Genomic DNA, 72,089 nt, shown 5'->3' on the forward strand with positions numbered 1-72,089 from the left:
CGCACATAGCCGGGTTCAAATCAACATGTAAAGAAGCATCCAATGCATATCATGCATTTATCATATTGTGATAACACATAAACCATTGTATAGCACATTTTCACAATATAAAATCATTTTACTAAAAGCTTGTTCCCAAGGTACATTTTCTAAGACAAGTTAGATAGAATCTTTCATATTCCCCATAACAAGTTTGAAATGCAAGTCCACTCATCGGTATTAGGAGTAGAAATACTCCTATTTTCAGTCCGCGAGTACAGTCCTTTACCCGTATGCAATGGCTCACCACCTAGCCATAATCCATGACACATATTCCAATTAAATTGTGTCTAACAGTCATAAGCTATTTCAGGCTCGATATATATATGATATGAAATGAAAAATGCACGGGTAGCCATCTAGACTCGGTAGTGGCCTAAGTCGATTTTTCATCCGATAAATTGGCCAATGCGTCCAATTTCACTCCAAATTAATCCATTTCTCCTCTAATACCTTAATTTACCACATACCATTTAAATAAAGCCAAATTCAGCATTAGAACCCTCACAGTTCCTTATAGAAAAATTCGGTCATTTGGTACACTAGCGCCGAAAATTTTTCTACATAACCGTTTCACCTTAATTCATCATTTTCCAAGCCATTTTCCTTGAATAAAAAACAAGCCCCCATTGATATTCAGTCCTCATGGTTCGACCAATAAGGAACCCTAGAGAAATTGAATATTTCTTTTGTATTTTTGTTCATAACCATGCTTAACTATCCCTAAACACTAACATAGTCTAAAATCAAATTATTCCAACAACAATTCCTCTTCCATACCCATTTTTCAGAATTGAATTCATCATGATAACTCAATATTCAACCATGAAAATCAAGAACAAAAGCATGAGTAAGCTAGGTATCAAGGAGAATTAAAGAAATTTTAACTTACCTAGCTTGTTTCCTTGAATTCCAACACTTTCTCTTTGATTTTTCCCACCTAGGGCTTGTTCTTCCTTGGTTTCTTTTCTCTTCTGGTTTGGCTGATCACTATGGGAGAAATGGGCTAATTTTTATGCTTTTTATAAAGAAAATAATGAATGGATGAGATTTTGACACATGTCACCATTCCATTGGTCCATGTGTCATACTTAGCCATTAAGCAATCTCTCTCCACCAAACATTTCTCATGTTTATCCATTTACAGACTGAATAAAATCCCTTAGCCTTGACAAGTGCTGGGGCGAAAAATTTATCGATTTGCCCCCGGGGCAGAAAAATTACGATTTCGCCCCTATACTCCGAAATGTACCGGAATCAAATTATTTCTACTTTTCAACCTCAAATAACACTAACATTGATCAATATTAACCAAATGGGGCAAAAAAACTCATTTTATAAAAATTCTCGTTTAGTCCTCTAGTGGTAAAATTACCATTTTGCCCTTGTGCTCCAAAAATACCAAGAATCATAATTTTTTTCACTGCTAAACATCATTTTATGCTCCAATAATCATAATTATATTTCATATAATTACTCTTGGTCAAATGTGATCAAATCTTGGCTAAAAATCTCCATTTTATCATCAAATGGTAAAATGACCGTTTATCCCTAATCGGTCAATTTTCCTGATGGACTCCAAACTGGACCTTGAACTCTGAATCACTATTCTAAGCAATTCTGTGGGTTTCAAAATTTTCAATTTTCTCTTAGAATTTCTATTTGAACTAGTTCAAGACTCGATTTAACTTAGTTGTAGCACTCGGTACAATACTGTCTTTTAATCGAGCTTGACAAGGTCTCACAAAATCAATGAAACCTTAATTAATGAATTAATAAATAAAAATCCCTCATTAATATATATTGAGTCCAAAAGTTACCTTGTAAAGCCTGACCTTATAAATACTTGTCATGACATACATGAGATGGATAGCATGTTTGCATGCTATGAGAGACCCGAAAAATTCACAAAAGTAAGTATTGTATTTAGAGGTACAACAAAGTTGATTTAAGTCTCGAACTAGATCAAATAGAGATTTTAGGGTGAAATTGAAGATTTTACAATCTAGGAATGATTTAAAATGGTGATTTGGGGTTCGAGAATCAATTTGGAGTCAAACCAAAAATTTCACTATTTAGGGGTAAAATGGTAATTTTGCCACTCGAGGATAAAGTGAGAATTTTTTTGAAAGATTTTGATCACATTTGACTTATTGGAGTATGGTTTGAGGTTGAGAAGTGAAAAATTGTAATCCTGGTATTTTTCAGAGCATAGGGGTAAAATGGTAATTTTTTCACCCTAGGGGCAAAATCGTAATTTTTGACACCCAACACTTATCCAACATATGGATTTTACCCAATATTATTATGAATAATTGAAAGAATTTATATGGTGGAGAGAGAAAGCTTAATAGTTAAGAAATGACACATGGACCAATAATAAGGTGACATGTGTCAAGTTTATAACCATTAATTATTTAGCTTAAAAATTAAAACAAAATCAGCTCATTTTCTCTTCATATGGCCGGCCATAGTAAGAACAAAGAGAGGAAAGGAAGAACACAAAACCTAGGTGGGAAAATTGAAGAAAAAGTGTGGGATTTCAAGGAATCAAGCAATCAAAGGTAAAATTTCTTGATTTTGACTTGTGATCTACCTTTCCCATGCATTTCTCCTTATTTTCCATGGTTAAATTTCATGTTTTCATGGTGAATTCATGGCTGACCGAATGGGTATGGAGAGAGAATGAAGTTGGATTGATTTGATTTTAAGTTATGTTAGTGTTTTTAATTAGTTTATCATGCCTAGAAACAAAACAACAAGAAAAGAATTCATTTTCAACATCACCCATCAATGGTCAAATTTTCTAGGGAGAATATTGTGGCTAAATTTGATGATATTTCATGATATTTTGGTGATATTTGATGTTTGGTGAGGCTAGAAATTAAATGGGAAATTTTGGTGTGAAAATCTGAATTTTTGCTCAACGTATAGACATGTGTAATTATTGACTCGGGACTGATAAATTGAACCTCATTCACAGTCACTGAGGTAAGTTAGGTATAATTGGAGTGTAGAAAGTGAGAAGAATTGATTTGGAGTTAAATTAGAGATTTTAGCTGATTAGACCGTGTAAAGCCCGACCTTATAAAATACTAGTCATGACATACATGTGATGATAGCATGATTACATGCTAGGAGAGTCCTGAAAAATTTACAAAAGTCGGTATTGTACCTAGAGGTACAACAAAGTTGATTTAATCCTCGAACTAGATCAAATAGGAATTTTAAGGTGAGATTAAGATCGTCACAAACCAATGATGACTCAAAATGGTAATTTGGAGTTTGACGATCAATTTGTAGTCGAATCGGAATTTTCACTATCCAGGGGTAAAATGGTCATTTGCCATATGGGGACAAAATGGTCATTTTTAGAAAAGATTTATTTGGCCCCATTTGACTTATTGGAGTATGATTTGAGGTTTAGAAGTGAAAAAATTTTGATTTCAGTATAATTTGGAGTATAGGGGTAAAATGGTAATTTTACCGTTCTAGGGGCAAAATTGTAATTTTCCACCACTAGGACAATTTTCCAGCATATGGTCTTCCTTTATCCTCATTTTTGACCATTGACTACTCATGTGGTGGAGATAAAATGTTTAAAATTTTAAAAATGGACCAATAAGAAAATGCCATGTGTCAAGCTTAGGATAATTTATTATTTAACTTAAAAATCAGCATAAATCAGCCCATTACTCTCCAAATATTCGGCCAAGCAAGGAAGAGAGGGAAAGAAAGGAAGAACAAACCCTAGGTGAGGAATTTCAAGAGAAAAAGTGTGGAAAATCAAGGAAAACAAGTGAAAAAGGTAAGATTTTTCAACTTAAGCTTGAAATCTATTTTCCTTAAGCATTTCTCCTTATTTTCCATGCTTAAATTACATGTTTTTATGATGAATTGTTGGCTGATCAAAATGGGTTAGGAGAGAGAAAGTTGTTGGATTGATTTGATTTTAAGTTATGTTAGTGTTTTTAGTTAGTTTAGCATATTTAGAAACAAACCAACAAGAAAAGAATTTATTTTCTCCCACAACCATTAATGGCCGAATTTACCATGTATTGAGTGAGGATGAGTTATATTTTTGTTCTAGGTGAATTGGTTAAGAAATGATGAATTATGGTGTAGAAAAGTAGTAGGAAAAATCATGGTGTTAATGCACCATTATTGGCCGAAAATTTTAAGAAGAAAAGTGAAGATAGTTTTGCCAAATTTTAGGTTATTTGATTTGAATTTGGTGAATTAAGATATTGGAAAAGAATTGGAACAATTTGGAGTAATTTGGGATTAAATTGGACGCGTTAGTAATTTAATCGGGTGATAAGATGAATTAGGCCAATACCGGGTTTAGATAGTTAGTAGTGCATTTGTGCATTCCATATCATGCATTAGTAGTCTAAATTAGTTTAATTTCAATTTAGTACCAATGTAGTGAGTTTCTCGATTTTGTACTACGTCAAGGTGGTGAGTCCTCCGATAAAGGCAAGGGAATTGCATCCGAGGACCAGTAGTCTGAGTATTTCGAGAATCGGCACTCTAGATAGTGTGAGTAAACTTACTGTCATTTTAATTATCTAGGGTGATTTTTAGATGATTTCATTAATTTTATGGAAAAATGGATTTAAAAGGTAAGTTTTCATGTTTTATGAATAAAGGTGTTCCAATGAAATTAAATTATAAATTGTTTTGAAATTAATAGTGATTTTGAAAAATAGAGTACACGGAGACTGTTAATTGTGGCAATTTGATTGTTTAAATTGATTGGCTTATGATAAATCGGGCATGATTAGCTAGTTGGCAATTGTATTGAAATACGAATTGTTTGGTTGCCTTGAAAGACTGCGAATTACAAAATTACCATATCATGTTATTGACTTTTATTATATGGTGGATTATATATATTAATTAATCACTACAGTAGGGGGTTTTTGTGGACCAGGCTTTTAGAGGGGCACGGTAAAGCCCATTATATTCTTACCTCGAACGGAGAGGCGCGTAGGGTATCTCTTAGGGTAAAGCTTAGGGTTCACTTCACGCCAAACCACCACGTGAGGGGGAATTCAGCCAACGTCAAGGAATGGCTATGTTTTCAAAACAAAAACATGATTTATGTGAAATGTGAATTTTAATAGCCTTGGCGGTCTAGGTGGGATGCCTCGGCCAAGGTGTCCCTGAAAATGGATTTATGGCATAAGCCTAGTTTTTATGAGATTCATAAGCCTCTTTACTTATTTTGAACAAAATATGTTCTAATGCTATAACCCAGTTTATGATGATTTACTTTATTGTCTCCATGTACTCAACTCTAGATGTTTATGATGATATCTGTTTACTCATTGGGATTTTATAATCTCACCACCCTCCTTTCCATCCATTTCAAGTTCAGTATAGACTGTAGATAACTGATCTCATCGAGGACTACCGTTGGATCTGCATTTTTCCAAACCGTAGGTTCACAATCCTCTTTACTTTTGTTTATTCGGGGGCCCTCTTGTTATTGTAAATTAAATTAAATATTTTGGCTTATTGTATTATAGTATGTATAAATTTATTTAGCTTTTACGCTATAAAAATTATTCATGTATAACTCTATAAATATTGTTTTATAAGAAAATAGAATATTTTACTTAATATTTCTTTTATTTTCTTATTATATTCAAATAACCATAATTTCATTTTAAATGAAGATTTTAGACTTTTAAACTCATTTTGAATATGAATTATGTGTTTTGTACTTGTATATTATATTTTAGCCAATTTCAAAATTTTTGAGAAAAATGACCAAAATACCCCTGTGAGACAAAAAAATTAATATTTTATTTGTTTTAAGTTGGAAATAGCTTAAAATCTTTTAGAACACGATATTTGACAATGGTTGCTCACAAGGGAAATGATAAACTGATAGTAAAGCTTTGCGGGGTTTCGGGTTGACATTTCGGGTACTGAGTGTTACCGGGACACTGCGACGGTTGTCACGGGCTTGAGGGGAGTACCGGTTCATGACAGACCGAGTATAGTGTGACTTAGGTCGAATATTACATTTAAGCGATTAATCGGACATTTTGCACTCCATATCATGCATTAGTAGTCTAAATTAGTTTAATTTTAATTTAGTATAATGTGGTCAATTTCTCGATTTTGTACTGTGTCAAGGTGGTGAGTCCTCCGATAAAGGCAAGGAAATTGCATCCGAGGACCAGTAGACAGAGTACTTCGAAAGTCTGCATTCTAGACATTGTGAGTAAACTTATTGTCATTTTAATTATCTAGGGTGGTTTTTAGATGATTTCATGAATTCTATGAAAAAAGGGATTTAAAAAGGAAAATTTTCATGTTTTATGAATAAATGTGTTTTAATGAAATTAATTTATAAATGGTTTTGAAATCAATAATGACTTTGAAAAATAGAGTACATGGAGACTGTTATTTGTTGCAATTTGATTGTTTTAATTGATTGGCTTATGATAAATTGGCATGATTGGCTGGTTGGCAATTGTATTGAAATACGAATTATTTGGTTGCCTTGAAAGGCTGCGGATTACAAAAATTGCCATATAATGTTATTGAATTTTATTGTATGGTGGATTATATATATTAATTAATCATTGCAATAGAGGGTTTCCATGGACCAACCTTTTAGAGAGGTACGGTAAACCCCATTATATTCTTACCTCGAACGGAGAGGTGCGTAGGGTATTTCCTGGGGTAAAGTTTAGGGTTCACTTCACGCTAAACCACCACGTGAAGGAGAACTCAGCCAACGCCAAGGAACAGCTGTAATTTCTAACAAAAAATGTGTTTTATGCAAAATGTGAATTTTTAACAGCCTTCGCTGTCTCAGTAGGATGCCTCGGCCAAGGTGTCCCCAAGGATGGATTTACGGCATAAGCCTAGTTTTTATGAGATTCATAAGCCTTGTTACGTATTTTGAATGAAATGTGTTCTAATACTGTGACCTAGTTTACGATGATTTATTTTATTGTCTCCATGTACTCAACTTTAGATGTTTATGATGATGTCTGTTTAGTCACTGGGATTTTATAATCTCACCACCCTCTTTTCCTTTCATTTCAGGCTCAAAATAGACTGTAGATAGCTGATCTCATCGAGGACTACCGTTGGATTTGCATTTTCCAAACTGTAGGTTCATAGTCCTCTTTACTTTTGTTTATTCGAGGGCCCACTTGTTATTGTAAATTAAATTTCGTACTCTAGTTATATGTACTATTGTATATCGAAATTTACTTAACTTTTATGCTACAAAAATTATTTACGTATAACTCTAAAAATATTGTTTTATAAGAAAATAGAATATTTTACTTAATATTTCTTTTATTTTGTTATTATATCAAAATAATCGCAATTTCGTTTTAAATGAAGATTTTAGACTTTAAAACTAATTTTGATTATGAATTATGTGTTTTGTACTTATATATTACATTTTAGCCGGTTTCGAACTTTTTAGGGGAAAAATGACTAAAATACCCATGTGAGACGAAAATTATTATTTTATTTGTTTTGAGTTGGAAATAGCTTAAATCTTTTAGAACATGATTTTCGGCAATGGTTACTCACGAGGGAAATGAGATACTGATATTAAGCCTTGCGGGGTCCTGGTCGGTATTTCGGGTAATGAATGTTTATCGGGATACCACGACGGTTGTCACGAGCTCGAGGAGAGTACCGGGTCATGACATACCTTCCACCATATAACAAGATAACCAGGTTGCTCTTTTAATTGGAGGCTTGTTGAGTCACTCAAGGCCAAACTTTTACACAAGTACGTTTGAGTTATTGGTGCGTCTCACAAAACTAGTAAAATGTTGTTCGAATGTGTTACACTTTACCGCATAGTATTAGAGGCATAGTTAGAGAAAATATATATGATACATTTAGACAAGGAGTTGTCACCTAACTGATCTAGGAGTTGTATAAGATACAATTCGTAAGCTAAGTTATTTGCCTAATTAATGTCATCATGGCTTGTTGAGTCACTCAAGGTCATGGTGGGATGAAAAGGGTCCTAACTCAATAAGAAGTGTAACACCTCGTGACCTCGTTTAGCAGTCAATTTGACCCTGTTGACAAGACGAAGGGTCACTTGATGTAAATTTAAGTGTCAAAAAGCGATTATAGGTGCGAAGAATATTTTAGAATAAAATATATTAAAATATTAATATTTTATTAATTAAGGGAATCGGTTTGAAGAAGGATTATATGATCAATTTAAGTGGGGGAGAAGAAGAATGAATGAATTTTGGAGATAAATGATGTAAGTGAGACCTGCGTGTTTTATTAAATCGAGCTAGTACGGGTAAATAAATATTTAAATATTATAATGATACCGCGTTGAAATGTAATTTTGATATTTTGGTTGTTTACGTGTAAAGGAGGAAAGATAGAAGGAAATTAGAATTTTCAAACTTGTCGGAAGGATCAAATTTTAAAAATATGAAAGTTAGAGGGTTGTGTAGTCAATAAAATGAAGTTGAGGATTTACATGTAAATTTCAATATTTGGAAAGAATAAAATAAATAATAAAATAATAAAGAAATAAAAAGAATTTAGAGGTGGCGGATGGGAATGAAGAAAAGACAAGTCAAGTGAGAAGTAAAATGAGATAAGGATGAGAGAAGAAAGGACAAGCAAGGAGAAAAAAAAATTATGTGGTAAAAGGTGATGAATTGGGCAGCCGCCCATGTGGGGAAAATAAGGGAGACAAATTTTGTTTAAGATAAAGATGGAGAGGCTGACTGCGTGGAGAAACAAAAGAGAAATAAAAGAAAAAAAATGGAGAATTGACAAACAAGCTTGTCATTGTCGGCCCCACTAGCAACCCACATCAAACAAAATTTTATCAATTTCTTTTGGTTACCAATCGGTTATGGAGACAAAAGAAAGTCAAAGCTATTATTATTATTATTTTTAATCATGTGTGAAAGTAAAGGGGAGTCGGCCATTGAAATGAAAGGCCATATAAAAGAGAGAAATAAAGAGAAGGTGTAGTCAGTTTTGTAAGAGAGAGAGAGAAAAACAAAATAAAAATGAGATAAAGGAGGTTGGTTCGGCTAGAAAGAAAAAGAGAGAAGGAAATTCGGCTAAAATCGAGAAGAAAAGAAAGAACAAAAGAGGAAGTGCTGCTGATTTTAAGGGGAAAGAAGAGCTAGTTTTGCTGTCAATTTTAAGGGAGAGAAAGAGCTGATTTTTTAGGAAGAAATAAGTAGCTTTGACAGTCAATTTTTTAGAGAGAAAAGAGCAGCTTGGGTGCTGACTTTTGAGAAAGAAAAGAGTAGCTTTGGCTGCCGATTTTGAGGGAGAAAAAGAAGAAACTTATTGCTGGTGGTGAGAGGAAGAAAAAAATGAACAAGCTATCGGTGTGGAGAGGAAGATATGGTGGAGTTGCTGCTAGTGTAAAGGAGGAAGAAAAAAAAAGAGAAAGAAATGAAATGAAATAAGAAAAAAAAATGGGCATAGCCCAATAAAAAAATAGGCATGGCCCAATAGAAAAGAAATGGGAGGAGCCCATGGAAAGGGCCCAATGGCAATAAGAAAAGAAAAGTCCAAAAGAGAAAAGGAATGTCAAGCCCGACCTTATAAAATACTTGCCATGTCATTCATGTGATTGGCAATATGCTTGCATACTTGGGTACCTTGGAAATCGTTAAAGGACGATAATGTACCAAATGGTATAATTAAGTTGAATTAAGCCTCGAACTAGTCCAAATAGAGATTTTAAGATGAAATTTAGAATTTTAAATTCCTAGAATGACTTAAAATGGTGATTCGGAGTTCGAAGACCGATTTGGAGTCAAATTGGAATTTTCATGATCTAGGGGTAAAATGGTCATTTTGTCACTTGAGGTTAAGACGTGAGTGTTGGATGAAATTTTTGACTAAGATTGATCATTTGGAGTATAATTTGAGTTTGAGAACTGAAAAATTTTAATTCTGGCATTTTTTGAGCATAAAGGGTAAAATAGTCATTTTGCCACACCAAGGGCAAAATTGTAATTTTGCACCACCCAACACTTGTCCAGCACATGGATTTTACCCAATATTATTATGGATAATTGAGAAAATTTAAGTGGTGGAGAGAGATTACTTAATGGTTGAGTATGACACATGGACCAATGAACGGTGACATTTGTCAAATTCTTATCCATTTATTATTTAGCTTAAAAATCAGCACAAAATCAACCCATTTCTCATTCATATGGCCGGCCATAGCAAGAACAAAGGGAGAAAAGAAAGAACAAGAACCCTAGGGTGAAAATTCAAGAGAAAAATTGATGGATTTCAAGTGATCAAGCAATCAAAGGTAAAATTTCTTGATTTTGACTTGTGATCTACCTTTCCCATGCATTCTTTTGCATTTTTCATGGTTGAGAATCAAGTTTTCATGATGAATCCCTTGCTGGCTGAACACCTGGGAGAGAGAATTTGATGATGATTTGGTTAGATTTTAATGTATTTTGGTGTTTTTAGTTAGTTAGTGATGTGTAGCATGAAAAGCCAACAAGAAAAATTCATTTTCTCTCATTACCCATCATTGGCCGAATTTTCCTTGTAGAGTGTGGATGGTAGATTTGATTTTATTTCAAGTGAATTGGTTAGGAAATGATGAATTATGGTGAGAAAATCAAGTAGGAAAAATCATGGTGTTGATTCACCCACCATGGCCGAAATTCTCAAGAGAAAACGTGGAGATGATTTTGCTAAATTTTATGTTATTTGACTTGTGTTTGAGGATTTGGAGAATTGGAAGAAAAATGGAGTTAATTGGTGTTGAATTGGACATATTGGCCAATTAATCGAGTGATAGATCGAATTAGGCCAATACCGTATTATTTAGGTACACAATTAAATTTGTGTAGAACACTGTGTGTAGACAATAATCCGAACAATTTGCATCCCATTTCATACATTAGTATAAAGCCTGAATTGGTTTTATAACAATTTAGCACAATGTATTAAATGGCTTATTGTGCATTATGTCTAGGTGGTGAGCATTCTGGCAAAAGTAAAGAGATAGTACCAGAGGATCAAGAATCGGAGTACATGGAATTCGACTCCCGAAATAGTGAGTAACCTTACTATCGTCTTAATTATCTAAAGTGGTTTTTATCTGATTTTGTGATTTTATGGAAAATGAGTTTAAATGGTAAATTTTTATGTTTTATAAACAAAATGTGTTTAAACGAAATGATTTTATAAATTGTCTTGAAATTGAATGATGGCTTTGAAAATAGAGTAATTGGAGACCATTTGATGTATTGTGAATTTATGTTTCTAATTGATTGGCTTATGATAATATTGGCATGAATGGTTGAATTGGCAAATGTGTTGAAAATGTATGAATTGTTGATGTGCCTTGAAAGGCTATAAAATAAAATAATTGTCATATCGTGTTATTAAATTTTATTGATTGATGGGATAATTATTAGCTTACTGCAGTAGACAAGTTCTGTGGACCAACCTATTAGAAGGGCACGGAATCTCGTTATATTTTACCTCGGTTGGAGAGGTGAGTAGGGTAACTCCCAAGGTATAACTTTTAGAGTTCACTTCACGCCAAACCACCACGTGAGGGGGAACTCAGCCAACGCCAAGGAACGGCTATGTTTTCAAAATAAAAACATGATTTATGCGTAAGTAACTTTTTAATAGCCTTGGCGGACTCGGTTGGGATAGCCCACGATCAAGGCATCCCTAATAATTGGGTATGAGAATGATTTTGGCACGAGCCAAAGTTTTAAGAAATTCATAAGCCATGTTGATTACTCAATTTATATGAATTGATTTTATTTGGTTGAAATGAGTTGAAAGGTTATAAATTACAATATGATGATTTATTTTATCTGTTTCTATTTACTCGACTTTAGATATTTTAGATGGTATTTGTTTACTTACTGGGATTATATAATCTCACCACCCTCCTTTCCACCACTTTCAGGCTCAAGATAGTCGGTAGATAGCTCATTTCGTTGAGGGCTACAATTGGACTTGCATTCTCAAAAATTATAGGTTCACAGTCTTTCTTACTTTTGGTTATTTGTGGGCCCATGTGTCACTGTAAATTAAATTATATTTTGGTTATCTGTATTACAATATGTATGAATTTATTTAGTTTTTACGCTACAAAAATTATTTACCAGTAACTCTTTAAATATTGTTTGATAAGAAATAGAATGTTTTATTGAATATTTTTATTATATTCAAATGGTCATAATTTCATTTTTAAATGAAGGTTTCAAACGTTTAAACTTATTTTGATTATGAATTATGTGTTTTATACTCGCACACTACAATTTTAGCTGATTTCGAGATTTTTGAGGAAAAATGACCAAAATGCCCTTGTGAGAAAAAATTTATTTTTCTATTGTTTTGATTTGGAAATAGCTTGAAATCTTTTAGAATATGAAATTTGGCAACGATTACTCATAGGGGAAATGAGAAACTGATATTAAAGCTTTGAAGGGTTTCGGTTGATATTCCGAGTATTGAGTGTTGATCGGGACACTACGACGGTTGTCACGGGCTCAAGGTGTGAGACCTTGTCAAGCTCGATTAAAAGACGGTGTTGTACTGAGTGGTACAACTAAGTTAAATCGATCCTTAAACTAGTTCAAATAGAAATTTTAAGAGAAATTTGAAAATTCTAAAACCCACAAAATGACTTAGAATAGTGATTCGGAGTTCAAGGTCTAGTTTGGAGTCCATCAGGAAAATTGACCGATTAGGGATAAAATGGTCATTTTACCATTTGATGATAAAATGGAGATTTTTAGCCAAGATTTGATCACATTTGACCAAGAATAATTATATGAAATATAATTATGATTATTGGAGTATAAAATGATGTTTAGCAGTGAAAATTTATGATTCTCGGTATTTTTAAAGCACAAGGGCAAAATGATAATTTTGCCATTAGAAGACTAAACGGGAATTTTTATAAAACAATTTTTATCCCCATTTGGTTAATATTGATCAATATTAGTGTTATTTGAGTTTGAAAAGTAGAAATAATGTGATTTCGGTACATTTCGAAGTATAGGGGTAAAATCGTAATTTTTTCGTTTCGAGGGCAAATCGGTAAATTTTTTGCCCCAGCACTTGTCAAGACCAAGGGATTTTAATTGTGGTAGGATTGGATAAATACCAGAATATTTGTGGTGGAAAATTAAGAAGAAAAAGTTAAAAAGTTAAAAAATTGGGCCAATAAGCATATGACACATGGCATGCTTGATTATTTTATTATTTTCTATAGAAATCAGCCCATTTAATCCCCAATTCTCTCACCATATTCGGCCTAGGCAACCAGCAACAAGAATAAAGGAAGAACAAAGGAAAAAACAAGAAAACCTAGGTGGAAATGCAAAGAAAAAGTGAAAAAATCAAGGAAACAAGCTAGGTAAGTTATAATTTCTTTAATTCTCCTTGATACCTAGCTTACCCATGCTTTTGTTCTTGATTTCCATGGTTGAATATTGAGTTATCATGATGAATTCAATTCTGAAAAATGGGTATGGAAGAGAAATTGTTGTTGGAATAATTTGATTTTAGACTATGTTAGTGTTTAGGGATAGTTAAGCATGGTTATGAACAAAAACACAAAAGAAATATTCAATTTCTCTAGGGTTCCTTGTTGGTCGAACCATGAGGGCTGAATATCAATGGAGGATTGTTTTTATTTCAAGGAAAATGGCTTGAAAAATGATGAATTAAGGTGAAACGGTTATGTAAAAAAAAAATTCGGTGCCAGTGCACCAAATGATTGAATTTTTCTATAAGGAACTGTGAGGGTTCTAATGCTGAATTTGGCTTTATTTAAATGGTATGTGGTAAATTAAGGTATTAGAGGAGAAATGGATTAATTTGGAGGTGATTTGGACACAATCGCCAATTAATCGGATGATCGATCGAATTTAATCGATACCGCGATTAAGCAGTAATCGGACGTATTTTTGCATTTACATATCAAGCATTAGTAATTTAAATTAGTTTATATCAATTTAGGGACAATATAGTAAATTCCTTGACTTTGTTATTTGTCGAGGTAGTGAGACGTCCGAAAAAGGCAAAGGAATTGTGCCTGAGGACTATTAGTCCGAGTGCACTCGGAATCCGGATTTTCGACACTTGTGAGTGGACTGCCTTCAAAACTTGTTTTGAGAAATATAATGTAATTGCCACCCATTTGAGTGAATTATCAAGTTTTTCATGAAAACAAGTGCCTTGGAAACAAGTTTTTGAAAAATGGTTTTATGTTGTAATATGTGATTGCTATGGATTCATGCACTATTGTATTATGATGATATATATATATATATATGTGTGTGTGTGTTGTGCATGATGAATGATATTGTATACAATGACTGTAACCGTGTGTGTGCACGAGGTGGAGAATGCACATGCCGGTGATGGTGGTGGCGTGAGAGATAGATGATGATAGTGCCCGTGTGCACGATGTGGGGGGATGTACACGATAGCACTGATTGTGCACGATGTGGGGGAATGCACATGATGGTGCCGACTTTGTGCACGATGTGGGGGGATGCACATGATGGTGCCAACTATGTGCACGATGTGGGGGGATGTACATGAGCCGGGAGTGATTATGATGATATTGATGTTTGTCTATGTAATTATGCATATCTAGATTTATAAAATGAAAGCTCATGAATGTGATATATGGTTGACATATATGTGAAATTTGACACATTGTACTTTGAGAATTTTCATGAGTTTTATGTTGATTTTGTTAGTTTAGCAGGATGGCTTTTTGTTGAGTGAGGGAAAATGTTTCTCTTGTTGCTTTGTTTTTGCTGCAGCGAAAGTCATGCTCGCTACAACGAGAAACTCTCGGGTTTGAGGACCTTTCACCAGAATTGGTTCTCGCTGCAGCGAAAAACTTTCTATTTCTGGGTAACAATTTCGCTGCAGCAAAAAACTTTCTGTTTTGTCTTCTATCTTGTCCAATTGCTGCCATATTTTTCACTTTTTTGCTACCATATCTGAGCATGGACTTCCAACATTTAGGACAAAATGAGTTAAGTTTAAAATGAGGGGTTTTTAATATGAATGGAACTAAATTGCATTGTTTTGAAATAAGTGCATCATGATTTTAAATTCTTCCTTGTTGTTGTTGCTTGTTCCCTTCCTTGTTTACTCACTGGGTATATACTCACCATTTTCAAATTCATGTTTTCAGATCACGAGGCAGTCGGTAACTAGGATGAGGTGTCCTTGTAGACCTGTGTCCATCTTTTGGTAGGTGTCTCGGCATTCAGTAGCTGTATATTCGTCCGAGTCACTCCGCTGGAAGTCAAGTGTTATTTTGTTTTGTATAGACGAACTTAACGTAAATTATTAGAATACATGTTGTAGGCATTGTATGTAAATTTTTAAGGAGTAATGCCAGTACGAGTTGACAATGTATATCACTATTTTGATTCAAAGTTATGAAATATGACTTAGTGATATTAGATGGAATTATAAGTACGATAAATAATAGGCTTGCTTGGGTTTAGTGGATTACGTCCATTGGTAACACTCGACCCTAAATTATCTGTGATATATCATTCACATGCTTTGGATAGCATGTTTGTATATTGAATTACCCCGAAAAATAAGTTAAATGACTGTATTGCCCCTAAAGTACGATTCAGTCAAATAAGTCTTGAACTAGTTTAAACAAAGAATCGAGGATGAATTTGAGAAAACTAAAACCCATGGGTTGATTTAAAATGAAGATTCAGAGTTTGAGGTCCGATATGGAGTTAATCCGGACTTTAAGTATTCTAGGGGTAAAATGGTAATTTGCCACTTGAGGATGAATATGGAATTGTTTTAAATCCCGTTTGATTAAGATTGATTATATTAAACTTATTGGAGTATAATTTGAGGGTTTGGCAGTGAAAAAGTTTAATTTCAGTTATTTTTGGAGTGTAGGGGCAAAATCGTAATTTTTCCACCCACGGACAAATTTTGAAATTTTGAGAGAATTTAGATCAAATTTGACAAATTGGAGAATGGTATGAGTATAAGGGATGAAAAATATGTCTATGGGCAATTGCTCAGTTTTTGGGGCAAAAATGTAATTTTTGACTTTTCGAGGGTAAAAGTGTAAATTTCAAAAATTGCTCCACCAAGACTTTGGATAAGTCTGAGAATTTTATCTAAGCTATGGATATGTGGGACAAGTGTATGGTGAAAATTTGGAAATAAATGGATGGCTAGAATTTAAGGAATTAATAAAACAAAAAAATGAATAAAATAATATTATATTATTTTAGCCTTTAAAAATGTCAAAATTCCAGAATTCTCATCTTCTTCAGCTGTCCAAACCAGGAGAGAAAAAGGGGGAAAAGAAATAAGAACCCTAGCTGAAAAAAATTTGGGGAAAATCAAGAGAAATCAAGAAATCAAGCATTAAAAAGGTAAATTTCATTGATTTTCCTTGTGATTTTCACTACCCATGCATTTTTTGCTCATTTCCATGCAAAATTAGAAAGTGGGTATGGACACCCATGCTGGCCAAACCTCCATGGATGAGTTTTGAGCTTGATTTTTGGTTGATTTTAATTGAATTAAGTGATTTTAGTTAGGTTATATTGAAATATAGCAAAAATAAGCTAGAGAAATAATTTTCTCCCATTGAAACCCATTATGCCGAATTTTCTAGGGGAATATTGGCTACTGATCTTGATGTTTATTTAAGGAATTATGATGAATAATGATGAATTATGAGCCTAGAAAAATAATGGGAATTTTCGGAGCAAAAATATGAATATTTACCCACTAGGGGTATTTTCGTAATTTACTATCGAGATCGATAATTTGCACCACACTGAGCAACATTAAGTCAATTTGGGTGCAATTGAGGTATAGAAATTGAAAAAAATTAATTTGGAGTTTAAACAGACGCACATATCGATTTATCGGGTAAAAGACCGAAATAGGCTAACATCTCGTTTAGGCAAAATTTAGACATTTTGCACTTCATATCATGCATTAGTAGTATAAATTAGTTTATTTTGGTTTAGTACCAAAGTAGTAAACCTCTTAATTATGCAATTTGTCAAGGTGGCGAATCCTTTGGCAAGGGCAAAGGAATCGCACTCGAGGAGTAATAGTTAGAGTACCCGAATTTAGTTTTCAGAAATTGTGAGTAAACTTATTATCGTCTTAATTATCTAGAGTAGTTTTATACAATTGTGTGATTTTATGAAAAATGGGTTTAAATGGTAAATTGCTATGTTTTAAGAGAAATTATGATTTTATAGAATGATTTTATAAATTTTCTGAAAAATCGAATACTGGTTTTTAAAATAGAGTAATTGGAGACTACCTGCTTGTGTTGTAAATTTATGGTTTTAAATTGAATGGCTTATGACAATAAATGAGCATGAATGGCTAAACTGATTTTGGTGTTAGAATTATTTGTACTGTGTATTTAGCCTTGAGAGGCAAGGTTACAATAAATTGCCATGTCATGCAGAAAAAGATTTTATAAATCAGGTGGTAGATAAAAGATTAGCTACTGCAGTGGTGGGGGGTTCCGTGGGCCAGCCTATTAGAGGGGCACGGTAAACTCTTTTATATTCTCACCTCGATCGTAGAGGCGCGTAGGGTATCTCCTGAGGTGGGCTTTTTGAGTGCACTTCACGTGGACCACCGCGTGAGAGTGAGACTCAGCCAACGCCAAGGAACAACTATGTTTTAAAATAAAAATATGATTTATGCGAAATATGAATTTTTAACAGCCTTGGCAGACTCGGTTAGATACCCATGGTCCAGGTGTCACCGAGTACAAGATTTGGCATAAGCCAAGTTTTGAGTAATTCACGAGCCATATTGATTATTTGGTTGAAATGAATATTCGTGATGTGAAAAATTTGCTGAAGTTAATTATTTTTTAATTGTCTCCATTTACTCGCCTTTAGATAGTTTTGATGGTGTCTGTTTACTCACTGGGATTTTATAATCTCACCACCCTCAATTCCCCACATTTCAAGTTTGAGATAGTCGGTAGATAGCCGATTGCATCAAGGACTTCAGTTAGCCTTGCATTGTTAAAATTATAGGTTCACAAACTCGAATCTTATTGGTTAGTTGAGGGCCCACGTGTCATTGTAAAAGTAATTTTATACTTTAGTTATCTGATTTAAAATATGTATGAACATATTTAGCTTTTACACCATGTTTTTGGGGAGTTTCGGTATTATCGAAGAAAAATGACGAAAATGCCCTTGTGAGCCAGAAAATAATATTTTATTATTTTGATTTGGAAACGACTTATGATTTCTTGAAATGCAAGATTTAATAACTGTCGCTCACCGAGGAGATGTGAAAGCTGATGCTAAGCCTTGCGGGGTTCCGATCGGCATTCGGGGTAATAAGTGCCTATTGGGACGTTGCGGCGGTTGTCACGGGCCTGATGGGAGTTTCGGGTCGTGACAATTGGACCCTTGCGCCGGTCATAGCTTGAAATTTGGGTCGTGACACAAGGGAAGTACTGAGTCGTGACAATTAGATTGGTATCAGAACTTTTGGTTTTAAAGATTAGAGCTTTTGGGTTTAAAGTTGTTTTAAAGTTATTTTCAAAACTATAGTGTCAGTGTGGGTCAAGTTAAGTTAGGTTTGATAGAATAGAATACGTGCATCTGCATATAGAATTGGGACTTGTTTAGACTCGTTCTGTTTCTTCTTATAGATCTTATGGGAGCATAAGTCATAGACAGGGAGTTATATGAACTCCTGTTCCCAGTAATCCATTTCCTTGTTAATGTCATGTAAAGGTCATAAGTAGAGCCGTTGTTCGGGTTTAAGAGGCCACCCGTGACACGAGCCAATGTTAGAGAGATCTTCAAACGAATGCTCCTAATGAAAGATTAATGAAATGATATATCTCTCTGATTAAGGATGGAGAAATTTGGAGTTAGACTAATAGGCCGTGATAATTTATTCATTTGGTGGGGTTATAATTGAACTCATGGTTGTCAATTGGAAAAAGATTTGGGGACTATGGATTGTATTGGGGTTAATATAAAGGAGCACGTGTGATAATGGTAATAAGGGGTGCACTTTGATTAGAATGAATAGTGATGGTTGTAATTCACTTGGAGGGTATAAATTAAGCATTGAGGTAAGAGTAAACCCATACTTATGTGCATGAAGATAAGAACACTATGTAAATTGAGCTTGTTATGCCCATATAAAAGTGGTGTTGGGATTTTGAAATATGTTATATGTGAATATGTGTTGAATAGGTAGAACAGCTTAGAGGGAACGCGTGTTGATTTCAATTAAGCGATTGTGAGATTTCAAGAATTGATTGGACCTATTATAGTTCATGGATATAAGCACGTGAATTAACTCGAGAATGAGTATCAATGATTACTATAATTGATGTGTGGTCATGAAGTAAGAAGTTAGTAAACATATCTGCTTTAAGGATGAGCTTGAACTTTGCTACTCATAGCAAGGGGGAGCTAAAGGATGGAAGGACTAGATGTGGAATTGGCAGCTTGAGGTTAAATGACTTGGAAATTTTGAATCTAGTCTAAGTGCCATATGAAGTTCTATAATTGAGACTGATATACGAATTACTTGAAAGATCAATTAAAAAGTTTATTCAGTTCAAAGTGTGGCCTAGGATACGAATGATCAGTCTTGAAGGTGATTTCTCCAGAGTAAGGAATTTAGAGAATGTTGATGTTTGGATATAATCTAAGAGAGAGAATTTATGCATCCTAAGTTTAGGACGACTTTGATCTTATGATTGCAAAGGCAAGGTGTAATAACTAAGTAAATTATTCACTTAATAAATATGATTGGCTATTGATGAATAAAGTTAAGATCTTAACATTTAGTGGTGTACAATTTGATAATTATGTATTTAAGAGTTATTTAGAGACAATTCCTTCATCAAATTTGCACTAAATGCTATGGTAAAGGCATATCAATGTTAATAAGGAAATGTATCCAGGAATGATCTTAACCTATCACCAAAAGAGAATTAAACATGTTGAAATTAATGTTCTAATAGTGTGCATATGATAGAAAGCTAGTTTGTAAGTTGTAGTTTTCATGATCATGAAATATATAAAGATTGTCAATATATGGACATACACTTGGAGTTGTAATTTACAAGTTTGGAGTATTTAAGATATGATTAAATGGAATTAGCATTAGTTAAGGTACGTAAATCTTTTAATTAAATTCTGTGGAGTATGCATGATAGTAGAATGGAGGAACATAGTGCCGTGATACTATATGGTGAAGTTACTATACAATATGGAAAGAGTATTCTAAGGTGGGATTTATTGATTGTTGACAAGTGTTATAGGATGAGATGAATTTGAAAATATCGACTTTACCTATTATATGCGATAAGCACAAGAGGATATAAATGGTTATAGAAATTATGACGTAAGCTTGGAGGGAAACTAAACGGTTGAGAATGATTAGTGTTGTAACCTTAAGTATAGATGAATAACATTGATTAAGTAAACTCCAACAGCCACCGTGCCGCGGTGCTAAGAACACTTCATGTTTAGGACGCATGAATAAAATGAGACAGATGTGAAGTTGAATTTACGAGTTGACCTAAAGTCATTGAACTTGATTCTAAGTTTTGTTAATTGGAGTTTTAAGGTTTTGGAAGGTATCGATATGAATGAGTTAAAGCTGAAATGGTTAAAGGCGTTCCTTTCGTGAAGAGCAAAAAGTCTGGGGTTCGAAACTTGGCGAGAAAATCCTGCAAGGCCTATCGTGTCGCCCTTAGGCTCGACGGAAGCGAGTAAGTCAAGTGATGGGAATCCAGACATAACAATACCTTGGAGTGGGCCCTAAAGAGGATGCCACATAAATGGCTAAGTTACGAGTTAAGTGATCACATGTTGTGAGACATAAGTTTAAGATAGATATCCCCAAGGAAATACTCAAGAGAAGTTATGCCGTGGATTTTGTGAAAGAAAGCACTAAGTTATGTGGTTATAAAAAGGAAGCTATAAGCTGAGAGTGATATTAGTATTAATATTGAAAGGTACTTAAGGAGAATCTAGTTTCAAGTTTTGCAATTTCAAGTGCAATTTATAAATTGATTAAGGGAGAATAATGTTATATTCGTATGAAAAAGTGGAACAAAAGATGATTGAAGTTAACCTCGATAATGAAGTCGGATAATGAAACTTTCCTAATATATTATGGAAATTGGAATTCGAAAATGCTTGAGGCATACATGATTCAAATGAGTCTGAGTTTTAAGTGACAAATCAATATCGAAATGCAAGAAGGATACAAGGTAATGTAGAGGCATGAAATATAATCGAGGAATAAGGATGAGTTTTAGGAATTATGGTATTGCATAAGATGCAATGATCAAGCTAAGATAAATCTTTGAGGCATCAATGGGATTATAAAGCATACGCGCATAATAAATTATAATTCAATGGAGATGACATTGTGATACAATGATATATAGTATAAGGAAACTTAAGCATATAATTGGAAATGATAAAAAAAGAGTATAAGTATGTAAATGATGTGGAACTATGCACATGCATGATGAGAATTTGTATGAATTATGAAGATTATTTTATTGAATCATGGTTATGGATGGGAATGAACAAAGAGAAATTAGTCTGAAGGTAATTGAAAACAGAGACCCATATACATAATGAGGAATATGGACATTTGAATGTACATGTATAAGTATGTGTGGAGTTAGTGATGTACCCAATTAAAATGAAGAATGGTTTTAGTGGTTCAAGATTTGAACTCAATATGTTTGATGTCAAGCCCAACCTTATAAAATATTTGTCATGACATACATGTGATGGATAGCATGTTTGTATGCTAGGAGAGTCCCAAAAAATTTACAAAAGTAGGTATTGTACTTAGAGGTACAACAAAGTTGATTTAAGCCTCGAACTAGATCAAATAGAAATTTTAAAGTGAAATTAAGAGCTTCATAGTCCAAGGATGACTCAAAATGGTAATTCGGAGTTTGAGGATTAATTTGGAGTCAAATCAAAATTTTCGCTATCTAGGGGTAAAATGATCATTTGCCACTTAGGGACAAAATAGAAATTTTTAAAAAAGATTTTTGACCCCATTTGACTTATTGGAGTATGATTTGAGGTTTAGAAGTGAAAAATTTTAATTTTTGGTATAATTTGGAGTATAGGGGTAAAATGGTAATTTTGCCATCCTAGGGGCAAAATTGTAATTTTTCACCATTAGGACATTTGCCCAGCACATGGTCTTCCCTTATCCGTATTTTTGACCTTTGACTAATCATGTGGTGGAGATAAAAGGTTTAAAATTTTTAAAGTTTTAAAAATGGACCAATAAGAAAATGACAAGTGTCAAGTTAGGATATTTTATTATTTAACTTAAAAATCAGCATAAATCAGCCCATTACTCTCCAAATATTCGGCCAAGCAAGGAAGAGAGGGAAAGAAAGGAAGAACAAACCCTAGGTGAGGAATTTCAAGAGAAAAAGTGTGGAAAATCAAGGAAAACAAGTGAAAAAGGTAAGATTTTTCAACTTAAGCTTGAAATCTATTTTCCTTAAGCATTTCTCCTTATTTTCCATGCTTAAATTACATGTTTTCATGATGAATTGATGGCTGATCAAAATAGGTATGGAGAGAGAAAGTTGTTGGATTGATTTAATTTTAAGTTATGTTATTGTTTTTAGTTAGTTTAGCATATTTAGGAACAAAACAACAAGAAAAGAATTTATTTTCTCCAACAACCATCAATGGCCGAATTTACCATGTGTTGAGTGAGGATGAATTTGATTTTTATTTTAGGAGAATTGGTTCGAAAATGATGAATTATGGTGTGGAAAAGTAGTAGGAAAAATCACGGTGTTAATGCACCATTATTGGCTGAAAATTTTAAGAAGAAAAGTGAAGATAGTTTTGCCAAATTTTAGGTTATTTGATTTGAGCTTGGTGAATTAAGATATTGGAAAAGAATTGGAACAATTTGGAGTAATTTGGGATTAAATTGGACGCGTTAGTAATTTAATCTGGTGATGAGATGAATTAGGCCAATATCGGGTTTAGATAGTTACTAGTGCATTTTTGCATTCTATATCATGCATTAGTAGTCTAAATTAGTTTAATTTCAATTTAGTACCAATGTGGTGAATTTCTCAATTTTGTACTATGTCAAGGTGTTGAGTCCTCCTATAAAGGTAAGAGAATTGCACCCGAGGACCAGTAGTCTGAGTATTTCGAGAATCTGCACTCTAGACATTGTGAGTAAACTTACTATCATTTTAATTATCTAGGGTGGTTTTTAGATGATTTCATGAATTCTATGGAAAAATGGATTTAAAAAGGTAAATTTTCATGTTTTATGAATAAATGTGTTTTAATGAAATTAATTTATAAATTGTTTTGAAATTAATAATGATTTTGAAAAATAGAGTACATGGAGACTATTAATTGTTGTAATTCGATTGTTTAAATTGATTGACTTATGATAAATCGGGCATGATTGGCTAGTTGGCAATTGTATTGAAATACGAATTGTTTGGTTGCCTTGAAAGACTGTAAATTACAAAAATTACCATATCATGTTATTGAGTTTTATTGTATGGTGGATTATATATTAATTAATCACTACAGTAAGGGGTTTCTGTGGACTAGCCTTTTAGAGGGGCACAGTAAACCCTATTATATTCTTACCTCAAACGGAGAGGCGCGCAAGGTATCTCCTGAGGTAAAGCTTAGGGTTCACTTCACGCCAAACCACCACGTGAGGGGGAACTCAGCCAACGTCAAGGAACGACTATGTTTTTAAAATAAAAACATGATTTATGCGAAATGTGAATTTTTAACAGCCTTGGCGGTCTCGGTAGGATGCCTTAGCCAATGTGTCCCCGATGATGGATTTATGGTACAAGCCTAGTTTTTATGAGATTCATAACCCTCTTTACATATTTTGAATGAAATGTATTCTAATGATGTGATCCAGTTTATGATAATTTACTTTATTGTCTCCATGTACTCAACTCTAGATGTTTATGATGATGTCTGTTTACTCACTGGGATTTTATAATCTCACCACCCTCTTTTCCACCCATTTCAGGCTCAGTGTAGGTTGTAGATAGCTGATAGCGTCGAAGGCTACAGTTGACTTGACTACTTCAAAAATCGTAGGTTCATAGCCTTCTTTCACTTTTGTCATTTGGGGGCCCAAGTGTCGTTGTAAATTAAATTTCATAGTTTAGTTATCTGTACTATTGTATGTAAGAAATTATTTTGTTTTTACTCTGATAAAAAAATTAATTACACAGTGTTCTAAAACTATTATTTTAAATTGGAAATGAGATACCGATATTAAGCCTTGCGGGGTCCCGATTAGCATTTCGGGAAATGAGTGTCTATCGGGGTACTGCGGTGATTGTCATGGGCTCGAGGGGAGTACCGGGTCGTGACAATTCGATTGGTATCAGAGCTTTTAGTTTTAAAGATAAGAGTTTTTGGTTTTAAAGTTGTTTTAAAAATTTACAGTATCATGCGGCCTCGGATTAAGTTAGGTTAGGTCGAATAGAATGCATGCATCTGCATATAGAGCCTAAGGTTCCCTAAACTTGCTCGTTTTCTCTTATAGATTATTATGCCTTATTTTCTCGAACGCCCACCTCTCACTAGATCGGTTAGGAGGGGAAGAGGACGTTCCCAACGTCATCAGCTAGATGCAGTAGGGGAAGAATTGGCTGTGTCTACCATTCGGGCAGCACCTGCTGCTGAACAGGCCGATAGTCGTCCACATCCTCCATCTCCTCAACCACCTACTAGTATTCCTGCCATGCCTACTGAGGCAGCACAGGCATTGGCAACTTTCTTTATCGCAATGGCTAGTCAAGCTCAGACTAGTCAAGTTCCACCTGTAGTGCCTCCAGCTACTCCTTTAGTTTCGCTAGTACAGGATGTATCCATTTCTAAGAAGCTGAAGGAGGCTAGGCAATTAGGTTGTGTGTCTTTCACGGGTGAGTTGGATGCCACTATGGCAAAGGACTAGATTAATCAGGTTTTAGAGACTCTCTTTGATATAAGATTAGACGACGACATGAAGCCGATGGTGGCTACGAGATTATTAGAGAAGAGGGCTCGTACCTGGTGGAATTCGGTGAAGTCCTGTTCCATTACTCCTCAGACATGGCCTGACTTCCTCAGAGAATTTGATGGTCAGTATTTCACTTACTTTCATCAGAAAGAAAAGAAAAGAGAATTTTTGAGCTTGAAACAAGGAAATCTAACTGTAGAGGAGTACGAACTCGTTTTAACGAGTTAATGTTATATGTGTCGGATCTGGTGAAATCTAAGCAGGATCAGGCCAGTTATTTTGAGGAAGGGCTCCGTAATGAGATTAGAGAGCGAATGACAATGACTGGTAAGGAGCCACATAAGGAGGTGGTACAAATGGCTTTACGGGCTGAGAAGCTCGTGATTGAGAATAGGAGGATTCAGACCGAGTTTGCAAAAAGAAAGAATCTTGGTGTATCTTCTAGTCAACCACCAAAGAGAGGCAAGGACTCAGCAACTTTAGGGAGCACTACTTTTGTTTCAGTGACATCTCCTCGACCTCTATTTCCACCATCACAGCAGAGGCCTTTGAGGTTTAGCAGATCTGCCATGACTGGTTCTGGGAAGAGTTTCGGAGGTTTGGATAAATGCAGAATTGTGGAAATTATCATGTTGGGCTGTGTAGAGGGCCTGCACTATGTTTTCATTGTGGTCAGTCGGGTCATATTAGGAGTAGTTGCCCACGGTTAAGACGAGCCACTGTAGCTGCATCATCTCCACCAGCTCGCACTGATATGCAGAGGAGAGATTCTTCTGGGTTACCATCGAGACAAGGAGTAGCCATACAGTCTGGTGTAGAGAGTAATACCCCGGCACATCCACCTTCGAGACCACAGACTCGTACTTCGACAAGAGTTTTCGCAGTGACGGAAGATAAGGCACGAGTCTGACCTGGAGCAGTGATAGGTACTATGTCTTTATTTGATAAAGATGCTTATGTTTTGATAGATTCTGGCTCATATAGATCTTATGTGAATACGACATTTGCATCAATTGCTGATAGAAACCTGTCACCATTAGAGGGAAAAATTGTAGTGCATACCCTTCTAGGAGAACAATTGATTAGAAATACTTGTTAAAGAGACTGTGGGGTAAGAGTAGGTGAGAAAGAATTTAGGGGTGGCTTAATTCCTCTAGAGATCTTGGATTTTGATCTAATATTGGGTATGAATTGGTTAACTGCACATCGGGCGAACATAGATTGTTTTCGAAAAAAAGTTGTTCTTCGAAATTCGAAGGGAGTAGAGATTGTATTTGCAGTGTCAAGCCCGACCTTATAAAATACTTTCCATGTCATTCATATGATTGACAATATGCTTGCATACTTGGAAAGCCCTGAAAGAAAAATCGTTAAAAGACGACAATGTACCAAATGGTACAATTAAGTTAATTTAAGTCTCGAACTAGATCAAATAGAGAATTTAAAATGAAATTAAGAATATTAAAGTTCCAGAATGGTTTAATATGGTGATTTGGAGTTCGAGGATCAATTTGAAGTCAAACTAGAATTTTTACTGTCCAGGGGCAAAATGGTCATTTGCCACCCAAGGACACAATGGGAATTTTTAGAAAAGAATTTTTTTAGCCCCATTTGACTTATTGGAGTATGATTTGAGTATTGGAGTATAATTGGAGGGTTTGGCAGTGAAAAAGTTTAATTCCAGTGATTTCTAGAGTGTAGGGGCAAAATCGTAATTTTGCCACTCGCGGACAAAATTTGAGATTTTGAGAGAATTTAGATCAAATTTGACAAATTGGAGAATGGTATGAGTATAAGGGATGAAAAATATGTCTATGGGCAATTTTTCAATTTTTGGGGCAAAAATGTAATTTTTGACTTTTACGGGGGTAAAAGTGTAAATTTCAAAAATTACTCCACCAAGACTTTGGATAAGTCTGAGAATTTTACCTAAGCTATGGATATGTGGGACAAGTGTATGGTGAAAATTTGGAAACAAATGGATGGCTAGAATTTAAGGAATTAATAAAACTTTAAAAAAATGAATAAAATAATATTATATTATTTTAGCCTTTAAAAAGGTAAAAATTCCGGAATTCTCATCTTCTTCAGCTGTCCAAACCAGGGGAGAAAAGGGGAAAAAAAAAAACAAGAATCCTACCTGAAAAATTTGGAGAAAATCAAGAGAAATCAAGAAATCAAGCATTAAAAAGGTAAATTTCATTGATTTTCCTTGTGATTTTCACTACCCATGCATTTTTTCTCATTTCCATGCAAAATTAGAAAGTGGGTATGGACACCCATGCTGGCCAAACCTCCATGGATGAGTTTTGAGCTTGATTTTTGGTTGATTTTAATTGAATTAAGTGATTTTAGTTAAGTTATATTGAAATATAGCAAAAATAAGCTAGAAATATAATTTTCTCCCATTGAAACCCATTATGCTGAATTTTCTAGGGGAATATTGGCTGCTGATCTTGATGGTTATTTGAGGAATTATGATGAATAATGATGAATTATGAGCCTAGAAAAATAATGGAAATTTTCGGAGCAAAAATACAAATTTTTACCCACTAGGGGTATTTTCGTAATTTATTATCGAGACTGATAATTTGCACCACACTGAGGGACATTAAGTCAATTTGGGTGCAATTGAGGTATAGAAACTGAAAAAAATTAATTTGGAGTTTAAACGGACGCGTATATCAATTTATAGGGTAAAAGACCGAAATAGGCTAACACCGCATTTAGGCAAAAATTTAGACATTTTTGCATTCCATATCAAGCATTAGTAGTCTAAATTAGTTTAATTTCAATTTAGTACCAATGTGGTGAATTTCTCGATTTTGTACTGTGTCAAGGTGGTGAGTCCTCTGATAAAGGCAAGGGAATTGCACCCGAGGACCAATAGTCTGAGTATTTCGAAAATCCTCACTCTAGACACGGTGAGTAACCTTACCATCATTTTAATTATCTAAAGTATGTTTTTATTCGGTTTTGGTGAATTTTATGAAAATGAGTTCAAATGGTAAATTTTTATGTTTTGTAAACAAAATGAGTTTAAATGAAAATATTTTATAAATTGTCTTGAAACGAAATAACGATTTTGAAAAATAGAGTAATTGGAGACCACTGATATGTTGTAAATTTAAAATTGAATTAATGGCTTATGTTATTGTATTGGCATGACTGGCTGGGCTGTGTTTTATTGAATTATATGAATTGGTTTATTTTACCCTTGCAGGCTGGGTAGTAATATATTAGCCCTGTCATGCTGTCAAAATTTTATTGTATGGTGGGTTTGACCTGCTGCAGTGGGCTGGATTCTGTGGACTAGCCTATTAGAGGGGCACGGAATCCTGTTATATTTTTACCTCGGTTGGAGAGGCGAGTAGGGTAACTCCTGAGGTATAACTTTTAGAGTTCACTTCACGCCAAACCACCACGTGAAGGGGAACTCGGCCAACGTCAAGGAATGGCTATGTTTTCAAAATAAAAACATGACTTTCTAATAGCCTTGGCGGACTCAGTTGGGATAGCCCTCGGCCAAGGTATCCCAAATAACTGAGTATGATAATAATTTTTGGCATGAGCCAAGTTTTTTAAGAAATTCATAAGCCATACTGATTACTTGCTTTAAATAAATTGATTTCATTTGGTTGAAATAAGTTGAAAGATGATAAATTACAGTTTGATGAAATGTTTTAATAGTCTCCTTTTACTCGACTTTAGATATTTTGAGTGATGTTTGTTTACTCACTGGGATTTTATAATCTCACCACCCTCATTTCCACCCATTTCAGGTTCAGAATAGATTGTAGATAACTGATATCGGCGAGGATTACAGTTGAACTTGCCACATCCAAAGACTGTAGGTTCATTTCTTTTTATACTTTTGGTCATTCGGGGGCCCACGTGTCACTGTAAATTAAATTCTATACTTTGGTTATCTGTATTACGGTATGTAAGAATTTATTTTGCTTTTACGCTATAAAAATTATTTATGCAGTGTTCTTAAAATATCGTTTTATGTGAAAATTGAATATTTTATTGAATATTTTTATTTTATTATAACAGTCATAATTCCATTTTAAACGAATGTTTTAGACATCCAAAATTATTTTTGATTAAGAAATATGTGTTTTCCACTTACATACTATATTTTTAGATGATTTTTTAGATTTTTGGGATAAATGACAAAAATACCCTTGTGAGACGAAAATTATTATTTCATTTGTTTAAGTTGGAAACAGTTTAAAATCTTTTAAAATGTGGTATTTGGAAACAGTTACCCACAGGGGAAATGAGAAGCTGATATTAAAGCCTTGCGGGGTCTCGGTTGACATTCCGGGTAATGAATGTAAATTGAGACGTCGCGGCGGTTGTCACGGGCTCGATGGGAGTTTCGGGTCGTGACAATTAAGTTGGTATCAGAGCTGTTGGTTTGAAAGATTAGAGTTTTGGGTTTAAAGTTATTTTAAAGCTGTTTTAAAAATTTACAGTGTCAGTGTGGCCCCGAGTTAAGTTAGGTTAGGTTGAATAAAATACATGCATAAGCATATAGAGCCTGAGGTTGCCTAAACTCACTTTGTTCCCTATTATAGATTATTATGTCTCCTCGACGCGAACAACCACCTTTCACTAGATCAGCTGGAAGGGGAAGAGGTCGTTTCCAACGTCGTCAGTTAGGTGCAATAGAGGAGGAATTGACTGCATCCACCATTCGGGCAGCACCTGCTGCTGAACAAACCAAGACTCCTCCACATCCTCCACCTCCTCTACCACTTACTAGTATTCCTGCTATGCCTCTTGAGGCAGTTCAGGCATTAGCAGCCTTCTTTACTGCTATTGCTGGCCAGGCTCAAGCTGGTCAAGCTCTTCCTACAGTTCCTCTGGCTGCTCCTTCAGTACCACCATCCCCACCTCCTGTCCCACCACCAGTGCTGGATGTTTCTGATTCTAAGAAGCTTAAAGAGGCTAGGCAACATAGTTGTGTTTCTTTTATGGGTGAGTCGGACGCAACCGTGGCTAAAGAGGTGGTGCGAATGGCTTTAAGAGCCGAGAAGCTTGCGAATGAAAATAAGAGTCTGCGAGCTGAGTTAGCAAAAAGGAGAAATCTAAGTGTATCTTCTAGTCAGCCACCAAACAGGGGCAAAAACTCCTCTGTTTCAGGAAGTTCACGTAGATGCAGAAATTGTGGGAATTATCATGTTGGGCCGTGCAGAGGGCCTGCACGATGTTTTCATTGTGATCAACTGGGTCACATTAGGAGAGATTGTCCACAGTTAGGACGGGCTACGGTAGCTGCTCCATCTCCACCAGCTCATACGGATATACAGAGGAGAGATTCCTCTGGATTGCAACCGAGACAGGGATGATTTTGACATACCACCAAGGGTAGATTAAATAAGTTGAAATTAGTGCTCTAATAAAGTACGTATGATAGAAAGCTAGTTTGTAAGTTGTAGTTTTCATGATCATGAAATATATAAAGATTATCAATATATGGACATACATTTGGAGTTGTAATTTACAAGTTTGAAGTATTTAAGATATGATTAAATGGAATTAGCATTAGTTAGGGTACGTAAATCTTTTAATTAATTTCTATGGAGTATCCATGATAGTAGAATGGAGGAACATCGTGCAGTGATGCTATATGGTGAAATCACTATACAATATGGAAAGGGTATTTTCGAGTGGGATTTATTGACTGATGATAAGTGATGAGCAATTTGAGATACATGTAGCTATGAATAAATTTGGAGATCTTTGCTTAAACAAACTCGTATGAAATGTTATGGTAAAGATATATGAATGCTAGTGGCAAAAAAAAAAATACGTTAAATCAATGTTTTGATTTCACACTTGTGATAGAAAGTTAGTCTTGCTAATTGTGGTATAGACTCGAAGGGAAGCCACACGATTGTGAATAATTGAGGTAGTAGCTTTAAAGGTGGAAGAGTTGCTAAGATAAAGTGAATTCAAACCGTTGCAACGCCACAGTACTGACTATCAAACGCTGTCACGTTAAGAACCCCTAATGGCTAGAAAGCAGAGCAAATTGAGAGTGGCATGAAGATGAAACACACGAGTTGAAGAATGGTCATTGGTTTTCATGCTAAGCTTTGTTGTTTGGAGTCTTAAGTGCATTGGGAGGTATTAAGATAAAGATGATGAGTGAAATTGCAAAGTTTTTTTTTATTTTTTTATTATTGCCTTATATATATTGGCATGTAAGAGAAAGAAAAGTTAGAGAATTTTTGAGATGGCTACATAAAAATAAATTAACATGTGGAGTGTTAAGATGAATAATATGATGATTGAAGTCAAATCTTAAGAAATAAAGAAGACAAGAGATTAAGTCTTGTTAAAGACTAAAGAGGAAGCGAGCGAAAGGTTAGATGAATGTATGAGATACTGATAAGAGATGTCAATAGCAAGTGAGGAAAATGTAAATAAAGATTTCAATAATGATATAGCAAATGAGTTTATATAGAATATTGTTATGAGAATATACTGATATTGTCTTGACCTTGTTGAAAGGAAAGGATTAGTAACAACACAAGTAAACTAGGTGACATGCTAGAAACCCATGGAGATAAATTGAAGCATGAGTAGTTGGGCATGCCTTTATGGAAATGATATACTTGGTGTATAAAAGAGTAAATAAGTGATTAAGTGTTTCAAGAATGTTTACACGCCCTTGAGAAAGAATTATAAGTTATACATGATGGGCATAAGATGCGTGACTTTGAAACTTGCTAAAGAGCCAAATGGCTAAGTTACGGGTTAAATGATCATATGTTATGAGACATAAATTTAAAATAAATATCCCTAAGGAAATACTCAAGAGAAGTTCTGCCATGGATCTTGTGAAAGCAAGCACTAAGTTATGTAGTTATAAAAAGGAAGCTATAAGCTGAGAGTGGTATAAGTATTAACATTAAAAAGTACTTGAGGAGAATTTAGTTTCAAGTCTTGTAATTTCAAGTACAATTTGTAAATTAGTTAAGGAAGAATGATGTTATATTCATATGAAAGAGTGGAATAAAGGATGATAGAAGTTAACCTTGATAATGAAGTCAGATAATGAAACTTTCTTAATATATTATGGGAATTGGAATTCGAAAATGCGTGAGGCATACATGATTCAAATGAATCTGAGTTTTAAGTGACAAATCAATATCGAAATGCAATAAGGATACAATATATAGGAGACATGAAGGATAATCGAGGAATAAGGATGACTTTTAGGAATTGTAGTATTGCATAAGATGCAATGATCAAGTCAAGATAAATTTTTGAGATACCAATGGGATTATAAAACATACACGCATAATAGATTATAATTCAATGGAGATGACATTGTGATGCAATGATATACAGTACAAGGAAACTTAAGCATATAATTGGAAACGATAAGAAGAGAATATAAGTATATAAATGATGAGGAACTATACACAGGCATGATGAGAATTTGTATGAATTATGAAGCTTATTCTATTGAATCTTGATTGTGGATGGGAATGAATTAAGAGAAATTAGTCTGAAGGCATTTGAAAACAGAGACTCGTATACATAATGAGGAATATAGACATTTGAATGTATATGTATATGTATGTGTGGAGTAGTGATGTACCCAACTAAATGAATAATGGTTTTAGTGGTTCAAGATTTGAACTCAATATATTTGATGAGTTGTATAGATAATGTAACGATTAAGAATCTTATCAGAAGACGATTTATGGTGACCTAAGGAATTTTGGAGAAATAGTTAAGGGAATATAATCTATAGTACGATTAAGCCATATGAGATGGATTAATAAGATTAAGAAGATTGAAATTTCCTAAATGCAAAGTAAACATGAAATATGTAGAAATAATTAAAGCCATTAATTTTCCTGAACGCTGAGGATATGTACAGGAATGAGTATGGCGTGTTAATGATGTTGTAAACTACACAATAGTGTATGAGGATAGGATGAATGAATGAAAGTCGAGAAGTTTGATATGGAATCAAGTAATAAGATAGTGATTGGTATACCTAAATAAGAATAAAATGCGATCGAAATTGGTATGATTGAGATGGAGTTATGGTTCAAGCTTAATGATAGTAATAGAAGCATGCTTAATGTCTCAATATAAGAGATCATAATTGTGAAGGTTATTGTTGATCTGATTTTAAAGGATAATAATAGACATAAGCGAAATACTTGAGTTGAATTGGAGATAAATGAGGTGAACAAATCGAAATTCCCTATAAAGGGGAAGACATAAGAATTCGAGCATTATATGAGAAAACAATACCCCCACATTTTCTCTGAGTTCAGTACATGAAATTTTGAGGTCAAAATTTTATTTTAAGGGGGGTAGGGTTGTCAAGCCCGACCTTATAAAATACTTTCCATGTCATTCATATGATTGACAATATGCTTGCATACTTGGAAAGCCCTGAAAGAAAAATCGTTAAAAGACGACAATGTACCAAATGGTACAATTAAGTTAATTTAAGTCTCGAACTAGATCAAATAGAGAATTTAAAATGAAATTAAGAATATTAAAGTTCCAGAATGGTTTAATATGGTGATTTGGAGTTCGAGGATCAATTTGAAGTCAAACTAGAATTTTTACTGTCCAGGGGCAAAATGGTCATTTGCCACCCAAGGACACAATGGGAATTTTTAGAAAAGAATTTTTTTAGCCCCATTTGACTTATTGGAGTATGATTTGAGTATTGGAGTATAATTGGAGGGTTTGGCAGTGAAAAAGTTTAATTCCAGTGATTTCTAGAGTGTAGGGGCAAAATCGTAATTTTGCCACTCGCGGACAAAATTTGAGATTTTGAGAGAATTTAGATCAAATTTGACAAATTGGAGAATGGTATGAGTATAAGGGATGAAAAATATGTCTATGGGCAATTTTTCAATTTTTGGGGCAAAAATGTAATTTTTGACTTTTACGGGGGTAAAAGTGTAAATTTCAAAAATTACTCCACCAAGACTTTGGATAAGTCTGAGAATTTTACCTAAGCTATGGATATGTGGGACAAGTGTATGGTGAAAATTTGGAAACAAATGGATGGCTAGAATTTAAGGAATTAATAAAACTTTAAAAAAATGAATAAAATAATATTATATTATTTTAGCCTTTAAAAAGGTAAAAATTCCGGAATTCTCATCTTCTTCAGCTTTCCAAACCAGGGGAGAAAAGGGGAAAAAAAAAAACAAGAATCCTACCTGAAAAATTTGGAGAAAATCAAGAGAAATCAAGAAATCAAGCATTAAAAAGGTAAATTTCATTGATTTTCCTTGTGATTTTCACTACCCATGCATTTTTTCTCATTTCCATGCAAAATTAGAAAGTGGGTATGGACACCCATGCTGGCCAAACCTCCATGGATGAGTTTTGAGCTTGATTTTTGGTTGATTTTAATTGAATTAAGTGATTTTAGTTAAGTTATATTGAAATATAGCAAAAATAAGCTAGAAATATAATTTTCTCCCATTGAAACCCATTATGCTGAATTTTCTAGGGGAATATTGGCTGCTGATCTTGATGGTTATTTGAGGAATTATGATGAATAATGATGAATTATGAGCCTAGAAAAATAATGGAAATTTTCGGAGCAAAAATACAAATTTTTACCCACTAGGGGTATTTTCGTAATTTATTATCGAGACTGATAATTTGCACCACACTGAGGGACATTAAGTCAATTTGGGTGCAATTGAGGTATAGAAACTGAAAAAAATTAATTTGGAGTTTAAACGGACGCGTATATCAATTTATAGGGTAAAAGACCGAAATAGGCTAACACCGCATTTAGGCAAAAATTTAGACATTTTTGCATTCCATATCAAGCATTAGTAGTCTAAATTAGTTTAATTTCAATTTAGTACCAATGTGGTGAATTTCTCGATTTTGTACTGTGTCAAGGTGGTGAGTCCTCTGATAAAGGCAAGGGAATTGCACCCGAGGACCAATAGTCTGAGTATTTCGAAAATCCTCACTCTAGACACGGTGAGTAACCTTACCATCATTTTAATTATCTAAAGTATGTTTTTATTCGGTTTTGGTGAATTTTATGAAAATGAGTTCAAATGGTAAATTTTTATGTTTTGTAAACAAAATGAGTTTAAATGAAAATATTTTATAAATTGTCTTGAAACGAAATAACGATTTTGAAAAATAGAGTAATTGGAGACCACTGATATGTTGTAAATTTAAAATTGAATTAATGGCTTATGTTATTGTATTGGCATGACTGGCTGGGCTGTGTTTTATTGAATTATATGAATTGGTTTATTTTACCCTTGCAGGCTGGGTAGTAATATATTAGCCCTGTCATGCTGTCAAAATTTTATTGTATGGTGGGTTTGACCTGCTGCAGTGGGCTGGATTCTGTGGACTAGCCTATTAGAGGGGCACGGAATCCTGTTATATTTTTACCTCGGTTGGAGAGGCGAGTAGGGTAACTCCTGAGGTATAACTTTTAGAGTTCACTTCACGCCAAACCACCACGTGAAGGGGAACTCGGCCAACGTCAAGGAATGGCTATGTTTTCAAAATAAAAACATGACTTTCTAATAGCCTTGGCGGACTCAGTTGGGATAGCCCTCGGCCAAGGTATCCCAAATAACTGAGTATGATAATAATTTTTGGCATGAGCCAAGTTTTTTAAGAAATTCATAAGCCATACTGATTACTTGCTTTAAATAAATTGATTTCATTTGGTTGAAATAAGTTGAAAGATGATAAATTACAGTTTGATGAAATGTTTTAATAGTCTCCTTTTACTCGACTTTAGATATTTTGAGTGATGTTTGTTTACTCACTGGGATTTTATAATCTCACCACCCTCATTTCCACCCATTTCAGGTTCAGAATAGATTGTAGATAACTGATATCGGCGAGGATTACAGTTGAACTTGCCACATCCAAAGACTGTAGGTTCATTTCTTTTTATACTTTTGGTCATTCGGGGGCCCACGTGTCACTGTAAATTAAATTCTATACTTTGGTTATCTGTATTACGGTATGTAAGAATTTATTTTGCTTTTACGCTATAAAAATTATTTATGCAGTGTTCTTAAAATATCGTTTTATGTGAAAATTGAATATTTTATTGAATATTTTTATTTTATTATAACAGTCATAATTCCATTTTAAACGAATGTTTTAGACATCCAAAATTATTTTTGATTAAGAAATATGTGTTTTCCACTTACATACTATATTTTTAGATGATTTTTTAGATTTTTGGGATAAATGACAAAAATACCCTTGTGAGACGAAAATTATTATTTCATTTGTTTAAGTTGGAAACAGTTTAAAATCTTTTAAAATGTGGTATTTGGAAACAGTTACCCACAGGGGAAATGAGAAGCTGATATTAAAGCCTTGCGGGGTCTCGGTTGACATTCCGGGTAATGAATGTAAATTGAGACGTCGCGGCGGTTGTCACGGGCTCGATGGGAGTTTCGGGTCGTGACATGCAGGGGAACGTTGAGTATTACCGTCTTGTGTAATCTCGACCATCAAAGCTTTGAAACTAGTGCAGAAAGGGTATCCGGCTTATTTGGCTCACATGATCGATACTTCAAAGGAGGAACCTAAGTTAGAGGATATCCCAATAGTAAGTGAGTTTTCTGATGTATTTCTTAATGAGTTATCGAGACTACCTCCTAATCGAGAGCTTGAGTTCCTTATTGACGTACTTTCGGGTATTACACCTATTTTTATCCCTCCATATAGAATGGCTCTGGTAGAGTTGAAGGAACTGATGGTCCAACTGCAAGATTTGGTGGATAAAGGTTTCATTCGCCTTAGTATTTCTCCTTGGGGAGCACCAATCCTATTTGTAAAAAAGAAAGATGGCACTCTTCGATTATGTATTGATTATCGTCAGTTGAACCGAGTGACCATCAAGAATAAATATTCTTTACCTCGGATTGATGATCTTTTTGATCAATTACGAGGTGCTATGGTGTTCTCTAAGATTGATTTGAGGTCTGGGTATTATCAGTTAAAGATTAAGGAGCATGATGTACCCAAGACTACTTTCAGGATGCGTTATGGGCATTATGAGTTTCTGGTGATGCCGTTTGGTTTGACTAATACCCCGACAATTTTTATGGATCTTATGAATAGGGTGTTTCATCCATACTTAGATAAGTTTGTGATAGTGTTCATAGATGACATGCTGGTTTATTCAAAGAATGATGATGAACATGCTGCCCATTTGCGCATTGTGTTGCAAACTTTGCGCGAGAGACAACTCTATGCCAAGTTCTCTAAATGTGAGTTCTGGTTAAAGGAAGTGGTTTTCTTGGGACATGTGGTGTCCGGAGTTGGAATTTATGTCGATCCCAAGAAGATTGAGGCAATTTTATAATGGTGAGCGTTGTCGAATTTTCACTGATCACAAGAGTTTAAAATATTTGCTCACCCAGAAAAAGCTTAACTTGAGACAAAGACGATGGTTAGAGTTGATTAAGGATTATGACTTGGTGATTGATTATCACCCTGGAAAGGCAAATGTTGTAGCAGATGCCTTAAGTCGTAAATCCTCGTCGTCGTTAGCAACACTTCGGAGTTCTTATTTTTCGATATTACTTGAGATGAAATCTCTAGGGATCTAATTGAATAATGGTGAGGATGGAACCTTACTTGCTAGTTTCGTTGTGAGACCTTCATTGTTGAATCAAATAAGAGAATTACAGAAATCCGATGATTGGTTCAAGCAGGAAGTTCAAACGCTGCAAGATGGAGAAACTAGTGAGTTTAGACTCAACGATGATGGTACTTTGATGCTTAGTGTCACAACTCGAAACTCTCATCGAGCCCGTGACAACCGTCGCGAAGCCTCGACAAACATTCTTCCCCCGAATGCCTTTCGAGACCTCGCAAGGCTTTTGTACCAATTTTTCTATTCTTCTCTCTTTTCTCTTTTTTTTTTGAATAATAAAATAAAATAAAAATATTAATTAAAATAATCTATTTTGATGTAAAACAATATATATATTTTTAAAACATCAAAAATTAGTTTTCTGCACATAAAAACAAAATAAATTTATACATACTGTAATATAGAAAACTGGAGTATACAATTTAAATTACAATGACACGTGAGCCCCCAAATAACTGAGAAGGCTTAAGTCTATAACCTTGCTTTCTAGGATGCAACTCCGAAATTTACTTATCGATGTAATTGACAGTTTATTGCCTATTCTGAGCCTGAAAAATATATAGGAAGAAGGGTGAGATTATAAAATCCCAGTGAGTAGACAGACATCATCAAAATAATCTAAAGTCGAGTAATAAGAGACAATTAAAATAATTCATCCCAACCCATATAAATAATTAGATTTCATTCAATTACTCAACATGGCTTATGCACTTTTCAAAAACTTGGCCCTTGCCAAAAATCCATTCTAGGGGATACCCCGCGAAGGCAACTTACCCAGACCGCCAAGGCTATTTATTGTCACACACACAAACACATTTCTCCTCTGACAACACAGCCGTTCCTTGGCGTTGGCTGAGTCCCAGTTTCACGTGGTGGCCAGCGTGAAGTGTACTCAAATCCTACCTCGGGAGTTATCCTACGCGCCTCTCCAATCGAGGTAAGCTCAATAATTGAGAACCGTGCCCCTCTAATTAGGCTGACTCACGGAACCCCCGTCACTGCAGTGCCCACTTTATAATCCACCAACCAATAAAATCACAATAGTATGACATGGCTTACTTAACACATTCAAGGCAAATCAAAACAGTTCACATGTTCTTTAAATCATAAAAATAACCAGTCATACCCACATTTATCATAAGCCATTTAATGTAAAATCATGAATAAACAACACAATCATAGTATAGGTCTCCAATTACTCTATTTTTGAAATCATTATTAAATTTTCAAAAATATTATAAAATTATTTTATAAAATCCCATTTTCCCATAAAACATAATAATTTTCCAATTAAACCATTTTTCCATAAAATCACACAATTAAAGAAATCTACTCTAGATAATTAAGCCGATAGTAAGTTTACTCACTATACTAGGAGTAGATATACTCCTATTCTCGATCCTCGGGTGTAGTCTTTTACCCGTATCAGATAGCTCACCACCTATCCACAATACATGACACAGAAAATTCAATAATTTGTGTCAAATTAATATATATTATTTCAGGCTCTTATCCATGCGTATGCACTAGATAGGGTGTGAAATGTTTGGACAATAGCTTAATCACAGTGTCCGACCTAACTCGCCTATACACGGTGTAAATTTCTAAAATCTCCAATTCAACTCCAATTCCATCCATTTCAATTTCAATTATCCAATTATATCCACAATACCTCAATGACTGTGAATGTGGTCCAATTTATCAGTTTGGACCACAAATTATGCTTTTACCCCTAATGGGTAAAAATTTCAATTTTTTTGCACCAAAAATTCCCATTTAATTTCCAACCTCATAATTCATCATTTTTCCATCTAATTCTCTTAAAATAAAGTCAACCTCATCCTCACACCATTGGCTAGATTCGGCCTATAGAAATTCATGGAGAAAATGAATATTTTTCTTGTTGTTTTACTCATAAACATGCTAAACTAACACTAAACACTAACATAGTTCAAAATCAAATTAATCTAACAACTTTCTCTCTCTAAACCCATATGATCAGATTTGAATCCATCATCAAAACACATAATTTAACCATGGAAAATAAAGAGAAATGCATGGAAATGATAGATCTTAAGCTAAGCTTGAAAAATCATACCTTTAAACACTTGATTCTTTGAAAAATCACACTTTTTCTTTGAATTTTCTCACTCTAGGGTTTGTTCTTATTTCTCTCTCTCTCCTGCTGGTTTTGGCTGACCCTCCAAATGAAAAATTCTGGAATTTTCAAGCCTTTTAATAGGCTTAATAAAATATTATTATTTTATTTACCTTTTGAATATTTTATTATTTTATTTTTTTCTAGCCATCTTTTTGACTTTCTTTTTCTACCACTCAATCCTCTTCACTTATCCATGTCTTCCATGAAATTTCTAGACTTTTTCAAAGTTTTGGTGGAGCAAATTTTTAAAAATTACCCTTTTGCCCCCGTAAAAGTGAAAAATTACATTTTTGCCCCAAAAATTGAAAAATTACCAAAATGCATAATTTTCACTCCTTATACTCATATCATGCTCCATTTAATCAAATTTGATCTAAATTCTCTCGAAAAATTCAATTTCATCCTCAAGTGGTAAAATTACCATTTTGCCCCTATACTCTAAAAATATCGAAAATTCATATATTTTCACTGCTAAATCTTCCAATTGTACTTCAATACTCATATCATACTCAAATATGCCAAATGGGTCTAAGAAAATCTTTTTTTTTTAAAAAAAAATTCCCATTTTGTCCTCATATTGCAAAATAACCATTTTACCCCATAACCGATCAAATTTCCTGATTGATTCCAAATTGATCCTCGAACTCTGAATCACCATTTCAAGTAGATTTTGGGGTTTCAGAACTCTCAAATCCCTTTTAAATTTTTCATTTGAACTAGCTTGAGGTATAAATCAACTTCACAGCACATCTAGGGGCAATATTGTCTTTTGTCGATTTCTCGGGCTTCCTCAATATACAAACATTCTATCGAGCATGTGAATAACATCATAATTATTTTACAAAGCAGGGTTTGACACTTAGAGACTGAATTTGTGTCCCTAAGGATGATCAGTTGAGATGAGCTATTTTGGAGGAAGCTCATTCTTCCGCCTACGCTTTACATCCCGGAAGCACCAAGATGTATCGAATTATTAAGAAAAGTTATTGGTGGCCGGGTATGAAACGAGACATAGCAGAGTTTGTAGCAAAATGTCTCACATGCCAACAAATCAAGGCGGAGCATAAAAAATCATCAAGTACTCTTCAGCCTTTACCGATTCCTGAATGGAAGTGGGAACACGTGACTATGGACTTTGTATTGGGTTTACCGGGAACACAAAGTGGGAAGGATGCTATTTGAGTGATTGTGGATAGACTGACTAAGTCCGCACATTTCTTGGCTATCCATAGCACGTATTCTATTGAGAAACTGACGAAACTTTATATAGATGAGATTGTGAGATTACACGAAGTTCCAGTTTCTATTGTGTTAGATCGAGACCCTCGGTTTACTTCTCGATTTTGGCCGAAATTTCAGGAAGCTCTCGGAACTAAATTGAGATTTAGTACTGCCTTTCATCCACAGATTGATGGTCAATCTGAGAGAACTATTTAGACCTTGGAGGATATGTTACGGGCTTGTGTCATTGACTTTATTGGGAGTTGGGACAGACACTTGCCATTGGTGGAGTTCGCGTATAATAATAGTTTTCAGTCTAGTATTGGGATGGCACCATACGAGGCATTGTATGGAAGGAAGTGCCGAACTCCACTTTGTTGGGATGAAGTAGGTGAGAGGAAATTGGTGAATGTGGAATTGATTGATCTGACAAATGACAAAATCAAGGTTATCAGAGAGCGGTTAAAGACAGCTCAAGATAGGCAAAAGATTTATTCTGATAAGTGAAGGAAAGATTTGGAATTTGAAGTCGACGATAAAGTTTTTCTTAAGGTTTCTCCTTGGAAAGGTAATAATTTGAAAATTCCAAGTATTAAATCTTATTTGATTATACTATTGTGATAATTTGTGGTATTTATTGGATAATGAAAGGTGTGATTCAATTCGCGAAGCGAGGAAAGCTCAATCTGAGATACATTGGACCCTTTCGTATCATTGAAAGGATTGAGCCAGTGGCTTACAGACTTGAATTACCCTTGTAGTTAGATCGTATTCATAATGTCTTCCACGTCTCAATGTTGAAAAAGTATGTCCCCGATCCCTCCCACATCTTAGAGACACCATCGATTGAGTTGCATGAAGATTTGAAGTTCGAGGTGTAGCCTGTACGTATTCTAGATCGAAAAAATCGAGTGCTAAGGAACAAGAGCATTCCAATGGTGAAAGTATTGTGGAAGAATGCTCAAATGGAAGAAATGACGTGGGAAGTCGAGGGCTAGATGAGAAACCAATATCCACATCTTTTCTTCGAATCTGGTAAGTGAAATTTTGAGGTCAAAATTTTATTTTAAGGGGGTAGTGCTGTCAAGCCCGACCTTATAAAATATTTGTCATGACATACATGTGATGGATAACATGTTTGTATGCTAGGAGAGTCCCAAAAAATTTACAAAAGTAGGTATTGTACCTAGAGGTACAACAAAGTTGATTTGAGCCTCGAACTAGCTCAAATAGAAATTTTAAGGTGAAATTAAGAGCTTCATAGTCCAAGGATGACTCAAAATGGTAATTCGGAGTTTGAGGATTAATTTGGAGTCAAACCAAAATTTGCGCTATCTAGGGGCAAAATGGTCATTTGCCACCTGGGGACAAAATGAAAAATTTTAGAAAAGATTTTTGTGGCCCCATTTGACTTATTGGAGTATGATTTGAGGTTTAGAAGTGAAAAATTTTAATTTTCGGTATAATTTGGAGTATAAGGGTAAAATGGTAATTTTGCCACCTTAGGGGCAAAATTGTAATTTTCCACCATCAGAATATTTGTCCAGCACATGGTCTTCCCTTATCCTCATTTTTGACCTTTGACTAATCATGTGGTGGAGATAAAAGGTTTAAAATTTTTAAAGTTTTAAAAATGGACCAATAAGAAAATGACAAGTGTCAAGCTTAGGATATTTTATTATTTAACTTAAAAATCAGCATAAATCAGCCCATTACTCTCCAAATATTCGGCCAAGTAAGGAAGAGAGGGAAAGAAAGGAAGAACAAACCCTAGGTGAGGAATTTCAAGAGAAAAAGTGTGTAAAATCAAGGAAAACAAGTGAAAAAGGTAAGATTTTTCAACTTAAGCTTGAAATCAATTTTCCTTAAGCATTTCTCCTTATTTTCCATGCTTAAATTACATGTTTTCATGATAAATTGATGGCTGATCAAAATGGGTATGGAGAGAGAAAGTTGTTGGATTGATTTGATTTTAAGTTATGTTAGTGTTTTTAGTTAGTTTAGCATATTTAGAAACAAAACAACAAGAAAAGAATTTATTTTCTCCAACAACCATCAATGGCCGAATTTACCATGTGTTGAGTGAGGATGAATTTGATTTTTATTCTAGGAGAATTGGTTAGAAAATGATGAATTATGGTGTGGAAAAGTAGTAGAAAAAATCACGGTGTTAATGCACCATTATTGGCCAAATATTTTAAGAAGAAAAGTGAAGATAGTTTTGCCAAATTTTAGGTTATTTGATTTGAGTTTGGTGAATTAAGATATTGGAAAAGAATTGGAACAATTTGGAGTAATTTGGGATTAAATTGGACGTGTTAGTAATTTAATCGGGTGATAAAACGAATTAGGCCAATACCGGGTTTAGATAGTTACCAGTGCATTTTTGCATTCCATATCATGCATTAGTAGTCTAAATTAATTTAATTTCAATTTAGTACCAATGTGGTGAATTTCTCGATTTTGTACTATGTCAAGGTGGTAAGTCCTCCGATAAAGGCAAGGAAATTGCACCCGAGGACCAGTAGTCTGAGTATTTCGAGAATCTGCACTCTAGACATTGTGAGTAAACTTACTGTCATTTTAATTATCTAGGGTGGTTTTTAGATGATTTCATGAATTCTATGGAAAAATGGATTTAAAAAGGTAAATTTTCATGTTTTATGAATAAATGTGTTTCAATGAAATTAATTTATAAATTGTTTTGAAATTAATAATGATTTTGAAAAATAGAGTACACGGAGACTGTTAATTGTTGCAATTCGATTGTTTAAATTGATTAGCTTATGATAAATCGGACATGATTGGCTAGTTGGCAATTGTATTGAAATACGAATTGTTTGGTTGCCTTGAAAGACTGTAAATTACAAAAATTGCCATATCATGTTATTGAGTTTTATTGTATGGTGGATTATATATTAATTAATCACTGCAGTAGGGGGTTTCTATGGACCAGCCTTTTAGAGGGGCACAATAAACCCCATTATATTCTTACCTTGAACGAAGAGGCACGTAGGGTATCTCTTGGGGTAAAGCTTAGGGTTTACTTCATGCCAAACCACCACGTGAGGGGGAACTCAGCTAACGCCAAGGAACGGTTATGTTTTCAAAATAAAAACATGATTTATGTGAAATGTGAATTTTTAACAGCCTTGGCAATCTCGGTAGGATGCCTCGGCCAAGGTGTCCCCGATGATGAATTTATGGCACAAGCCTAGTTTTTATAAGATTCATAAGCCTCTTTACGTATTTTGAATGAAATGTATTCTAGTGATGTGATCCAATTTATGATAATTTACTTTATTGTCTCCATGTACTCAACCCTAGATGTTTATGATGATGTCTGTTTACTCATTGAGATTTTATAATCTCACCACCCTCTTTTCCACCCATTTCAGGCTCAGTGTAGGCTGTAGATAGCTGATAGCGTCGAAGGCTACAGTTGACTCGACTACTTCAAAAATTGTAGGTTCATAGCCTTCTTTCACTTTTGTCATTTAGGGGCCCACTTGTTGTTGTAAATTAAATTTCATACTTTAGTTATCTGTACTACTGTATGTAAGAATTTATTTTGTTTTTACTTTGATAAAAAAATTAATTACACAGTGTTCTAAAAATATTATTTTAAATTGGAAATGAGATACCGATATTAAGCTTTGTGGGGTCTCGGTTGGCATTCCGAAAAATGAGTGTCTATTGGGGTACCGCGGCGGTTGTCATGGGCTCGAGGGGAGTACCAGGTCGTTACATTTGATGAGTTGTATAGATAATGTAACGATTAATAATCTTATCAAAAGATGATTTATGGCGATCTAAGGAATTTTGGAGAAATAGTTAAGAGAATGTAATCTATAGTGTGATTAAGCCATATGAGATGGATTAATAGGATTAAGAAGATTGAAATTTCCTAAATGCAAGGTAAGCATGAAGTATGTGGAAATAATTGAAGCCATTAATCTTCCCTAACACTGAGGATATGTACAGGAATGAATATGGCATGTTAATGATGCCGTAAACTACACAATAGTGTTTGAGGATAGGAAGAATGAATGAAAGTCGAGAAGTTTGATATGGAGTGAAGTAATAAGATAGTGATTCGTATACCTAAATAAGTATAAAATTCGATCGAAATTGGTATGATTAAGATGGAGTTATGTTTCAAGTTTAATGATAGTAATAGAAACATGCTTGGTGTCTCGATATAAGAGATCATAATTGTGAAGGTTACTGTTGATCTGATTTTAAAGGATAATAATAGACATAAGTGAAGTACTCGAGTTGAATTTGAGGTAAATAAGGTGAACAAATCGAAATTCCCTATAAAGAGGGAGGACATAAGAAGTCAAGCATTAAATGAGAAAACAATACCCCATATTTTCTCTGAGTTCAGTAAATGAAATTTTGAGGTCAAAATTTTATTTTAAGGGGGGTAGTGTTGTCAAGCCCGACCTTATAAAATACTTGCCATGTCATTCATGTGATTGGCAATATGCTTGCATACTTGGGTACCTCGAAAATCGTTAAAGGACGACAATGTATCAAATGGTACAATTAAGTTAAATTAAGCCTCGAACTAGTCCCAATAGAGATTTTAAGATGAAATTGAGAATTTTAAATTCCCAGAATGACTTAAAATGGTGATTCAGAGTTCGAGGACCGATTTGGAGTCAAATTGGAATTTTCATGACCTAGGTGCAAAATGGTCATTTTATCACCTAAGGTTAAGACGTGAGTGTTGGATGAATTTTTTTACTAAGATTGATCATTTGGAGTATAATTTGAGTTTGAGAAGTGAAAAATTTTAATTCCGACATTTTTCGAGCATAAAGGGTAAAATAGTCATTTTGCCACCCCAAGGGCAAAATTGTAATTTTACACCACCCAACACTTGTCCAGCACATGGATTTTACCCAATATTATCATGAATAATTGAGAAAATTTAAGTGGTGGAGAGAGATTGCTTAATGGCTATGTCAAGCCCGATCTTATAAAATACTTTCCATGTCATTCATATGATTGACAATATGCTTGCATACTTGGAAAGCCCTGAAAGAAAAATCGTTAAAAGACGACAATGTACCAAATGGTACAATTAAGTTAATTTAAGTCTCGAACTAGATCAAATAGAGAATTTAAAATGAAATTAAGAATATTAAAGTCCCAGAATGGTTTAATATGGTGATTTGGAGTTCGAGGATCAATTTGAAGTCAAACTAGAATTTTTACTGTCCAGGGGCAAAATGGTCATTTGCCACCCAAGGACACAATGGGAATTTTTAGAAAAGAATTTTTTTGGCCCCATTTGACTTATTGGAGTATGATTTGAGTATTGGAGTATAATTTGAGTATTGGAGTATAATTTGAGGATTTGGCAGTGTAAAAGTTTAATTCCAGTGATTTCTAGAGTGTAGGGGCAAAATCGTAATTTTGCCACCCGCGGACAAAATTTGAGATTTTGAGAGAATTTAGATCAAATTTGACAAATTGGAGAATGGTATGAGTATAAGGGATGAAAAATATGTCTATGGGCAATTTTTCAATTTTTGGGGCAAAAATGTAATTTTTGACTTTTACGGGGGTAAAAGTGTAAATTTCAAAAATTACTCCACCAAGACTTTGGATAAGTCTGAGAATTTTACCTAAGCTATGGATATGTGGGACAAGTGTATGGTGAAAATTTGGAAACAAATGGATGGCTAGAATTTAAGGAATTAATAAAACATTAAAAAAATGAATAAAATAATATTATATTATTTTAGCCTTTAAAAAGGTAAAAAATTCCGGAATTCTCATCTTCTTCAGCTGTCCAAACCAGGGGAGAAAAGGGAAAAAAAAAAAACAAGAATCCTACCTGAAAAATTTGGAGAAAATCAAGAGAAATCAAGAAATCAAGCATTAAAAAGGTAAATTTCATTGATTTTCCTTGTGATTTTCACTACCCATGCATTTTTTTCTCATTTCCATGCAAAATTAGAAAGTGGGTATGGACACCCATGCTGGCCAAACCTCCATGGATGAGTTTTGAGCTTGATTTTTGGTTGATTTTAATTGAATTAAGTGATTTTAGTTAAGTTATATTGAAATATAGCAAAAATAAGCTAGAAATATAATTTTCTCCCATTGAAACCCATTATGCTGAATTTTCTAGGGGAATATTGGCTGCTGATCTTGATGGTTATTTGAGGAATTATGATGAATAATGATGAATTATGAGCCTAGAAAAATAATGGAAATTTTCGGAGCAAAAATACAAATTTTTACCCACTAGGGGTATTTTCGTAATTTGTTATCGGGACTGATAATTTGCACCACACTGAGGGACATTAAGTCAATTTGGGTGCAATTGAGGTGTAGAAACTGAAAAAAATTAATTTGGAGTTTAAACGGACGCGTATATCAATTTATCGGGTAAAAGACCGAAATAGGCTAACACCGCATTTAGGCAAAAATTTAGACATTTTTGCATTCCATATCAAGCATTAGTAGTCTAAATTAGTTTAATTTCAATTTAGTACCAATGTGGTGAATTTCTCGATTTTGTACTGTGTCAAGGTGGTGAGTCCTCTGATAAAGGCAAGGGAATTGCACCCGAGGACCAATAGTCTGAGTATTTCGAAAATCCTAACTCTAGACACGGTGAGTAACCTTACCATCATTTTAATTATCTAAAGTATGTTTTTATTCGGTTTTGGTGAATTTTATGAAAATGAGTTCAAATGGTAAATTTTTATGTTTTGTAAACAAAATGAGTTTAAATGAAAATATTTTATAAATTGTCTTGAAACGAAATAACGATTTTGAAAATAGAGTAATTGGAGACCACTGATATGTTGTAAATTTAAAATTGAATTAATGGCTTATGTTATTGTATTGGCATGACTGGCTGGGCTGTGTTTTTATGAATTATATGAATCGCTTTATTTTACCCTTGCAGGCTGGGTAGTAATATATTAGCCCTGTCATGCTGTCAAAATTTTATTGTATGGTGGGTATGACCTGCTGCAGTGGGCTGGATTCTGTGGACTAGCCTATTAGAGGGGCACGGAATCCTGTTATATTTTTACCTCGGTTGGAGAGGCGAGTAGGGTAACTCCTGAGGTATAACTTTTAGAGTTCACTTCACGCCAAACCACCTCGTGAAGGGGAACTCGGCCAACGTCAAGGAATGGCTATGTTTTCAAAATAAAAACATGACTTTCTAATAGCCTTGGCGGACTCAGTTGGGATAGCCCTCGGCCAAGGTATCCCAAATAACTGAGTATGATAATAATTTTTGGCATGAGCCAAGCTTTTTAAGAAATTCATAAGCCATACTGATTACTTGCTTTAAATAAATTGATTTCATTTGGTTGAAATAAGTTGAAAGATGATAAATTACAGTTTGATGAAATGTTTTAATAGTCTCCTTTTACTCGACTTTAGATATTTTGAGTGATGTTTGTTTACTCACTGGGATTTTATAATCTCACCACCCTCATTTCCACCCATTTCAGGTTCAGAATAGATTGTAGATAACTGATATCGGCAAGGATTACAGTTGAACTTGCCACATCCAAAGACTGTAGGTTCATTTCTTTTGATACTTTTGGTCATTCGTGGGCCCGCGTGTCACTGTAAATTAAATTCTATACTTTGGTTATCTGTATTACGGTATGTAAGAATTTATTTTGCTTTTACGCTATAAAAATTATTTATGCAGTGTTCTTAAAATATCGTTTTATGTGAAAATTGAATATTTTATTGAATGTTTTTATTTTATTATAACAGTCATAATTCCATTTTAAACGAATGTTTTAGACATCCAAAATTATTTTTGATTAAGAAATATGTGTTTTCCACTTACATACTATATTTTTAGATGATTTTTGAGATTTTTGGGATAAATGACAAAAATACCCCTGTGAGACGAAAATTATTATTTCATTTGTTTAAGTTGGAAACAGTTTAAAATCTTTTAAAATGTGGTATTTGGAAACAGCTACCCACAGGGGAAATGAGAAGCTGATATTAAAGCCTTGCGGGGTCTCGGTTGACATTCCGGGTAATGAATGTAAATTGAGACGTCGCGGCGGTTGTCACGGGCTCGATGGGAGTTCCGGGTCGTGACAGGCTAAGTATGACACATGGACCAATGGAATGGTGACATGTGTCAAATTCTTATCCATTTATTATTAGCTTAAAAATCAGCACAAAATCAGCCCATTTCTCATTCATATGGCCGGCCATAGCAAGAACAAAGGGAGAAAAGAAAGAACAAGAACCCTAGGGTGAAAATTCAAGAGAAAAATTGGTGGATTTCAAGTAATCAAGCAATCAAAGGTAAAATTTCTTGATTTTGACTTGTGATCTACCTTTCCCATGCATTCTTTTGCATTTTCCATGGTTGAGAATCAAGTTTTCATGATGAATCCCTTGCTGGCCAAACACCTAGGAGAGAGAATTTGATGATGATTTGGTTAGATTTTAATATATTTTGGTGTTTTTAGTTAGTTAGTGATGTGTAGCATGAAAAGCCAACAAGAAAAATTCATTTTCTCCCATTACCCATCATTGGCCGAATTTTCCTCGTAGAGTGTGGATGGTGGATTTGATTTTATTTCAAGTGAATTGGTTAGGAAATGATGAATTATGGTGAGAAAATCAAGTAGGAAAAATCATGGTGTTGATGCACCCACCATGGCCGAAATTCTCAAGAGAAAACGTGGAGATGATTTTGCTAAATTTTATGTTATTTGACTTGTGTTTGAGGATTTGGAGAATTGGAAGAAAAATGGAGTTAATTGGTGTTGAATTGGACATATTGGCCAATTAATTGAGTGATAGATCGAATTAGGCCAATACCGTATTATTTAGGTACACAATTAAATTTGTGTAAAACACCGTGTGTAGACAATAATCTGAACAATTTGCATCCCATTTCATACATTAGTATAAAGCCTGAATTGGTTTTATAACAATTTAGCACAATGTAGTAAATGGCTTATTGTGCATTATGTCTAGGTGGTGAGCATTCTGGCAAAAGTAAAGAGATAGTACCCGAGGATCAAGAATCGAAGTACTTAGAATTTGACTCCCGAAATAGTGAGTAACCTTACTATCGTCTTAATTATCTAAAGTGATTTTTATCTGATTTTGTGATTTTATGAAAAATGAGTTTAAATGGTAAATTTTTATGTTTTATAAACAAAATGTGTTTAAACGAAATGATTTTATAAATTGTCTTGAAATTTAATGATGGCTTTGAAAATAGAGTAATTGGAGACCATTTGATGTAATGTGAATTTATGTTTCTAATTGATTGGCTTATCATAATATTGGCATGAATGGTTGAATTGGCAAATGTGCTGAAAATGTATGAATTGTTGATGTGCCTTGAAAGGCTGTAAAATAAAATAATTGTCATATCATGTTATTGAATTTTATTGATTGGTGGGATAATTATTAGCTTACTGCAATAGGCGGGTTCTGTGGACCAACCTATTAGAGGGGCACGGAATCCAGTTATATTTTACCTCGGTTGGAAAGGCGAGTAGGGTAACTTCCGAGGTACAACTTTTAGAGTTCACTTCATGTCAAACCACCACGTGAGGGGGAACTCAGCCAACGCCAAGGAACGACTATGTTTTCAAAATAAAAACATGATTTATGCGTACATAACTTTTTAATAGCCTTGGCGGACTCGGTTGGGATAGCCCTCGATCAAGGCATCCCTGATAACTGGGTATGAGAATGATTTTGGCACGAGCCAAAGTTTTAAGAAATTCATAAGCCATGTTGATTACTCGATTTATATGAATTAATTTTATTTGGTTGAAATGAGTTGAAAGGTGATAAATTATAGTATGATGATTTATTTTATCTGTCTCTATTTACTCGACTTTAGATATTTTAGATGGTATTTGTTTACTCACTGGGATTATATAATCTTACCACCCTCATTCTCACCCCTTTCAGGCTCAGGATAGTCGACAGATAGCTCATTTCGTTGAGGGCTACAGTTGGACTTGCATCCTCAAAAACTGTAGGTTCACAATCTTTCTTACTTTTGGTTATTCGTGGGCCCATGTGTCACTGTAAATTAAATTTTATATTTTGGTTATCTGTATTACAATATGTATGAATTTATTTAGCTTTTACGCTACAAAACTTATTTACCGGTAACTCTTTAAATATTGTTTTATAAGAAATAGAATATTTTATTGAATATTTTTATTATATTCAAATGGTAATAATTTCATTTTTAAATGAAGGTTTTAGATGTTTAAACTTATTTTTATTATGAATTATGTGTTTTATACACGCATACTACAATTTTAGCTGGTTTCAAGATTTTTAAGGAAAAATGACCAAAATGCCCCTGTGAGAAAAAAAATATTTTTCTATTGTTTTGATTTGGAAATAGCTTGAAATCTTTTAGAATATGAAATTTGGCAACAGTTACTCATAGGGGAAATGAGAAACTGATATTAAAGCCTTGCGGGGTTCCGGTTGACATTTCGGGTAATGAGTGTCGATCGGGATACTGCGACGGTTGTCATGAGCTCGAGGGAAGTACTGGGTTGTGATAAAGAAAGGTGAAGTCTTGGGCCACCCAGCCCGATTTGGAAGTGCTTAAGTGAAGATTGTGCACTATAGTGGCATGCCGGAGGAAATGATGAGCGACTGACAAGTGGAAATAGCGATGTAATATCCCGCTATTATGAGGTGAGTAGGGGTGTCCATTTTAAAATTTTCGTAAATATATACCTATACGTATGATTTGTTTTAAACGCGAAAATTGTGGATAGCATGTGTGGTAGCAATCTTAGGAAATTGTGGCTGCAAATTATGTTTAGAAATTGTTTTGAATATATATGTATAAATTATATGTAAAGTGTTTTGAAAATCGGGAAACAAGCCCTTCGCACTGTTTTGCCTCAAAATCTGTGCCTTATATTTGTGTAGTGTGCATTCATGATTATATTGCTTATTCACCATGCAAATTATTGTTTTGAAATTCATGCATAAATATATTCTGAGAAAATGATAGATTTTATCATACCCTGTGTTGAATGCTTTGGAAATAATTTTGAGATGAGCTTTTAAGGACATAAAAAAATTGCAAAATGGTTTTACAAACCGAGAGATTCGAGAGTAGGACGGTTGTCACTTCGATTAAGTGTGACCCTCGTGCACGAGTGAGCTCTAGTTAGAGAACCTTTAGGTTGCTGACGAGCGATTAGGCATGGCGGGGACCATGGCCTATGATATATGTATGCGTGGCTAGGCCACCAGATGATTTCGCAGTTGCGACTTCTTGATTATCCGATGTTAGCCAACATTGTTGAGACTGCCATGGCATGTGGGATCCAGTGGAGCAAGGCTCTCGGAGGTTATTACATGGTAGCGGGATCACAGATTTTATTTGATTTCCTACTCGAGACAAAAATCTCTTTGGGTTTTCAGACTCTTATTTCTTGCATGGTGACAACGAAATTATACGGTTTCCGGCAGCTCCCTTGGTTTTACTGTTACATGAATTTTACCCTTATGTGCGAGGAGATTTGCGAACTATGTATAAACCTTGTTACTATTTGGTTTCACCGGAGCTTGCTCAACTTTATTGATTTAATTTGAGTATTACATGAGATAATTTCGACTACAAAGATCTTTTACGAGCATAAGGTTTAAAATGATATTTCACTGATTTAGTTTGAAAATGGTTATTAACTTTCTCGCTGCATAAAAGTTTACTTACTTGATTTGATATACATTATGGTTGATTACAACTTACAAGAGATTCTCGATATTTTCTTTATATATATAAGGCACAAATCTCCGTTGGAATTAAATATTTTTATCTACTATTGCAATTTTATTATTCAAAATCTCTACCTTATTGCTTGTTTCCCATCTACGCCCTACTCGTAGAGCCGATGATCACTGTGTAAAATCTGACCCTATAAACACATGTCATGATATACATGCACTGAGTAGCATGTTATTATGCTAGGAAAGCACCTAAGAATAGACGAAACCCGGTATCGTACCTAACGGTACACTTGAGTTGATTTAACCTTGAACTAGTTTAAATAGGAATTGTAGAATGAAATTTAATATTTTATAGTCAATGAATGACTAAAAATGATTGTTCGGAGTTCGAGGGTTCATTAGGGGTAAAATTGAAAATTTTGATGTTTAGGGGTAAAATCGTCATTTTACCACCTAAGATAATAATTTGATAATGGAGTGAAATTTTTGACCAAGATCAACTATTTGGAGTATAATTTAATGATAGGAAGTGAAAAAGTTTAATTCAAGTGATTTTTGGAGTGTAGGGGCAAAATCGTAATTTGACCACCCGCGGACAAAATTTGAGATTTTGAGAGAATTTAGATCAAATTTGACAAATTGGAGAATGGTATGAGTATAAGGGATGAAAAATATGTCTATGGGCAATTTTTCAGTTTTTTGGGCAAAAATGTAATTTTTCACTTTTATAGGGGCAAAAGTGTAAATTTTAAAAATTACTCCACTGAGACTTTGGATAAGTCTGAGAATTTTATCTAAGCTATGGATATGTGAGACAAGTGTATGCTGAAAATTTGGAAACAAATGGATGAAATTTTAAAAATGGGCCAATGGGAAAGTGACACGTGGCATTTTTTTTAATGATATAATATTATTTTAATGAAAAGTCAGTCCATTTAAACCCCATTTTAAGTGCTGGCCGGCCATAAGGGAGAACAAGAGAGAAAATAGAGAGGAAAGGAAGAAAAAAAGAAAAACCAAAGAGAAACAAGAAAATTCAAAGGGGAATTCACGTTTTTCGCCCGTTTACGCGTCTAACGGTAAGATTTTTCGTCTTTAGCTTGATTTCTACCTTTCTTATGCCTTTGTTTCCATTTAGCATGCTTGAGGAGAGAGATCTAAAAGTGACATCAAGGGCTAGATGAAATTCTAGGGGAGAGATTTTGAAATTTTTAGGTTTTGATTTTTAGTTAAATTGGTAGTTTTAGTTAGTTAAATGTGTTTAGAAATTAAATTGGGCAAGAAAGCATTAAATTTTCACAATACCCACCCTTGGCCGAATCTGCAATGAGGTACAATGATGATGATCTGATTTTTATTCTAAGAGAAATGAGGAGAAAATGATGAAAAATGGTTAAATGTGATAGAAAAACAAAGTAGAAAATTTACCGAGTTAATGTCCCATTTTTGGCCGAATTTTCCAAGGAAGAGAGTGAGCTGATTTTGGTGATTTTAGAGGAATATTGGCTGATAATTAATGGTTAGAAAGGTTGGAGAGAGAATGGGACAATTTAGAGCTAAAATGGAGTGCATTAGCAATTTATCGGGTAAAGTGCCAAAAATAGGTTAATATCACGTTTAAGCCATTTTTGGCTATTGCATTTCATACCATGCATTAGTATAGGATTTAAGTCAAATATATAGTGATTTAGCATTAATGTGATGAATTGAGTAAATTTTTACAATGTGTCTAGGAGGAGAGCCTTCCGGTAAAGGCAAGGAAATCGTACCCGACGAGTAGTTATCGGGGCACCTAAAAAGCAATTAGTTTGTACAAACGGTGAGTAAACTTATTATTATTGTAAATTATCTAGAGTTTATTTTTAAATGCTCTTTATGTATTTTATGAAATGAAAATGAGATTAAAACGGGATTTTTGATATTTTACAAATAAATGTGACAAATAAAGATATATTGGGTTGATTGTGAAATTGAGTAATTGGAGGCTGTTAACTGTCTTAAAAATTATATACTTTCCTATGAATGGCTTATAAGATATGAGTATATGTGGCTATATTTTGTAAGTGTATTGGGAAATTTATGTAAGCTGTTTTTACTATGCAGGCTGGATAAATAAATAAAAGCCACGTTATACTGTCGAAATTTTATTAAAATTGGTGGGTTAGTCACTGAGTGACGGGTTTTCGTGGACTGCCTATTAGAGGGGCACGGTAAACTCGGTTATATAGTTACTCCAGTTGTAGAGGCGAGGAGGGTAACTCCCTGGGTAATATTAGAGCTCACTTCACGTCGAACCCCCACGTGAATGTGTAACTCGGCCAACGCCAAGGAACGACTTGTTTTAAAAATAAAAATGTGTTTCACATGTAAATGTTATAACAACCTTGGCGGACTCGGTTAGATGCCTTGACCAAGGTATCCCCGAGGATTAGTTTTGGCTTGAGCCTTGTTTTCTTTTATAAAAGACATAAGCCTTAACAACTGTTTTGGGTAAATTACAAATATTTTATGGTTTAAGAAATAAATTGAAAACATTATGAAATGGTTTGTGATTTGTTGTTTTAACTTGCCTCCCTGTTACTCGCCTTTAGATATTTATGATAATGTTTGTTTACTCATTGGGATTGCAAAATCTCACCCACCTCCTTTCCAAACATTTCAGGTCTGTGGTAGCTTGTAGATACCCTATTTTGTCGAGGATTCCAGTTGACATCTCTACCACACAGACAGTAGGTTTCTAGCACCAACACTAGGTGTATTTTGGGCCACTTGTCATTTTAACCATTATTGTACATTATAATTTAGTAAAGTTTTGTATGTATAAATTTATTTTACTTACACATTACAAAAGATTTCTTACACGTGTTTCTATAAATATTGTTTTATATAAAAATGTTATATTTTAATCAATATTTTGAATAGTGATATTTGTCTATAAATCCTTTAAAAAAAATTTCTTTGGATTTATTTGAGCCGGAAACGATCGGTAATTGTTTTAAATGGAATGTTTAACAACGATTGCTCATAGGAAAGGAAAGAAACTGATATGTAAGCCTTGCGGGGTTCCAGTTGGCATTCTGAATAATGAGTGTCAATCGGGATGTTGCGGCGATTGTCATGGGCCCGAGAGAGGTTCCGGGTTGTGACACACTGAGTCTGTGAGACTCACACATTTCTTTTTCCCCTTTTTGTAGACAAGGATTAGCTTAACGTGTAATCATCGGCGTGTATGGTCCACCACAAATAGGTAAAGGCATCTCATAGCATTTTATCTTGAGTCGCTCCGCTGTTAGAGGTCGAGTCGTAGCACTTTATTTATTAAGTTGTAAATGGATATTGATTTTGTTATAAGTAAATAATTGAAGAATGTGAATTTCGATGTATATACTTGTAATTAAATGGTTTAAAGCTTGAATCAATTACTATGATTATGGTTTAAATCATGGTATGAGAGTATATTGTTTTTAGTATCAATATGGAATAGGATCGTATATAGTGAAATAACGGGCATTTCGAGTAAGGCTTGTTCGGGACTTGATGGGTCTTTCCCGGAGGTCTCGGACGTCAGTAGCAACCAAGGAGGGGTCGTTACAAGAAGTTTAAAAGTTAAATTTCTCAAAATTGAAAAAGAAGGCTATTATTTTGATAAAATATTGAGAATAATTATATAAGATTCTAAAACCTTGTCTTTATAATTATATAATTTGTGTTAATGACTAATAACCATAAATGTTGGTTTATATAGAATATAAATCTATCATGGCGAATAGTTTGTCACTTAGAAGCACACTTGATGCAAACAAGTTGACAGGCCCAAATTTCAATGACTGGTATTGTCACGACCCGGAACTCCCATCGGGCCCGTGACAACCGCCGCGACGTCCCAATAGGCACTCATTACCTCGAATGTCGATCGGAACCTCGCAAGGCTTAGCATCAGCTTCCGCATCTCCCCAGTGAGCAACAGTTATTAAATCTCATATTTCAAGAAATCATAAGTCATTTCCAAATCAAAACAATAAAATATTATTTTCTGGCTCACAGGGCATTTTTTTCATTTTTTGTCGAAAATCTCAAAACTTGCTAAAAATGTAGTAGGTAAGCAGAAAATATATATTTAGTGATTTAGAAACAAATTAAGTAACTAAAACATTCATTTGAAGTGAAAATTTGACCATTTGAATATAATAAAAATATTCAATAAAATAAACTATTTTCTTGTAAAATGATTTTTATAAAGCTATCGGTAAATAATTCTTATAGTGTAAAAGTTAATTATATTCATATATACTATAAAGCAAATAACCAAAGCATAAAATTACTTTTACAACGACACGTGGGCCCCCAACTGACCAAGAAGGTGTAGGGCTATGAACCCTTATTTTCTAGGATGCAACTTCGAGATTAATTCTCGTCTTAATCAACTATCAACAAACTGTTCTGAGCCTGAAAAATGGATAGCAAGAGGGGTGAGATTACATAATCCCAGTGAGTAAACAATTACCATCAAAAGCATCTAAAGCCGAGTAGATGGAGACAATATAAAAACATTATATCTCAATAATGTTCATAATGCAAAATTTGTTTCAATCTATACCAAACAATTTCTTTTCATCAAAATTTCCTTGGCTTATGAGTTTCTTAAACTTGGCCCCTACCAAAATCATTCTCGCAGGTACCCTCGTCAAGGTATCCCACTGAGACCACCAAGGCTGTTAGATGACCCATACCCATAAACATGTTTTTGCATTTGACACACAACCGTTCATTGGCGTTGGCTGAGTCTCACTCTCACGTGGTGGCCCGAACATGAGGTGCACTCAAATCTTACCTCAGGAGATACTTCATCCAACATCTCCCCCCGGAGGTAGTTATATAATTGGGTTACCGTGCCCCTCTCATAGGCAGTCCACGAAAAGCCCACCACTGCAGTGACCGTTTAATATACCACCAGACCCATAAAATTTTCAGTAGCATAATATGGCGAATAAAATTTAATCCAGTCTACCGAGACCAATCCAAAACCGTTCATATATTTCATGCCAACCCCAAAAATTTAGCCATCATGCTACCATAGTGTCATAAGTCACAATTTCAATAACATATAAAATCATAAATTTTAACATAGTCTCCATATACTCAATTTTTCCAAAACAATATTTGATTTCAAAACCTGTATAAATATCATTTTTATTAAAAAACATTTTAATTGGAAAATATAATATTTTATAATTTAAACTCACCCTCCAATAAAAGCATCAAACAAGTATAATTACTCTAGATATTTAAGACGATAAATTGTCCACTCATAGTATTAGGAGTAGAAATACTCTTATTTTCAGTCCGCGGGTACAGTCATTTACTCGTATCCAATGGCTCACCACCTAGCCATAATCCATGACACATATTCCAATTAAATTATGTCTAACAGTCATAAGCTATTTCAAGCTCGATATATATGCATGATATGAAATGAAAAATGCACGGGTAGCCATCTAGATCCGGTATTGGCCTAAGTCGATTTTTCATCCGATAAATTGGCCAATGCATCCAATTTCACTCCAACTTACTCCATTTCTTTTCCAATCCCTCAATTCACCAAGCACAACTAATTAACACACAATTAGGCAAAATTTATCTTCACTTTTCTTCTTGGAACTTTCGGCCAACAATGGTACACTAACTCTGTAATTTTTCCTACTTAATTTTTTCTCCATAATTCATTAATTCCTATACCAAAAACTATTATTTCTTAATCAAATCACCTAGGATAACATTCCATTCTTCCTCATTATTCACTTAGAGAATTTAGCTATTGATGGGCACTAAACCTTTGGTGGTTTTCTTCACTTGTTTTCATGCTACACATCATTAATCACCTAAAAGCACTAACATACCTAAAAATCAAACCAATCCAAGATTATTCTCTCTCCATACCCATTTTGACCAGCCATGAATTCAGCATGAAAGCATGCTTTTCAACCATGGAAACTAAGGGAAATTGTATAGGGAAAATAGTTCATAAACTAAAATCAAGAAATTTTACCTTTTTTCACTTGATTTCCTTGAAAATCCACACTTTTCTCTTGAATTTCTTTCCACCTTGGGTTTGTTCTTCCTTTTCCCTTTGTTTTCTTTGTATGGCTGGCCATAATGAAGAGAAAATGGTGGTGTGGGCTGATTTTTATAGTTAAATAATATAATAATTTAAACTTGCCACATGGCATTCCATGATTGGTCCATTTTTTAAATTCTTATCTTTTAAGCTTTAAATCTCCACCACACATTATTCAAGGGTCAAAAATGATGATGGGTGAAGACCTTGTGCTGGAAAAATGTTCTGGGGTTGCAAAATTACCGTTTTACCCCCGAGATGGCAAAATTACCGTTTTGCCCCCGGGGTGGCAAAATTACCATTTCACCCCTATACTCCAAATTATACCGAAATTAAAATTTTTTCACTTCTAAACCTCAAATCATACTCCAATAAGTCAAATGGGGCCAAAAAATCTTTTCTAAAAATTTTCATTTTATCCCCAAGTGGCAAATGACCATTTTGCCCCTAAATAGTGAAAATTTTGATTTAACTCCAAATTGATCCTTGAACTCCGAATTACCATTTTGAATCATCCCTGAACTGGGAAACTCTTAATTTCACCTTAAAATTCCTATTTAAACTAGTTCGAGGCTTAATCGACTTAATGGTACCATTAGGGGCAATATCATCTTTTAACGATTCCTCGAACTTCCTAAATATGCAAACATTCTATTGAGCATGTAAATGACGTCGTAATTATTTTATAGAATAGGGTTTGACAGGTATCACAATATCAAGATTGTCTTGAAACAAGAGAAAAAGGCTTTTGTCCTAGATAGTCTTGTTCTCGAGAAAACTATCGATGATGCTACAAATGAGGAAAAGAAAGCCTATAGAGTTTATATAGATAATCTCAATCAAGCCACATGTGTGATGTTGGCTAGTATAGCTCCAAATCTTCAAAAGAATCATGAACCTATGAACGCTCTAGATATTATCCTAAACCTTAAAGAAATGTCGATAAGGAAAGTCTCACAGAGAGATTCAACATTTCAAGAAAATTGTTCGTATTTAAGTGCCTAAGGGAAGCTTAGTAAGGCCTCATATGCTTAAAATGATAGGATATATCACTCGATTTGAGCTGTTGGATTGGTTTATGGATCATGATTTGAGCATAGACCTTATACTTTCTTCGCTATCAGAGAGCTATTCACAATTTGTGTTGAACTTCAATATGAACAAAATTTAGGTAACCTTATCGGGCTTATTGAATGTGCTCACATGGGCTAAGAATACAATTACAAAAGAGAAACCTTCAATTCATCTTATCTCTTCTAAGAAAAATAAAAATAACAAAAGAAAATTTTCTAAGAAAGACAAGGATGAAAAGGCATCAACTTCGAAAGGTATGAAGCCTTCTAGAGGAGTGAAGAAGGACACGAACAATGAAAAATGTCATTTCTATGGCAAACTAGGCCATTAGAGGCACAATTGCTAGGATTATCTTGAATCCATAAAAGGGAAGAAACAAAAGGAAGCTTCCACTTTAGGTATGAATCACATGATGATTTATTTTTCACTACTTGGTATATGGTACCTTACTCTTTATTAATGGTTTTATATGTATGACATATTGAAGGAACTAATGACAAGGAGTAATGAAGAATAAGAACATGAAGGGGACAACCTTAGTTGATGGTGATCAAGCTTATTGACCTAGATTAGCTTGTCGAATAATAAATAATTTTAGAACATTAAATGTTTTCATGACATGATTATCAAGATGAGATGTTTGGTTTTGGGCCTATAGTTGAATATTTTATTTTATGTCTAGGAAACATAGATTTATATTTTGCTAGCATGAAATACTTAGCTTATATATATTTATATATTTACATTACATATCATTTTTATTTTGGAATTGCTCTAAATTATTTATCTTTAAGTATAACCTTGCGTATATGATAATCAATACTAAGTCATAATGATAAGATCGGTGTGAGATTATTTTTCTTCTGATTATGAATCAAAAAGGAAATTAATAAGATGACTTAGATAAATTGAGTCCTAACTCAATGAATTCATAATAGGATTATGAACATATTTAGTCAATGAGCATTCTTATTGAAATCTTGGATCTAAATTAAGATTGCTTAGAACTAAAACAATTGATTATCATATTGAATTCATAAGAGATGAATCATAAAGCATTCCAAACCCAGTTAATCGCATGAACTAACTTTTGAGAGGATTTCATCCCATAACCAATGATGAATGACTAATGACATGTTAGTATACATAAAAGTTATGGATATAACGCCCCAAAGAAAAGTAAATAAGTTTACTTGATAAGATTTCTATACATGATAGAAATAGTAAGAGCTAATGGCACTTTAAAGGTCAAAGGTCATGAAATTATAAAATCCAATAGATAAGATCTATGCACAAAGATTGATTTAATGGGATGCATAAAGATGCATAATTCATGTAAAGCCCGACCTTATAAAATACTATTCATGACATACATGTGATGATAGCATGATTGCATGCTAGGAGAGTCCCGAAAAATTTACAAAAGTCGGTATTGTACCTAGAGGTACAACAAAGTTTATTTAATCCTCGAACTAGATCAAATAGGAATTTTAAGGTGAGATTAAGAGTTTCATAGTTCATGGATGACTTAAAATGGTAATTTGGAGTTTGAGGATCAATTTGGAGTCAAATCGGAATTTTCACTAACTAGGGGCAAAATGGTCATTTGCCACCTGGGGACAAAATGGGAATTTTAGAAAAGATTTTTTGACCCCATTTGACTTATTAGAGTATAATTTGACTTATTGAAGTATGATTTGAGGTTTAGAAGTGAAAAATTTTAATTTCGGTATAATTTGGAGTATAGGGGTAAAATGGTAATTTTGCCACCTCAGGGGCAAAATTGTAATTTTCCACCACCAGGATATTTTTTCCAGCACATGGTCTTCCTTGTCTTCATCTTTGACCCTTGACTAAACATGTGGTGGAGATAAAATGTTTAAATTTTTAAAATTTTAAAAACGGGCCAATGACATGATGCCATGTGTCATGCCTTTATTAATTTATTATTTTCCTTTTTAAAAGGCACAAAATCAGCCCATCTTCCACCCCATGGCCGGCCAAACCAGCAAGAAGAGAGAGAAAACAAAAACAAAACCCTAGAGAGAGAAAATCAAAGAAAAAGTGTGAATTTTCAAGGAAATTAAGTGAAAAAGGTGAGTTTTTTCTATTAAGCTTGAGTTTTCTTATTCCCAAGCATTTCTCTTTATTTTCCATGATTAAATTACATGTTTTCATGATGAATTAAATTCTGGAAAAATGGGTTAGGAGAGAGAAAGTTATTGGATTTATTTGATTTTAATTTATGTTAGTGTTTTTAGTTAGTTTAGCATATTTAAAAACAAAACAACAAGAAAAGAATTTATTTTCTCCCCCAACCATTAATGGCTGAATTTACCATGTAGTGAGTGAGGATGAGTTTGATTTTATTCTAGGAGAATTGGTTAAGGAATGATGAATTATGAGCGTAGAAAAATAATGGGAATTTTCAGAGCAAAAATACGAATTTTTACCCACTAGGGGTATTTTCGTAATTTGCTGTTGGGACTGATAATTTGCACCACACTGAGGGACATTAAGTTAATTTGGGTGCAATTGAGGTATAGAAACTGAAAAGAATTAAATTGGAGTTTAAACGGACCCGTTAGGAATTTAATCGGGTGATAAGACGAATTAGGCCAATACCGGGTTTAGATAGTTACCAGTGCATTTTTGCATTCCATATCATGCATTGGTAGTCTAAATTAGTTTAATTTTGATTTAGTACCAACTTGGTGAAACTCTCGATTTTGTACTGTGTCAAGGTGGTGAGTCCTCCGATAAAGGCAAGGAAATTGCATCCGAGGACCAGTAGACAGAGTGCTTCGAAAGTCTGCATTCTAGACATTGTGAGTAAACTTACTGTCATTTTAATTATCTAGGGTGGTTTTTAGATGCTTTCATGAATTCTATGGAAAAAGGAATTTAAAAAGATAAATTTTCATGTTTTATGAATAAATGAGTTTCAATGAAATTAAATTATAAATTGTTTTGAAATTAATAGTGATTTTGAAAAATAGAGTACACAGAGACTGTTAATTGTGGCAATTTGATTGTTTAAATTAACTGGCTTATGATAAATTGAGCATGATTGGCTAGTTGGCAATTGTATTGAAATGCGAATTGTTTGGTTACCTTGAAAAACTACGAATTACAAAATTGTCATATCATGTTATTGAGTTTTATTATATGGTGGATTATATATTAATTAATCACTGCAGTAGGGGGTTTCTGTGGACCAGCCTTTTAGAGGGGCACGGTAAACCCCATTATATTCTTACCTCGAACGGAGAGGCGCGTAGGGTATCTCCTGGGGTAAAGTTTAGGGTTCACTTCACGCTAAACCACCACGTGAGGGGGAACTCAGCCAACGCCAAGGAACGGCTATGTTTTCAAAACAAAAACATGATTTATGTGAAATGTGAATTTTAATAGCCTTGGCGGTCTCGGTAGGATGCCTCGGCCAAGGTGTCCCCGAGAATGGATTTATGGCACAAGCCTAGATTTTTATGAGATTCATAAGCCTCTTTACGTGTTTCGAAAAAAATGTGTTCTAATGCTATAACACAGTTTATGATGATTTACTTTATTGTCTCCATGTACTCAACTCTAGATGTTTAGGATGATGTTTGTTTACTCATTGAGATTTTATAATCTCACCACCCTCCTTTCCACCCATTTCAGGTTCAATATAGACTGTAGATAGCTGATCTCATCGAGGACTACAGTGGGATCTGCATTTTCCAAACCGTAGGTTCAAAGTCCTCTTTACTTTTGTTTATCCGGGGGCACTCTTGTTATTGTAAATTAAATTAAATATTTTGGCTTACTGTATTTAAGTATGTATAAATTTATTTAGCTTTTACGTTATAAAAAATTATTCACGTATAACTCTATAAATATTGTTTTATAAGAAAATAGAATATTTTACTTAATATTTCTTTTATTTTCTTATTATATTCAAATAACCATAATTTCGTTTTAAATGAAGATTTTAGACTTTTAAACTCATTTTGAATATGAATTGTGTGTTTTGTACTTGTACATTACGTTTTAGCCAGTTTTAAGATTTTTGAGAAAAATGACCAAAATACCCTTGTGAGACGAAAAATTAATATTTTATTTGTTTAAAGTTGGAAACAGCTTAAAATATTTTAGAACACGATATTTGACAATGGTTGCTCACAAGGGAACAGAGAAACTGATAGTAAAGCCTTGCGGGGTTTCGGGTTGACATTTCGGGCAATAAGTGTCTACCGGGACACCGCGGCTGTTGTCACGGGCTCGAGGGGAGTACCGGGTCGTGACAATTCGATTGGTATCAGAGCTTTTGGTTTTCAAGATCAAAGTTTTTAGTTTTAAAGTTGTTTTAAATATTTACAATATCAGTGTGGCCCCGGATTAAGTTAAGTTAGGTTAGGTTGAATAGAATGCATGCATTTGCATATAGAGCCTAAGGTTACCTAAACTTGCTCGTATTTTTTTTATATAGATTATAATGCCTCCTCGACGCAGACGCCCACCTCTCACTAGATCGGTTGGGAGGGGAAGAGGTCGTTCCCAACGTCATCAGCCAGATACAGTAGAGGAGGAATCAGCTGCATCTACCATTCGGGCAGCACCTGCTGCTGAGCAGGCCGATAGTCCTCCACATCCTCCATCTCCTCAGCCACCTACTGGTATTCCCGCCATGCCTACTGAGGCAGCACAGGCATTGGCAGCTTTCTTTGCAGCAATGGCTGGTCAAGCTCAGACTGGTCAAGTTCCACCTGTAGTGCCTCCAGCTACTCCTTTAGTTCCACCACCAATACAAGATGTATCCATTTCCAAGAAGCTGAAGGAAGCTAGGCAATTGGGTTGTGTATCTTTCACTGGTGAGTTGGATGCCACTGTGGCAAAGGACTGGATTAATCAGGTGTCCGAGACTCTCTCTGATATGGGATTAGATGATGACATGAAGCTGATGGTGGCTACGAGATTATTAGAGAAGAGGGCTCGTACTTGGTGGAATTCGGTGAAGTCCCGTTCCGCTACTCCTTAGACATGGTCCGATTTTCTCAGGGAATTCGATGGTCAGTATTTCACTTATTTCCATCAAAAAGAAAAGAAGAGAGAATTTCTGAGTTTGAAACAAGGAAATCTAACTGTAGAGGAGTACGAGACTCGTTTTAACGAGTTGATGTTATATGTGCCGGATCTGGTGAAATCTGAGCAGGATCAGGCCAGCTATTTCGAGGAAGGGCTCCGTAATGAGATCAGAGAGCGAATGACAGTGATTGGTAGGGAGCCACATAAGGAGGTGGTACAGATGGCTTTACGGGCTGAGAAGCTCGCGACTGAGAATAGAAGGATTCGGACTGAGTTTGCAAAAAGGAGGAATCCTGGTATGTCTTCTAGTCAGCCAGTAAAAAGAGGCAAGGACTCAGCGACTTCAGGGAGCACTACTTCTATTTCCGTGACATCTCCTCGACCTCCATTTCCACCATCACAGCAGAGACCTTCGAGGTTTAGCAGATCTGCTATGACTGGTTCTGGGAAGAGTCTCGGAGGTTCTGACAGATGCAGAAATTGTGGGAATTATCATAGTGGGCTATGTAGAGGGCCAACAAGATGTTTCCAATGTGGACAGACGGGTCACATTAGAAGTAATTGCCCACAGTTAGGACGAGCCACTGTAGCTGCATCATCTCCACCAGCTCGCACAGATATACAGAGGAGAGATTCTTCTGGGTTACCACAGAGACAGGGAGTAGCCATACGGTCTGGTGTGGAGAGTAATACCCCGTCACATCCACCTTCGAGACCACAGACTCGTACCGCGACAAGAGTTTTTGCTGTGACAGAAGATGAGGCACGAGTCCGACTTGGAGCAGTGACAGGTACTATGTCTTTATTTGATAAAGATGCTTATGTTTTGATAGATTCTGGCTCAGATAGATCTTATGTGAGTATGACATTTGCATCAATTACTGATAGAAACCTGTCACCATTAGAGGAAGAAATTGTAGTGCATACCCCTCTAGGAGAACAGTTGATTAGAAATACTTGTTATAGAGACTGTGGGGTAAGGGTAGGTGAGGAAGAATTTAGGGGTGACTTAATTCCTCTAGAGATCTTGGATTTTGATTTAATATTAGGTATGGACTGGTTAACTGCACATCGGGCGAACGTGGATTGTTTTCGAAAAGAAGTTGTTCTTCGAAATTCGGAGGGAGCAGAGATTGTGTTTGTAGGGGAACGTCGAGTATTACCATCTTGTGTAATCTCGGCCATCAAAGCTTCAAAATTAGTGCAAAAAGGGTATCCGACTTATTTGGCATACGTTATCGATACTTCAAAGGGGGAACCTAAGTTAGAGGATGTCCTAATAGTAAGTGAGTTTCCTGATGTATTTCCTGATGATTTACCGGGAATACCTCCTAATCGAGAGCTTGAGTTCCCTATTGATTTACTTCCGGGTACCGCACCTATTTCTATTCCTCCATATAGAATGGCTCCAGTAGAGTTGAAGGAACTGAAAGCCCAGTTGCAAGATTTGGTGGATAAAGGTTTCATTCGCCCTAGCATTTCTCCTTGGGGAGCACCAGTCCTATTTGTAAAGAAGAAAGATGGCACTCTTCGATTGTGTATTGATTACCGTCAGCTGAACCGAGTGACCATCAAGAATAAATACCCTTTACCCCGGATAGATGATCTTTTTGATCAATTACGAGGTGCTATGGTATTCTCTAAGATTGATTTGAGATCTGGGTACTATCAGTTGAGGATTAAGGAGCAGGATGTACCTAAGACTGCCTTCAAGACGCGTTATGGGCATTATGAGTTTCTGGTGATGCCGTTTGGTTTGACTAATGCCCCGGCAGTTTTTATGGATCTTATGAACAGGGTGTTCCATCCATACTTGGATAAGTTTGTGATAGTATTCATCGATGACATCCTGGTTTATTCGAAGAATGATGATGAACATGCTGCCCATTTGCGCATTGTGTTGCAAACTTTGCGCGAGAGACAACTCTATGCCAAGTTCTCTAAATGTGAATTCTGGTTGAAGGAAGTGGTTTTCTTGGGACATGTGGTGTCCGGAGCTGGAATTTATGTCGATCCCAAGAAGATTGAGGCAATCTTGCAATGGGAGCAACCGAGAACGGTAACTGAGATTCGTAGTTTCCTTGGCTTAGCCGGTTATTACCGGAGATTTGTTCAGGGATTTTCTTTGATAGCAGCTCCTCTGACTCGTTTGACTCGTAAAGGAGTTATGTATGAGTGGGATGATGTTTGTGAGAATCGATTTCAGGAGCTAAAGAACCGGTTAACCTCCGCTCCCGTTTTAACACTTCCTGTTAGTGGAAAAGAATTTGTGGTATATAGCGATGCATCTAAGTTGGGATTAGGGTGTGTGTTGATGCAGGATGAGAAAGTAATAGCTTATGCTTCCCGACAGTTGAAGAAGCACGAGACGAATTACCCTACTCATGACTTGGAGTTAGCAGCAGTAGTATTCGCATTGAAGATTTGGAGACATTATTTATATGGTGAGCGTTGTCGGATTTTTTCTGATCATAAAAGTTTGAAGTATTTGCTCACCCAGAAAGAGCTTAACTTGAGACAGAGACGATGGTTGGAGTTGATTAAGGATTATGACTTAGTGATTGATTATCATCCGGGAAAAGCAAATGTTGTAGCGGATGCCTTAAGTCGTAAATCCTCATCGTCGTTAGCAACACTTAAAAGTTCTTATTTTCCGATGTTACTTGAGATGAAATCTCTAGGGATCCAGTTGAATAATGGTGAGGATGGAACCCTACTTGCTAGTTTCGTCGTGAGACCTTCATTGTTGAATCAGATAAGAGAATTGCAGAAATCTGATGATTGGTTGAAACAGGAAGTTCAAAAGCTGCAAGATGGAGAAGCTAGTGAGTTTAGACTCAGCGATGATGGTACTTTCATGCTTAGAGACCGAATTTGTGTTCCTAAGGATGATCAATTGAGACGAGCTATTTTGGAGGAAGCTCATTCTTCCGCCTACGCTTTACATCCCGGAAGCACCAAGATGTATCGGACTATTAAAGAAAGTTATTGGTGGCCGGGTATGAAACGAGACATAGCAGAGTTTGTAGCGAAATGTCTCACATGCCAACAGATCAAGGCAGAGCATCAAAAACCGTCAGGTACTCTTCAACCTTTACCGATTCCTGAATGGAAGTGGGAACATGTGACTATGGACTTTGTATTGGGTTTGCCGCGGACACAAAGTGGGAAGGATGCTATTTGGGTGATTGTGGATAGATTGACTAAGTCCGCCCATTTCTTGGCTATCCATAGCACGTATTCTATTGAGAGGCTGGCAAGACTTTATATAGATGAGATTATGAGATTACACGGAGTCCCAGTTTCTATTGTGTCAGATCGAGACCCTCGATTTACTTCTCGATTTTGGCCGAAATTTCAGGAAGCTCTTGGAACTAAATTGAGATTTAGTACTGCATTTCATCCACAGACAGATGGTCAATCTGAGAGAACTATTCAGACCTTGGAGGATATGTTACGGGCTTGTGTCATTGACTTTATCGGGAGTTGGGACAGACACTTGCCATTGGTGGAGTTTGCTTATAATAACAGTTTTCAGTCTAGTATTGGGATGGCACCATACGAGGCTTTGTATGGAAGGAAATGCCGAACTCCGCTCTGTTGGGATGAAGTAGGTGAGAGGAAATTGGTGAATGTGGAATTGATTGATTTGACAAACGATAAGGTCAAAGTTATCCGAGAGCGATTAAAGACAGCTCAAGATAGGCAGAAGAATTATTCGGATAAACGAAGGAAAGATTTGGAGTTTGAAGTCGACGATAAAGTTTTTCTTAAGGTTTCTCCTTGGAAAGGTAATAATTTGAAATTTCCAAGTATTAAATCTTATTTGATTATACTATTGTGATAATTTGTGGTATTTATTGGATGATGAAAGGTGTGATTCGATTCGCGAAGAGGGGAAAGCTCAATCCAAGATACATTGGACCTTTTCGTATCATTGAAAGGATTGGGCCAGTGGCTTACAGACTTGAATTACCCCCAGAGTTAGATCGAATTCATAATGTCTTCCATGTCTCGATGTTGAAAAAGTATGTTCCCGATCCCTCTCACATTTTAGAGACACCTCCCATTGAGTTGCATGAGGATTTGAAGTTCGAGGTGCAGCCTGTACGTATTCTAGATCGAAAGGATCGAGTGCTAAGGAACAAGAGCATTCCAATGGTGAAAGTATTGTGGAAGAATGCTCGAATGGAGGAGATGACGTGGGAAGTCGAGAGCCAGATGAGAAACCAATATCCACATCTTTTATTCGAATCAGGTAAGTGAAATTTTGAGGTCAAAATTTTATTTTAAGGGGGGTAGTGCTGTAAAGCCCGACCTTATAAAATACTATTCATGACATACATGTGATGATAGCATGATTGCATGCTAGGAGAGTCCCGAAAAATTTACAAAAGTCGGTATTGTACCTAGAGGTACAACAAAGTTTATTTAATCCTCGAACTAGATCAAATAGGAATTTTAAGGTGAGATTAAGAGTTTCATAGTTCATGGATGACTTAAAATGGTAATTTGGAGTTTGAGGATCAATTTGGAGTCAAATCGGAATTTTCACTAACTAGGGGCAAAATGGTCATTTGCCACCTGGGGACAAAATGGGAATTTTAGAAAAGATTTTTTGACCCCATTTGACTTATTAGAGTATAATTTGACTTATTGAAGTATGATTTGAGGTTTAGAAGTGAAAAATTTTAATTTCGGTATAATTTGGAGTATAGGGGTAAAATGGTAATTTTGCCACCTCAGGGGCAAAATTGTAATTTTCCACCACCAGGATATTTTTTCCAGCACATGGTCTTCCTTGTCTTCATCTTTGACCCTTGACTAAACATGTGGTGGAGATAAAATGTTTAAATTTTTAAAATTTTAAAAACGGGCCAATGACATGATGCCATGTGTCATGCCTTTATTAATTTATTATTTTCCTTTTTAAAAGGCACAAAATCAGCCCATCTTCCACCCCATGGCCGGCCAAACCAGCAAGAAGAGAGAGAAAACAAAAACAAAACCCTAGAGAGAGAAAATCAAAGAAAAAGTGTGAATTTTCAAGGAAATTAAGTGAAAAAGGTGAGTTTTTTCTATTAAGCTTGAGTTTTCTTATTCCCAAGCATTTCTCTTTATTTTCCATGATTAAATTACATGTTTTCATGATGAATTAAATTCTGGAAAAATGGGTTAGGAGAGAGAAAGTTATTGGATTTATTTGATTTTAATTTATGTTAGTGTTTTTAGTTAGTTTAGCATATTTAAAAACAAAACAACAAGAAAAGAATTTATTTTCTCCCCCAACCATTAATGGCTGAATTTACCATGTAGTGAGTGAGGATGAGTTTGATTTTATTCTAGGAGAATTGGTTAAGGAATGATGAATTATGAGCGTAGAAAAATAATGGGAATTTTCAGAGCAAAAATACGAATTTTTACCCACTAGGGGTATTTTCGTAATTTGCTGTTGGGACTGATAATTTGCACCACACTGAGGGACATTAAGTTAATTTGGGTGCAATTGAGGTATAGAAACTGAAAAGAATTAAATTGGAGTTTAAACGGACCCGTTAGGAATTTAATCGGGTGATAAGACGAATTAGGCCAATACCGGGTTTAGATAGTTACCAGTGCATTTTTGCATTCCATATCATGCATTGGTAGTCTAAATTAGTTTAATTTTGATTTAGTACCAACTTGGTGAAACTCTCGATTTTGTACTGTGTCAAGGTGGTGAGTCCTCCGATAAAGGCAAGGAAATTGCATCCGAGGACCAGTAGACAGAGTGCTTCGAAAGTCTGCATTCTAGACATTGTGAGTAAACTTACTGTCATTTTAATTATCTAGGGTGGTTTTTAGATGCTTTCATGAATTCTATGGAAAAAGGAATTTAAAAAGATAAATTTTCATGTTTTATGAATAAATGAGTTTCAATGAAATTAAATTATAAATTGTTTTGAAATTAATAGTGATTTTGAAAAATAGAGTACACAGAGACTGTTAATTGTGGCAATTTGATTGTTTAAATTAACTGGCTTATGATAAATTGAGCATGATTGGCTAGTTGGCAATTGTATTGAAATGCGAATTGTTTGGTTACCTTGAAAAACTACGAATTACAAAATTGTCATATCATGTTATTGAGTTTTATTATATGGTGGATTATATATTAATTAATCACTGCAGTAGGGGGTTTCTGTGGACCAGCCTTTTAGAGGGGCACGGTAAACCCCATTATATTCTTACCTCGAACGGAGAGGCGCGTAGGGTATCTCCTGGGGTAAAGTTTAGGGTTCACTTCACGCTAAACCACCACGTGAGGGGGAACTCAGCCAACGCCAAGGAACGGCTATGTTTTCAAAACAAAAACATGATTTATGTGAAATGTGAATTTTAATAGCCTTGGCGGTCTCGGTAGGATGCCTCGGCCAAGGTGTCCCCGAGAATGGATTTATGGCACAAGCCTAGATTTTTATGAGATTCATAAGCCTCTTTACGTGTTTCGAAAAAAATGTGTTCTAATGCTATAACACAGTTTATGATGATTTACTTTATTGTCTCCATGTACTCAACTCTAGATGTTTAGGATGATGTTTGTTTACTCATTGAGATTTTATAATCTCACCACCCTCCTTTCCACCCATTTCAGGTTCAATATAGACTGTAGATAGCTGATCTCATCGAGGACTACAGTGGGATCTGCATTTTCCAAACCGTAGGTTCAAAGTCCTCTTTACTTTTGTTTATCCGGGGGCACTCTTGTTATTGTAAATTAAATTAAATATTTTGGCTTACTGTATTTAAGTATGTATAAATTTATTTAGCTTTTACGTTATAAAAAATTATTCACGTATAACTCTATAAATATTGTTTTATAAGAAAATAGAATATTTTACTTAATATTTCTTTTATTTTCT

The 72,089-nt window shown here is 34.8% G+C and overlaps 1 protein-coding gene, 3 long non-coding RNA genes and 1 pseudogene across 4 annotated transcripts; all 5 read left to right on the forward strand.

The window, feature by feature from the left end:
- The first annotated feature begins 27,189 nt into the window (after window positions 1-27,189).
- Window positions 27,190-30,867, forward strand: LOC148762069 (uncharacterized). The gene is made up of 4 exons (XM_088807604.1): window positions 27,190-27,320; window positions 27,969-28,052; window positions 28,911-28,978; window positions 29,712-30,867. The coding sequence occupies exon 4, from the start codon at window positions 29,718-29,720 to the stop codon at window positions 30,483-30,485; it is 768 nt and encodes a 255-aa protein (XP_088663730.1). The 5' UTR covers window positions 27,190-27,320; window positions 27,969-28,052; window positions 28,911-28,978; window positions 29,712-29,717; the 3' UTR covers window positions 30,486-30,867.
- A 3,434-nt stretch (window positions 30,868-34,301) lies between these two features.
- LOC148762070 (uncharacterized) lies at window positions 34,302-36,190 on the forward strand. The gene is made up of 3 exons (XR_016027209.1): window positions 34,302-34,398; window positions 35,047-35,130; window positions 35,989-36,190. It is a non-coding gene; the product is annotated as an uncharacterized LOC148762070 (long non-coding RNA).
- A 1,715-nt stretch (window positions 36,191-37,905) lies between these two features.
- LOC148762071 (uncharacterized) lies at window positions 37,906-42,178 on the forward strand (annotated as a pseudogene).
- A 4,803-nt stretch (window positions 42,179-46,981) lies between these two features.
- Window positions 46,982-48,749, forward strand: LOC148762072 (uncharacterized). Its single transcript, XR_016026930.1, has 3 exons — window positions 46,982-47,083; window positions 47,733-47,816; window positions 48,674-48,749. It is a non-coding gene; the product is annotated as an uncharacterized LOC148762072 (long non-coding RNA).
- Window positions 48,750-62,118: 13,369 nt separating this feature from the next.
- Window positions 62,119-63,976, forward strand: LOC148762073 (uncharacterized). The gene is made up of 3 exons (XR_016026895.1): window positions 62,119-62,216; window positions 62,865-62,948; window positions 63,784-63,976. It is a non-coding gene; the product is annotated as an uncharacterized LOC148762073 (long non-coding RNA).
- Window positions 63,977-72,089: the final 8,113 nt, after the last annotated feature.

This window comes from Theobroma cacao, chromosome 6, assembly GCF_053813885.1.
Source record: "Theobroma cacao isolate CCN51 chromosome 6, ASM5381388v1, whole genome shotgun sequence".
Taxonomy (NCBI): domain Eukaryota; kingdom Viridiplantae; phylum Streptophyta; class Magnoliopsida; order Malvales; family Malvaceae; genus Theobroma; species Theobroma cacao.

Coding starts and splice junctions, on each gene's coding strand:
- LOC148762069 (XM_088807604.1), top strand. CDS start 29,718: ATGTCTCCTCGACGCGAACAACCACCTTTCACTAGATCAGCTGGAAGG.